The following is a 67,256-nucleotide window of genomic DNA, read 5'->3' as shown; positions in this document are numbered from 1 at the left end:
ATGCCAACAGCTCTAACTTCAAGAAATGCAAGACTGATTGCATTGCAAATGCTTGTTTATATATATTACCCCCCATGTGAGAGAGTGACTGAGAACATGAGAGGAGATGATTAAGTGATCAAGTCGAAATGTAGGAGATTCCTACAAGTTCAAACCTACAACATGGTTATTTCTGATTTTTTTTTAAAGAATCTGGACAAATTGTGTTCCTAATATATCGGGGCTCCTTTTCAATTTTTCAGTCAGCCTCTTGTCTGCTCGTGTCTTGCGCATTGTTGTTAGCGTTAACTTGGCTTCGGCGCTAGACGTGTAGACGGACAGAGGAGTGCACCTTTCATTAGTGTACAGAACCAGGGCCCAGACATGGTGGGGTCTGCTGCACCACAACTATGGATGTCTTGTACTGCTCAATATTTAGTCCAGGTCCCCCTTTCCTTGATCCCAGCAGCATCTAAGCTAAGCTAGTTAAACCAGAGGGCGAAGGAAACAAGCATTTGGAATGCAATAGCTCTTGCATTACTGAAAGTTTGACCTATTGGCGTTGCAAATAATAATGCAACGCCAATAGCTCAAACTTTCAGTAATGCAAGACCTATTGCATTGCAAATGCTTGTTCTTACTTTCTTTTACAGGCACACAATGATTATCTATCAAAGCAACAATGTCTATCCATATATCAGTCATGAAAAATAGTAAACCATTCCAAGGTTCAGTCAACGATTAAAGGAACAAAAATGATAATGAATGTGGTCAATGTGAAAAAGTAAACACCCAGTACTGGTGAAAAAACATAACAGTCCGAATATGTGATCAACCTAAAACGGTGATAAACTATATGCTAAGTAGTACCTTTGGGATCCCATGACATTCTTCAACAGCAGGCCAGTGACCTGTAGAAAAGGGCCTAAATGTTCCTCCTCCAGATAACGACATGGATGGATGCTACTTTTGCGCTCAGATGGTGGGGGGAGAGCTCACGAGTCAAGCTAAGGCCAGAGCTGGGCACCCAAAAGAATCAATTGGTGATGTCCCCTGGAAGCGAACCAAGTACCGAAAGGCGGGACAGATGCACAATATTAACCAACCGGAGAGAAGACATTTTAAAAAGCAGGCCAACTAACCAACCAAAAGCAGTGCAGGCCTCGAAAAATCCACTCGCCCACTCGTAATTTTATCAGGTCAAGCTATTTTTAGCACTTACTCGAACTTGCTAGCGAGTAAACTTAAGCTGGAAGAAACAGGTTCATTCAGAACGTGAATGAGCAATTAAGAGGCCTTTAAATCATGTTTTTATCTTGACACATTTGCTGACTGCTCAAGGACAGAGGTCAAATCTCTGTTTGATTTTTTACTAATTGTTGCCTATCTGTTTCTGGAAAATGGTTTTAACTTTTCATTCACTTAATTATCACAGTTAATAGTTTTTGTCTAGTGAGCTGACAAGAATTGTGAAACAACAGGATGTAAAATGTCAGTTTTTTCACCAACAACATTTAAACCGCTTGTAAATGAATAGTACAAGTATTTCAAAATATAATTGTAATTATGAAACAACTTTTTTTGTGATTCAGAAGCGTGATGCAAACAAAGATTTAAATAGGAGCAAAGTAAATCAGAATACTTTACTTGGTGATGTGCAAATGACAAATATTTGCAGACACTTTATTTCCAAACATTGTACACTATAGAGTTTTAAAACCATGTCGGTGACAAATTCTGTGGCCATTTCATTGTAAAATCTGCTGAATGTAAATGACAGTGTGCTGTTACTTTATGCCTTAGTTATGTATTTATTAAAAGTGATAGTTTTTAAACATGATTTGAGAAACATTCCTGCCCCCGCCCTGATGACAATGCAGTTAATGAACTAAGAGGCGTGTCAGCGGTCATGTGTATCCCTTATGTGGCTAGATTTGTATTCTATATAGAGTTAATGTTTAGTATACTAAATCAAAGAAAATAGTTTTCTGTACAGCAGACGCGCTGAACTCATATATTTAAAGGTGCTCTCTTTTGTGATATAGAAGAAAATGGCGTCTCAGTGAATTAAAATACTTGGCCAGGATCACATAATTTGAAACCAGTTTATGGGTCAATAGCATTATAATTAGGTTGAGTAGATTATTTAGGTCACTAGACCTGCAGGTCTAGTAAAATGTTTTGGATTTTTCGAGACCTGCAGTGGACGTGTCCAAACTCCCCCATAGCACATATACCAAATACAGCATGCCTCGCAGAGCAGCGCATGCGCTGCCCCGGCTCAACCTAAAAAAGGGTCTTCCTGGAAATGGGGAATGAAGCGTTGCCTTTCAGCACTTGAAACAGCTGCTAGTTTTTCAGTGACTGAGGTGGGGCGGTTTCATGAGTGGGTTCACATAAAAAACACAAAAGGAGAAAAGAATCCTTTAAGTGTTGCTTTCTTGAAAATTAATGTGATTTCTCCGCCTTTTTAGAGTCTCCTTTTCACATAGTGTTTTATGAGCATGCAATATAATTGACTTCCTAAGATTACAAATCATTCCTAGATAGTAAAAATTATTATGCAAATTGTGACTGAGAGTGCCCGGCTGAATAAGGAATCTTGCCAGGTGCACACGACAGGAAACCACTCGTGAAGATTGGAAGATGCGTTCCTGGAAGAAGCTGGACTCCGGCAGCAGCAGGGTTAGGTAAGTTCTTTATATATATTATTTCCCCCGCCCTGCGCTTCCCCACCACTTGGTTTTGGTAGCAGCTGCCTCAGGTCCCAGGGTAAAGCCCACCTTGCCTGTAATGTAAACGGTATTCGAACCCGCATCCGGCTTCCGAGATGTGCTTAAAAACTGCCTCCAGGTGCCTTCCTCTCTCAAGTTACTCCAGGTTAGTCCAGATGGGGTTTCACCAGTAAGAGGCCGGTGATGGAGGAAATTACAGAAACAGGGTGCAGTGCAACTGTAAACATAAAGAGATGATAGATGGAGCGCTGAACCTTATCAGACAATCAACCCCTCCTCACAGATCTGGGTTGAATCCATTATCGTTCTTTAGCTCACTTTGCCATCCCAGTTCAGACCCAGCCATATGCACAGCAGTCTTGACCCTGTTCCTCGTGGGAACAGTCCAGCCCGAACTGCCAAGCCATGTCTTTCCTGGACCAGAAGCAAGCATCCTGGGACTGGTTTCGGGGTAACACCCCTCATCACCCAGGCTACCTTGAATCCAGTGACAAAGTGACAAAGTGAACAAAGTGAACAAGAGACCCACGTCTGGGCATACCCTGCCAACTTAAGGCAAACAAAGCAAACACAAGGAAATGATGAACGAAGAGCTGGACCTTTTCAGACACTCACCCCCAGTTACAGATCTGGGTTGAATCCATCATCGTTCTTTAGCTCACTTCGCCACCCCAGTTCAGACCCAGCCATATGCAAATCAGTCTTGACACTGGTCCGTATTGGAACAGTCCAGCCCGAACTGCCAAGCCAGGTCGTCCTGGGACCAGAAACAGGCATGCTGGGGACGTGGTCCCTTGCTTACTTTGCCACTGGATTCAAGCTTGCCTGGCTGATGAGGGCAGACTGCTTGTATCTGATCAAGACTGATTTGCATATGGCTGGGTCCAAACTGGGGTGGCGAAGTGAGCTAAAGAAATATGATGGAATCAACCCAGATCTGTGACTGTGGGTGAGTGTCTGAAAAGTTTCAGCACTCCGTCCATCATCCCCTTGTGTTTGCAGTGCAACTGTATCCACAATGAATTCCTCATTCTGACCCCACAAACTCAAATTGTAGCAGTAAATGAGATCCAGGGTGAAACTGCAAGGTCTGGCAAAGGATTTTACCCAGGTGATTTTGCACACAGCTCAGAGCGAGGCTCTTGGGAGCCTCTTACCAGGGTGGTAAATAATTATTATTTTTTTATATGTAAACATATATGTAAATCTGTCATTTTATACCCCACTTGTGAAACTTCTAATCCCTGTAAATAATATAGTTTACTATCACCTAATTTAATAGAGCTCAATTTACGTAGCTCGGAAGGATAGAAGGCTGAGTAGGCATTGCTGAAAAACAAACTTGTGACCCGCAGCTGACAGCACACGTCATAAGCAGATTTTTTTACCTCTGTGAACCACACTGCAGACTTGCTTTGGATTTTTACATACACTGAACCCCTTAGGTTCTTCACATTAACTACCTGCAATCAGTCAGCAAATATATAACTTGACACCCCAGAAACCCTCCAAACTTCTTACCTTTATTCTCTATTAAAAACAAGCGGCTATCAAACTTTTGGGAATTTTGTATCCTCCCATGAGGACTGGCTCTCTTACGTGTGTTCTTACTGCTCTGGTTACTTATACATAGAAATAACTCTTTTTTTAGTTGGCCTGTCTCTTTGTTCGTCAACTGTTCTGTTTACTTGTGCAGTGAAACTTTGGTCATTTCATTTGCTTAACTCCCCCTCACTTCTCCTACAGCACTGCTTCAGTTCTTTTGTCTCCCGTCCCTCTCCCTCACCCCTCCCACAACTCTGCTCACAGGCCCCCATCGGCCCTCTTAGGCCACTGCTTGTTGCCTCGCTTGGATAATTTATGCAGTCTACCCCCACCCCCTTGCATGAGGCTGCTTGCCCTCCCCCAAGGTCGCTGCTTTGAATTCTTATGTTATTTTAAATTTGCCACTTTAATTTATATAGTGCACCTATCCATGGTGATCAACGTTGAGCCGACAACAGCCTCAAACATAGATACTCTCCACCCCAGTCGGGTGCTCTCACTATTGCGCCATATCCTTTTCCTAGTCATGTTGCTGGGTGCAGTACCATATGTGTAAAACAGAGGTCTCAAGGGACACCTAGTGACAGACTGTGGTACTGCCCCTTCACAACACTGCTTGTACATCTTGGTGGGCTCTTTCTTTGCTTCTGCACTTTTCATTACATTTCCCAGGATGTGTGTTTTATAGTTAAAAAGATATGGCGTAACGTCCAGTATTGCCGACTTGGAGCGACAATGGTTCAACATCCAGTGATTCTGGGCTATCATTTTTGCTTTAATATTGTTGAAACCCCCCAAAGAAAAATGAAACAGTGGCATGAAGCCATAGCAAAATAGGGAAAAATCAAAGAAAATACTCTTCAAATTCTCCCAGGCACAGTGGGAGAGCCACTGCTATAAAATTCACTGCACCATTGACACTCATCCCATAATACTTTGCAGGGCCTTTTATTTTAAAAACCATGTTGCCCATATCTTGCCTGTGGCGGTCCTAGGATCATGGGGCCCCACCAAACTGTTCAGCACCACATGCTTTTGTCTTTCAGCTCATCTTCTAGGTCTTCACTCTGGGTTGGGGGGGGGGCCGAAATCATTACCTCCCAGGTTTTTTTATAGGCCTTTTAATTCTTCCATGGTTGGAGCTTTTGTTCTACAGCTGGGAGGGTGATTTCCTTTAGAGTTCATATGTATTCCTGAAATGTACATCATTGATGCAGCTCTTATTTTCGTTTAGAAAGGAATCTGAATTCTGTATCTAATTCATGTATGTTACTTTGCTATCACACAGTCGCACATGTCACCTTTGCTTTATTTCTGTTTCAATCATGGTACAACAGTTATTTTTGAAAACTCTCTATAGAGTATTCATGAAATGCAATGCGCAAGTCAAGTCACAGCTTCCTACAGGGTATTTGAATGGTTTAATATGTATTTTTTTTTCAGCCAGCATATTACTCTTGTCTCCTCTCCCTCATAACCAATTTCCCATTTTCTGGTTCTCTAGTGCCACAAAGTCATACAAATGGCAATAGCGCTATGCAAATATCATCACTCACCAAGACCGATTGCATTGCAAATGCTTGTTTATATATTTTATCCCCCCATGTGAGAGGGGGACTGAGAACATGAGAGGAAATGGTTAAGTGATCAAGTCGAAATGTAGGACATTCCTACAAGTTCAAACCAACAACATGGTAATTTCTGCATTTTTTTTAAGAATCTGGACAAATTGTGTTCCTAATATATCGGGGTCCTTTTCAATTTTTCATAGCGATTTCACCCAGCCTCTTGTCTGCTCGTGTCTTGCGCATTGTTGTTAGCGCTAACTTGGCTTCGGCGCTAGACATGCAGACGGACAGAGGAGTGCACCTTTCATTAGTGTACAGAACCAGGGCCCAGACATGGTGGGGTCTGCTGCACCACAACTATGGCTGTCTTGTACTGCTCAATATTTAGTCCAGGTCCCCCTTTCCTTGATCACAGTAGCATCTAAGCTAAGCTAGTTAAACCAGTGGGCGAAGGAAACAAGCATTTGGAATGCAATAGGTCTCGCATTACTGAAAGTTTGACCTATTGGCGCTGCAAATAATAATGCAACGCCAATAGCTCAAACTTTCAGTAATGCAAGACCTATTGCATTGCAAATGCTTGTTCTTACTTTCTTTTACAGGCACACAATGATTAGCTATCAAAGCAACAATGTCAATCCATGTAGCAGTCATGAAAAATAGTAAACCATTCCAAGGTTCAGTCAACGATTAAAGGGACAAAAATGATAATGAATGTGGTCAATGTGAAAAAGTAAACACCCAGTACTGGTGAAAAAACATAACAGTCCGAATATGTGATCAACCTAAAACGGTGATAAACTATATGGTAAGTAGTACCTTTGGGATCCCATGACATTCTTCAACAGCAGGCTAGTGGCCTGTAGAAAAGGGCCTAAATGTTCCTCCTCCAGATAACGACATGGATGGATGCTGCATTTGCGCTCGGAGGGTGGGGGGAGAGCTCACGAGTCAAGCTAAGGTCAGAGCTGGGCAACCAAAAGAATCAATTGGTGATGTCCCTGGGAGGAAGCCAAGTACCGAAAGGCGGGACAGATGCACAATATTAACCAACCAGAGAGAAGACATTTTAAAAAGCAGGCCAACTAACCAACCAAAAGCAGTGCAGGCCTCGAAAAATCCACTCGCCCACTCGTAATTTTATCAGGTCGAGCTATTTTTAACACTTACTCGAACTTGTTAGCGAGTAAACTTAGGCTGGAAGAAACAGGTTCATTCAGAACGTGAATGAGCAATTAAGAGGCCTTTAAATCATGTTTTTATCTTGACACATTTGCTGACTGCTCAAGGACAGAGGTCAAATCTCAGTTTGATTTTTTACTAATTGTTGCCTATCTGTTTCTGGAAAATGGTTTTAACTTTTCTTTCACTTAATTATCACAGTTAATGGTTTTTGTCAAGTGAGCTGACAAGAATTGTGAAACAAAAGGATGTAAAATGTCAGTTTTTTTCACCAACAACATTTAAACCGATTGTAAATGAATAGTACAAGTATTTAAAAATATAACTGTAATTATGAAATAACTTTTTTTTGTGATTCAGAAGCGTGATGCAAAAAAAGCAATGTAAATCAGAATACTTTACTTGGTGATGTGCAAATGACAAATATTTGCAGACACTTTATTTCCAAACATTGTACACTATAGAGTTTTAAAACCATGTCAGTGACAAATTCTGTGGCCATTTCATTGTAAAATCTGCTGAATGTAAATGACAGTGTGCTGTTACTTTATGCCTTAGTTATGTATTTATTAAAAGTGATAGTTTTTAAACATGATTTGAGAAACATTCCTGCCCCCGCCCTGATGACAATGCAGTTAATGAACTAAGAGGCGTGTCAGCGGTCATGTGTATCCCTTTGTGGCTAGATTTGTATTCTCTATAGAGTTAATGTTTAGTTTACTAAATCAAAGCAAATAGTTTTCTGTACAGCAGACATGCTGAACTCATGTATTTAAAGGTGCTCTCATATGTGATAAAGAAGAAAATGGCGTCTCAGTGAATTAAAATACTTGGCCAGGATCACATAATTTGAAACCAGTTTATGGGTCAATAGCCTTATAATTAGGCCGAGTAGATTATTTAAGTCACTAGACCTGCAGGTCTAGTAAAATGTTTAGGATTTTTCGAGGCCTGCAATGGACGTGTCCAAACTCCCCCATAGCCCATATACCAAATACAGCATGCCTCGCAGAGCAGCTCATGCGCTGCCCAGGCTCGACCTAAAAAAAGCGTCTTCCTGGAAACGGGGAATGAAGCGTTGCCTTTCAGCACTTGAAACAGCTGCTAGTTTTTCAGTGACTGAGGTGGGGCGATTTCATGAGTGGGTTCACATAAAAAACACAAAAGGAGAAAAGAATCCTTTAAGTGTTGCTTGCTTGAAAATTAATGTTATTTCTCCGCCTTTTTAGAGTCTCCTTTTCACATAGTGTTTTATGAGCATGCAATATAATTGACTTCCTAAGATTACAAATCATTCCTAGATAGTAAAAATTATTATGCAAATTGTGACTGAAAGTTCCCGGCTGAATAAGGAATCTTGCCAGGTGCACAGGACAGAAAACCACTTGTGAAGATTAGAAGATGTGATCCTGGAAAAAGCTGGACTCCGGTGCCGGCAGGGCTAGGTAAGTTCTTTATATATATTATTTCCCCCGCCCTGCGCTGCCCCACCACTTGGTTTTGGTAGCAGCTGCCTCTGGTCCCAGGGTAAATCTCACCTTGCCTGTAATGTAAACGGTATTTGAACCCGCATTCGGCTTCCGAGATGTGCTTAAACACTGCCTCCAGGTGCCTTCCTCTCTCAAGTTACTCCAGGTTAGTCCTGAGGGGGTTTCACCAGTAAGAGGCCAGTGATGAAGGAAACTACAGAAACAGGGTGCAGTGCAACTTTAAACATAAGGAGATGATGAATGGAGCGCTGAACCTTATCAGACACTCAACCCCCCCTCACAGATCTGGGTTGAATCCATTATCGTTCTTTAGCTCACTTAGCCACCCCAGTTCAGACCCAGCCATATGCATAGCAGTCTTGACCCTGTTCCTCATGGGAACAGTCCAGCCCGAACTGCCAAGCCATGTCTTCCCTGGACCGGAAGTAAGCTTCCTGGGACTGGTTTCGGGGTAACACCCCTCATCACCCAGACTACCTTGAATCCAGTGACAAAGTGAACAAGAGACCCACGTCTGGGCATACCCTGCCAACTTAAGGCGAACAAAGCAAACACAGGGAAATGATGAACGAAGAGCTGGACCTTTTCAGACACTCACCCCCAGTTACAGATCTGGGTTGAATCAATCATCGTTCTTTAGCTCACTTCGCCACCCCAGTTCAGACCCAGCCATATGCAAATCAGTCTTGACCCTGGTCCTTATGGGGACAGTCCAGCTCGAACTGCCAAGCCAAGTCGTCCTGGGACCAGAAACATACATGCTGGGGACGTGGTCCCTTGCTTACTTTGCCACTGGATTCAAGCTTGCCTGGCTGATGAGGGGTGTTGCCCCGATACTTGTCCCAGGATGCTTGTATCTGATCAAGACTGATTTGCATATGGCTGGGTCCAAACTGGGGTGGCGAAGTGAGCTAAAGAAATATGATGGAATCAACCCAGATCTGTGACTGTGGGTGAGTGTCTGAAAAGTTTCAGCACTCCGTCCATCATCCCCTTGTGTTTGCAGTGCAACTGTATCCACAATTAATTCCTCATTCTGACCCCACAAACACAAATTGTAGCAGTAAATGCATTCCAGGGTGAAACTGCAAGGTCTGGCAGTGGATTTAACCCAGGTGATTTTGCACACAGCTCAGAGCGAGGCTCTTGGGAGCCCATTAACCTCTTCAGTGCCCCGCCCTTTCCCCCTCCTGTGCCGGGCATTGTATTAGCGGGCGGGGTCCATGACGAGATAGTCTCGTCATGGGCACAGCGCAACCGCGCTCCATGACGAGACTATCTCGTCATGGGCATAGAAGAGGTTAAGAGCAGGGTGGTAAATTATTAGAATTTTTTTAAATGTAAACATATATGTAAATCTATCATTTTATACCCCACTTGTGAAACTTCTAATCCCTGTAAATAATATAGTTTACTATCACCTAATTTAATAGAGCTCAATTTACGTAGCTCGGAAGGATAGAAGGCTGAGTAGGCATTGCTGAAAAACAAACTTGTGACCCGCAGATGACAGCACACATCATAAGCAGATTTTTTTAACTCTGTGAACCACACTGCAGACTTGCTTTGGACTTTTACATGTACTGAACCCCTTAGGTTATTCACATTAACTACCTGCAATCAGTCAGCAAATATATAATTTGACACCCCAAAAACCCTCCAAAATTCTTACCTTTATTTTCTATTAAAAACAAACGGCTATCAAATTTTTTTCATTCTTTGTAGTTGAACCAGCCAAGAAAACACTCAGGTTTTGCTTGATCTCAGTGAAACACTGTGTTGTGGGCACTTCGATGAAAAACAGTACTGCCTACAAAGGTATTCAGGCTTTATGGCTTATGATGGAGCAAGGTCTCATTTTATGCCATCACTTATTACCTGTAGGGCAGACTCTGGCCATGATCATGGACTCCAATATTGTACAAGATGTCCCCAGAAAAGAAGACAAACCAACATCCACGCCTACTCAACTCTGCCAAGATGATATAAAAGCTGGTAATGTGAACACAGATTTATTAAACCAGAACAAGATGCATTTGCAACCACATTGACTGCCAATAGGTGCCTCAGGTGTCTTTTCTCATGGTTCAAAAGGCTTTTAAACCTAGGAACACTGGTATGAAGTAATCTTTCTTTTGGAAAGGCATGGATTCTATATGGAGATACTCTTTACAAGAGTAGAGTACCATCACCTCTTTCCTCTAATGCTCGAAAATGTTTTAAATCTCGACTAAGGGTATAAAAATGAAAGGTATAAAAATTATAAAAAGTATCGTCAATGGTTGCTTTGGCGTTTGTTTCACTGCAACTTTATGGAGAGTCCACTTAGAAGCATTTACGGTGGACGATGGCTGGGCCGGACTCATCGTACTCCTGCTTGCTGATCCACATCTGCTGGAAGGTGGACAGGGAGGCCAGGATGGAGCCACCAATCCAGACGGAGTACTTGCGCTCAGGTGGGGCAATGATCTGTGGAAGAAAAACAGAAGAATTATATGAACATGTACAACAACAGTCTTTGGACTAAAGTGGACCGAGAGCATTTTCCGGATCCTATTCTCCCTCTTGAGTACTAACCTTAGCTACAGGTCATAGCGATGTGAAAGATATACTTGGGTCTTCAGTTAGACATTATCCTGCCAGCACATGGGAATACTGTTTCTACTAATGATAAATGTTTGCCATCTTCATTAATCTTTTCTTCATCATCATTTACACTAAGAGGAGTAGCAATCAGAATGCATTTCTTGCAGTGCAGGCTGAACCTAGGCCTCTGTCTGGGGTTCTGTGATGCATGCCCACACCTTTCTGTCTGCATCTCTCCCTCTTGCTCTCTCTCGCTCTTATTCACTCATTCATCTGCATCTTGAAGCTGGATTTAGGATGGCATTGCAGTTCAGGGCAAGATATTGGCTAAGCACACTTGGGTCAAGATTAAGGTAACTTTTCCTTCTCCTATTCCCACTTCTCTTCTTTTGTCAATGTTTGGAGTAGTTTGCTGTGCAAGAATTTAGAATGAAAATAGGCCTGTATCACCTTGCACCAATCTTTGGCGTGGAGAGTCTGCTGAAATAGCCTGGGCTGTACGGTTAATGAGATCTTCCCAGAAATCTTTCTTTTAGGCTAATACCAACCTCATTAAGTTTGAGGGAGAGGCAATAATTTTTTTGCTCTGTAGATTGTAGACTTGTAAGACGTTTATAGATCTGTTAACTCTGATAATTGGGAGTTATAAGGAATGGTTTTGCCCGTGTGTTGTGGCTTTCTAGATCCCTACCTTCGTGGTCAACCCATGAGGGAACAAGGCATTGGATTTATTTTTTTGCACCGCCCACCTTGGCATGATATTCTCTGCACTTACAGGCTCCTCCTTCCCTGAGAATGATGGTTGGGTGGAGATTCAGGGTGTTTCACATAAAGACATTTGTAGTGCTGGTACCATGGAATCATAAACTTTGTGCTTCTCTTCTACATCAAGTTAGGAACAAAGGCATGTTTTTGATTCCATAGTAAAGACGATACAATGTTCAGAGGGCTCCCAAATGAGGGTTTGATTTCCTTAGGGACCTTACAATGGCCACCTCATTGTCCATTTTCATAGAATAATTGAAGATTTAGGGTCACATGTATGAAGCATTTTTGCTGTCAGACACGGCTGTTCAAAATGCTTTTACATATTAACAAAATACAAATTGCGATTCGTTATTTGGAAGGGGTGTGTTTAGGGTGTCCCTTCCAAATACCAAATCTAAATTGGATGTCTGAATGTTTTGTGACCGAATTTAATGACTATTTGAAGGAAGTGGTAACTCATTCGCAAATAGGAAGTGGTCCCCAGGGGACACCTTCCTCTTTGAGAATGGAAAACAAATATTTTTCAAGAGCGGGCAGTGGTCCAATAGACCACTGCCTATTCTTAAAAAATGAAACTGCAAAGTTACATTTATTCTTTTTAAATTGCATCCCGTTTTCCTTGAAGGAAAACAGGCTGCGTTTTAAAAAAGCCTGCTTTATTAAAAAGCAATCACAGACATGGTGGTCTACTGACCTCAGCAGCCCACCATCCTTGTGATGCCTGCAATTCCTAACGGGTTGCAAATTGCGACCTACCTCATTAATATGCATGGCGTAGGTCTATTTGTGACCCACTAGGATTTGCTAATGATACTCAAAAGAGTTTTATACATTAGAGATCCTGATTCAGAGAGAATCGCAATTAGGAAATTGGTATTCCTAATGTCAGTACATCTGACCCTTAATTATCTTGCTTTGGGTCTTGATCAGTGATTATGGAATTGTCTTAAAATTATTTTGTTTTCTTCTGTGTGTGATGTTCAGTATTCCTATAATCTGTTTTCATTCGTCAAGTACTCCGAGAACCTGGATGGTTGAGATTCACATTTAACAAAAGTATCCAATAATTTAATCTTACATGCATTTAGCTCTCCTTCTACAGCTGATAGGTTTGACGCACTGTGCAGTTTGATAATGCATAGTCGTACTAGTATTAGTATTAGAAGTCGGAGGGTCTGAGCCAATCATGACTTCAAGCCGGAAGTTACCTACACAGTAAACTAGCCTCAAATCCTGTTCATTACAATGGTTCCATGGTTTGCATGTGGTACTGCTGTTGGAAATTACCTTAATCTTCATTGTTTGTGGTGAAAGACTTGTGATCTCCTTCTGCATTCGGTCAGCAATGCCTGGGTACATGGTGGTACCTCCAGATAGCACAATGTTAGCGTACAGGTCCTTACGGATATCAAGATCACATTTCATGATGGACATAAATGTAGTCTCATGGATTCCAGCCACTTCCATTCCTGCCAGGAATGAATGGACAGGTCAGCAAAGGACATAGTGCACCACCACAAAAAAAAACAATTCCTCCCCAAGACAAAATTAACAGTTTTCTCTCTCAGGAACATGAGGTTACCTTTCCTACATAAACAATGTGTTGAGTTTTCACCAGTGTTGCAATATATTTTATAACTAGGCTTTATCCGTCCAATTTCAGACCTACATCATACAGGTAGTATGGCACAATAGGGTGTAAACACTTCAGCTTCATTGATATTCATGCAAACACTAGCACAAGATGCAACATAGTAGGATTTATTTTTAATTTTTTTTAAAGAATAGAGTGTCATCTGTATAAGCTAAATCCCTGACGTCAGTATCACCTACACAGTATTCTGAAGGCACGAGGTACATCTAATTTCTTCAAGTACTGTTTCCTGTAACAATACAAATAACATAGGAGGTAGCGCTAAACGTGATGTATCATATCCACTTGATTTATTTACCCTTTCCTTTGGTGTAATTTTGATCTTAGGAAAATTGCCTCTCTGACAGTGAAATTCTTATGGGTTCAGAAAAGTTTTCATATCCAGGGATTTCCTTTGCCAAATTACAGAGAAGAAAATGTTGTGGAGAGATTATTTTGCCAATTTATAATCTCTTGGTTAAAGTGTAGACGATTATGCCCCTTATCTTGAATATAGGAACTTCTATGAATACTTTGGATTTGGGAAAACAGGAACACTTAGAGGTTTGCCTAATAGATAATGTAGTAAAATAATGGCACGTGTTCTATGTCCTATGTATAAATCAAGGTGGTACTGTTCCTAAAAAATAGAAAAAGAAAGCTAGGTTGGAACCCTGGGGAATCTATATGATAATTACTTGGTGCCCTCACACATCCGAGTGGATGCCATGCTTCATCATAGGGCGTGCTTTTTGTCGGGCTGGCGCTACAATGCCCTACGGGCCCTGCGATAGGGCGCTATTAAAGGTACTGGACCTTTATAAGTGCCCTAGCCCCCCTTGTGCATATATCTATATTCTATCTAGCCAGTAATATGGTGATTGGAGTTTATAGAAAAAGGCATACCTGTTATTTATTGATGGTAAACTTAGAATGGGAAGATGTAGTTGACTCATATTTTGAAAGTAGTTGGATGAGTGATTGGCCTACCTGTATAAAATTATCTATTTCTGTAAATGCAGCACACACCTTGTTCTTCCTTATGAGCCAATTATTGAGGTCTACAAGCCTTTACGCAAAACTTAATCAAAAGCTCAGGGTTCTCTGGCATTGTAATTTACATGGTGTCAAGGCGGCTCATATGTTGCTTGACTTTGAGCTGATACACAGTAACTGGCTTAGAGAGTGGCAATCAGTCTTCAGAATTACGTGAATTTTGTAATTACCAGATAGATCCTAATATTTGGTGGTTGGAGCTATCATCAATAATTAAATTGTTCTATTTGACAATTATTATTTCATACCCAAGTCACTGGAGCTGTTATGGTAAATAATTACAAACACGATAAATACAAAATTAATAATGTTGTTTGATAAAGTAATACATGACAAAGCAGAATAGAGTCAAATGTCTATAAGAAATTCCACCCAGTAGTATTCTGTGTGCACTTCTTCAAGAAGGATGCCTACGATTTTATCGGTATGGTTTCTAAATTATGACCAACATGGCTCTGTAGTGCCAGATTCTTCTACCCTCTGATTTTGATGCCATTTGTTTGTTTCTTGTCTTCAGAGCACAGACTACTTCCCTTTTACTGTTTTTAGGATTGCTTAGGACTGTAGACATCTATTTAGCATTGAATAAGGATTATATGTTTATAAAACTGTCACAGGAATATTAGAGTGGGTGGAACTTGCAGAGTTTCACTCTGCAGAATTTAGCCATCAGGTGGAAAATATCCTGCTGGTGCTACAATTTAGCACCGTTACCGTGAGCAATGCTGAAAATCAGCACAAACGGAACGCACGGCCATTCGAGTTGATTTTGCTCCACTCAAATAGAAAATCTACTTGAGTGGCAGAAAATCTACTCAAATAGCAGCCCTCTGACCGGGAATGCTCACGACCACCCAGGTTAGAAAATCGTGTTAGGAGATGCCAAATCTCGCTCGTGCTCATCAGCTCCAATATTTTGAGCATCGTGTGGAACAAATTCAGCCACACAGCCATTGGCGGAATATGGCTTGATTAACTCGGAGAGGTCAAAATTCCTCAGGCGGAACATAATTTTTCGCCCACCCCTAAAGAATATAAGATATAGATCCCATATTGAGTCATGGAAAGAGGGCTTGAGAGCCTATGGAATATGAAAGCATACAGTTCAACTAAATAATTATGAGTTTTTATAATTCTCTTGGTATGTATTTTGCAGTACATGTAACTCTATGTAGCGACTGATACCCTCGTCATATAAGGAGTTTAAGGAAAAATCGAAAATACAGACGTCATAAGGAATCTACAGGCGAGTGGAGAACTTTTCTCCTCTTTGTAGGCTCACTAGGAGATCTTGAAAGAATAAGTCATGTTTTTTCAGAAATAATGTGTAAAAAAAATAGCACATTTCTTTAACTATCTTAATCAAGAACATGTTAGTTGTGAAAATGGAACAGACGGTCATTGCTCCAGGTGAGTTGCATGAGCTTAGGGCTACAGCAGTGTACAGATTTTCAATAGCTTTAGGGTTCTCTCTGATCTAATACGCACTTGGTTTACAATTAATTCTGGTTTAGGGCAACCCTATTTTAAAAACAAACATCTACAAGGGAACTATAGGAAAAAAATACACGTTAACTCTTTGCATCCCAAATAATCTATTCTCTGAGGGCAGACTTTATTTCCACCTTGGATTCCTACAAAAAACCGATTGGGAGCGGTCATATGACAGTTTTTACTTAAATTAAAAAATATATATGTTATCTCTTTTACCTCCTTTGCAGTAAAACAAGTAGGAAAGGGGGACCTGGGTATTTATTCAGCCAATTAACCCACATTGTCGCCTGATGTAAGTGAATATAGAGGAAACTTTTTAAAATCCTGGCATGGAGCCCCTCTTCTTTTGTGACATCCGCCTGAGGGTATAAGTATGATAGCAAAACTATACCTTTTCCCATTTTTCATAACCCTGAAAAATGTATTGATGGATATCTGATGTCTCTCGTCCCCCTGATTGGCTGCTCAGCATTAACACAGAAAATTCACATTTTAACTTCTTTCCCAGTTGTTAACATTTCCCTTTTTCCTCACTCAGAAAGGAGGACTGTGTTATTTGGGGAGGAGAGCGTAGTTATCAGTCTACTCTAATCTTCTCAGTGGAAAGTTACTACACATACATACACCTAGACATTATGGCCTCCACTCATTGAAGGTTATATGGTTACAGCACTCTGTCTGCGATACCATACTGCCTAATAAATGTAGCAGTGGATGTTCAAACAGATTAGCTGGCCTGAAAAGTGCAGTGAAAATGTAGTTTCTGTGTGTTTGTATAACATTTCCATAACAATTTTGATTGCTAGGCATCTTTCATACCGAGAGATGGTAGAAGAAAAGGAGCCCATATATTTACTACACAGGATCCTCTGAGAATAAGGATAAAGAGATGCTAGGTGTGCTTCAGGGTCCTCTGATCTACCTGTAAATGCAATGCTATGGGGTTTGTAGAGCGCATGGCGACCCGAAGGCTTCCCAGCCTTAGTAAGGAGAGGATGCACAACAAGACAGATATCAGCATTCGTCCGAGAGGGCTTTAGGAATATGCAGCTCAGTGTCTAAAGTCCTGATGGCCAAGGAGAGATAGTTCCAAAGCTTAGTTACATTAAAGCTAACATAGCTTCCTCCTTTTCTGGCTCTTTTGACTGCAGGGACGGTGACCAAATGCAGGTTGGAGGAATGGAGTTCCGTTTTGGGAACATATGGGGTAACAAGCTGTTGAAGGATGGGGTGACCTTTACCATGAAGGGCTCTATGGGCAATGCACAGGGACTTCTATTTAATTCTTTGAGCATCGGAGAGCCAGAGAAGATAGCATAGGATGTGCCTTCTCCTAGTGTTGTCAAGCTCTGATTGAACTCACCCCGTCATCCTACCAGTTTTTACAATTTAAAACCATTTCTCTTTGCCAGCAATATGCCCAACAGTTTCAAATACACTGATGCACACAAACTACTAAAATTGCTTTTAATTTCTTTTACTTTCTACTCTCAGAGAGTTTGATCATGCACAAAATAAACTAATTTAAATTAATTTGCCTACTTCAGATGTTTTTCATGCTGTCAAGATGTCTTATAAAGACCCCAACTCACATTCATTTAGAACCCCAGAAATTATGGTATAATTTGTGTTAATATTCAAATAAAAGTAACACATTAATTGGATTCAACATGTAGTAATTGAAGTGCCTTTGCTCGATTTCTTGTGGACTCAACCTGTAAGCAGAAGCAATTGTAAATGTAGAATATTAGGAGTGTCCCTTTATTAGGTGGGAAGCTGTTTCAATCACAGGCAAAAAAACAAGAGCATGCTCTCAGAACAGATAGGTATAAAGTCTATCTCCCTCACATATCGCAAAATACTCAACAACCAACCAGATCCCACACTAGGCCTCCGCGAAAAATAGCAACGGGAGGTGGGGGACCTAGATGAGACTGACTGGCAGGAGGCCTCAGCGTCCCCTCTGGATGTGGCAATATCCTCCAAATTGAGGCTAGTGCAACTGAAAATACTCCATCGTATTTACTATACTAGAGTAACCCTTCACAAGATAGGGAAAACTGACAACCGACTCTGCCTTAGACAATGCGGGAGGGAAGGCAGCTTCTATCATATACAGTGGGAATGCCCAATAATAGTATCATACTGGGAAAAAATTATGAGTGTACTTACACAAGTTGGTGGAGTGACGATCATCCCGGAGCCCAAGAGGTGTATTCTAAACATATGGGACCCAACAGATCTCAACCAGGCAGGTCAGAACTGGGCGACATTAGGAATGATGTTGGCGAAACGCAACATAGCTAAGCATTGGGGGGCTCAATCCGCTCCGACATATCAAGAGTGGCGAGGGGACATGGATAGGGCAATGGTGGCTGAGAGGGCAGCGTATATACACCGGGGATGCCCCAAGAAGTGGGAAAAAATATGGGGCAAGTGGAACACCTACAGAGGGAATATTTGTGCTCTATCCCCGAGAGGGTCTTCTGTGGACTCGAGTTAAGTGTTAAGAATATAGAATTGTATAATTACCACTACGATAAAACAGTATGGAATGTTTATGTACCTATTACTATTGAACCAGATGTTATTGGGAGCCCGCTCAATGTCGAAATTGGTTCTGAACTGTCAAATTGTCATTTTTATATTATATGCAATAAAAAGAGTTAAAAAAACAAACAAGAGCAGAGCCCTTCATCAGGCACTGTGAATCTAGGCATGTGCAATGTGCAGATTGAACCACAGCTCTGTGCTAGGAGAGGTGAGATTATTTTATGGAAGGTGCAGATATTTCTAATTTAGTTGGTGGAACTTTGGTGGAAAGTAGGATAAAGAGAGCCATGAAGTTATGTAGGTGTGAATGGCCACTTCTAAGAATGTAAAACTGGTTCTTTGCTAGGATCCTTGTAGAACGTAGTCCCAAAGGCATGTTTTCACTTGACTCCCTGCAGCCTATTCCTTCATCTTTCATCATCAGACATACGTTGTGTGGGAATGAGATTGGGAAGGTTTGTAACACTGGTGCCTGTCATGGAACGTCTGCATCACCAAGGGTTACAATAGCTGCAACTATTTCCACATCTTTACCTCTGAGGCAGTGGGAAGCAGCAAGACAGTGTTTGGCAGGCAGTGTGCACCAAAAACAAGGAAGATAGTAGAAAAAGGATGACACTGGGAATTTAGGATAGTGTCATTAGACAGGACTTCAGACAGAGGACCAGAAAGCAACAAGTTAGATGTAACTAATTGGAACAGGTTGTAAAAGGCAGGAATGTAGAGGCTGGTACGGGGATGTTGGAAGAGGGTCCCCGTGTAGCAGGTAGACAGAAAAAATGAATGGCAGAATTCAGGCAGGACGGCAAGCTGAAAAAGGTAGGTGTAGGCAAGAAGGAACAGCTGTAGCAAGCTCATCTTTAGAGGGTGGTGCTTAAGGAGGCAATCAGATGGCCAGAAAGAGATTTGCCAGCAAAGGTGTGAAGACTCAAACATATGAGAGGACAGAAGCACGGTGAGCAGGTTGAGGATTGAGGCAGGACAACAGGTCAGAGCTCAACCATGTATTGTGCACTTGTCACTCTTGTTGATGGTGGAAAATTGCATTTTCATGAACATGTTGTGCGTTGGAGTCTGGTGCTGGAGCTGTGATCTCCATTAGGCATACAGGAGCATCAGCCGTGGGCACTGTGGTTCCACACTATATGCATCATCTGTGCAACCATTCTAATTTCCCACCAATCCTCTGGTAACACCCCTCAATCCTTCTTTCATGACGGAGCCCAACTGTTTGCACTGTCACCACCATGCTCTTCCTAGCAGGTAGACCCATCTACTGTAAAAAACAAATGTCCCAGAATCCTGCAGACAGGCGCAGATATTCACTATTTAAGAATATTAATGAATATCCCTCAATGTAGAATAGAAGTTCCATGATCAATCCTGCAGCCACATTATCACATAATAGCAAGAGCATTGATATTGACTCACCGAGGAAGGATGGCTGGAAAAGCGCCTCTGGGGACCTGAACCTTTCATTGCCAATAGTGATCACCTGACCATCTGGCAACTCATAACTTTTCTCTAGCGAGGACGAGGAGGTAGCAGTCATCATTTCCTGATCAAAGTCCAAAGCAACATAACAGATCTTCTCTTTAATGTCACGCACAATTTCCCTTTCAGCTGTGGTAACAAAGCTGTAGCCCCTCTCAGTCAGGATCTTCATGAGGTAGTCTGTCAGGTCACGACCAGCCAAGTCAAGACGCAGAATAGCATGAGGCAGGGCATAACCTTCATAGATGGGCACAGTGTGGGTGACACCATCGCCGGAATCCATCACAATACCAGTGGTACGACCAGAGGCATACAGGGACAGGACAGCTTGAATGCTAACATACATAGCTGGTGTGTTGAAGGTCTCAAACATGATCTGAAAAAGAAAAGTTGTAAAATGCAATAAGAGAACAAAGGCTGGTGCAAATGTTGGTTGACAGATAATGGTTGTGTTATCCATCAGAAAACGCTGTAGTTTCATTAACTATGTGAACTAATGTTAACACTATTTATAGAATTTCCAGAAACTTCCTATAGATAAATGCAAGATTTTGGCCAGTAGAGAGTAAATAATATGTAGTCATATTGCAATCAATCACGGTTGGTATCCTTTAAGGCACTTAATGTGGCTGGGACGTCGGGGAGAATCATCTTAATTATTATGGGTAAAATAGAGTTATTAGCAAGGTGCCCCAGAATTCCAGAGATGTGGAAAATGTCATGGGAATAGACATGTGATACAAAGCCTATCATTTTCACAGTCTTTTATGATTGCACCAAAATGTTTTCTAGCTCAGACAGTCTGAAAATTAAACTTTCTAGTTCAGACAGTAGGAAACTAGATTTTGTAATAAAACCTTGTAATATTTTAAGTGTAATTAAGAGAGATATAGCGGTAAAGTTATCCTCATTCCATATGTTGGAGTATGCTTTGGTTTTTAGTACAAATCTGATCTCCGAATGTTCTTGCTTAGAAATAATGATGGCATTATATGCTTTGTGTTTTATTTAGGTTCCATAACCCTCATTGGGCCCGACGTAGACTTTGGTGGGCAGAGTAGTTCACTACAAACCTGGTGGGGGTACCATGTCAGCCTAACCATCGTTCCACCGGCTCTAATGTAAGGGACTGTCAGAGAAAGGATATCATGCCTCCTGACCTATTTAGTGCGAACCATTTAATGTATTTGTGTTTTTCTGTCTGTCGCCGCCCGGAAACACTTGGCGGTCTGGAATTTCAAAGAATGGGAAATGACATATACACTCTGTAAGAAATCTCCCAGGGTGTGAGGGTCATTAGTTCTTTTGTTTTTCAATAACAAACTCCTACTTTCGGAGTCTGTTTTTGAAACTGAAATACGTTTGGTGCGCAGCCATTTGAAAGACGGCAGCTGCGAATCAAACTTGCAGTACCTCAGAGGAACCGCCGTAACTGTGGTTCCAGAGATCACCACTGGGCCGGCAGTGATCTCTGGATATGGCGGGCAGTAGTCCATCAGGCTAGAAGACTTTTTTTTAAAACATATTTTATTGATATTACATACTGAAAAGTTAACCAGGAGACATTAGCTGGTATTTTTACATCACAGCATAGTAAATCCAATAAGGAACGTACATGCAAGCATATAGAAAAGTACTGCCCCACATATGCAACAAAATCAGCCGTCGACATATGACAAACTAGGGTAGTCCCATTATTTCACTTCTTTCCTGTCGTTTCTCATTATGATTACATCTCAATTGACAACATAATGTTATATATCTGGCTATAGTAACAATCCCTGGTAACTGTGTCTCTCCAATGAATAAAAACTGAAATCAACCCCTATACCCCCCTCCCCCTACAGACTCAGCCTGAATCCTCCGCATCCAATTGACCCGCACCAATACAATATAATTGTGTAAATCCAATGCATCACATATGAACAATAATTAACACTGTATAATAGAGACGTACATCAACCCATACTTTTCTCAGCATTCTGTCAAGAGGCTCCAGGGAGTGTCTATGTAGTCCATCAGTATGTTTGTACATCGACTGCTATAAATTCTTCCAACAACACATTACATGGAAATGGGTTTTTTACGCAATCCCTTGTGCTCTTCCCTCTTCAGTTCAGCACCCTCTGCCCTGCCACATCTAACCATTTCGCTGTGCGATTCCTGTAATGATGGCGGTTTAGCGGTCTTCCACTTCATGGTAATATTCTGCTTGGCTACTATTAATGCCAGATTAGCTAAATTATTGATAGAGTTTCCCTTCTGCCCTCTTGGGCCCTGCCCCATTAGGCAGTATTCCAGCGAGTCATTAATCCGTACCGGGGCGACATCTTTCATTATCTTACATACTGATGCCCAATAGTGTCTTAATCTTGGGCAACTCCACAGCATATGTATTAATTATGCTTCCGATGAGAGACAGCGTGGACAGCTATCCACTGTGTCTGGAAACATGGAATTCAACCTGTGCGGAGTCATATAGGCCCTATGTATGATCATGAGCTGGATACATTTAAATTTTGGGTTCCTGGATACTTTCTTTGGATTTTCCAGTATAGTGTCCCATTCTTCGTCAGAGAGTGCACGTCCCACGTCCCCGTCCCATTTGTTACGGAGGGACTGGAGCGACACTGCTGCTACCGTGCGAATCCCTCGGTAAAGCCATTTCGTCAAATGGCTTCCATTTCCCATCAAATACTGCATAGTAAATAGTGCGTGTGGTGCCGGTTCTATCCCCTCCGGCTCCCAAGTGGTGCGTATGTAACGAGAAAAGTTAGCATGCAGGAGAAACAGTGTATTTGGTAACCCATGTTCTCGGACAAAGACATCATGTGGCATCAGGGCACCGTCCGAAAAGAACATGCCCACCGTGTTTACTCCCGCATCCCCCCATGCAGTGCTTAATTTGTAAAATATTAAGTCCAGGTGCTCAAATATTTGTAGGAGGCCACACCCACATCCCCGGCTCCACCCACTCCCTCTACTGGCTCCACCCATTTCCTCCACTGGCTCCACCCACCTATTTCCCTGTTAGCCAATACCAAAGTGGTATTGGCTAACAATTAAAGACTGGCAGAGGAAGCAGTTGCACAAGACACTCCCAGTTGGCAGCTCACCACTTCCAAAACCACTCCCGGACACTCAGTTAAGCACACCAATGGATGCGAGCCTGCTCTGCAGGAAGGTGAAACTCCAGTGACCACTGCCCGTGTAGTCTATGTAGCAGCATTCTGGTACGGCTAGGTTGGTGGGCTGTTCTGAATAGCGGCCAAGGGACCCATAATGTATGCTACCTTTAGCCAGTACAAGGCTTTGAAGAACTAGCATAACACAATGCGTTGTAGGACTTTTAGTTTTACTTTATAACATTGCAAGAATGTGTGCTAATGACAGAAAACAGGACTACTTGAATGTGCCACTCAAGGCAAAATAAATCTTTTTTTTTTTTTTTTACTTAAAAGCCAGCAGCAGTGGAGGAATAACTACATCTGCGGGCCCACGCTATAAAAAGTAATTTAACATAATGAGCCATTTCTATGCTTTACCGACAAATATAACACTGAACACTAGTACAAAACTGATGACAAAAAAACAAGTCTACCTGAACGTGCCAGTGTTCAGTGTTATATCAGTCTACTAAGCATTCAAATGGCTTAGTATGCTAAATAACGTTTTATAGTGTGTGGGGCTCACAGCTGCAGTTCTTCCACCACTGCTACTGGCTTTTAACTTGAAAAAAAGATGTATTTCGCTGCAAAAGTTAAAAGCCAACAGCAGTGGAGGAAGAGCTTCAGCCCTGAGCACCACATACTATAAAATGTTATTTAGCATAATCAGCCACTTGAACGCTTTGTAGACAAATATAACACTGAACACTGGCACACAGCTGATTAGAGAAAAACAAGATTACCTGAACGTGCCACTCAAGGCAATTTTTTGCCGCCAGCACTCAGGGCTCATGCCAACACCGATGCACACCAAGAAGACAGGACCTATAGCGACAAGAACCGCGCTTCAGAGTAGAGTCAATAGCACTTGCCCAACATCAAGCAGAAGCCTGGAAAAGGTAAGCTGTTCTCTCGGGTGCTGCTCCTGCAACTCAGGGGTAGAGTTATTGGTTAAAATGGGAGTGTCTCCTCCTTTGCATCGTAGAGTGCGTGCTTGGCAGCCTGAGACTTAGGGGCATATTAACAACAAGTTGCGATGAACATCGCCAAGCGCGCTTAGCGCTATTTCACACATAGACGGCTATCGCTGGGTTTCAACGCCGAGATAGCGCATAATTATCAAGGCTTATCTCCGAGGCGATATGAAACCCAGCAATAGCGGCGAAAAGCACCAGTATCGCCTGAAAAGAAGAGATAACATGCAGGAGATAAGGAGATCCTTGCTGATACGCCCCAGTGACCTTAATTATACAATCTACCTCCCACTAAGTAGATAGTCACCGCTCTTTGAGGCTGGGCTCGTATTTACTAAGGTTTTGCACAGGCAGTCACGGTGCGAAAAGCAATGCAAAATGTGTCACTATACTTATCATTAAAAAACACGCAAGAGCAGCGCGAAATTGTGCAGCAGTCACGAGTACCAGCGCTACCCATAGTAAATATAAGGCTTCCGGTCCCGTGTTTGCGCAAAATATGGCCAGTGGTCCTGATTATGTGGCTATAACAAAAACCACAAAATCACTGTGCCCGCGGAACCAAACGAACGCTAATTTTACAAATTAAGCACTGGGCATAGTGCAAGTGTAGGGCAGATCGAGAGGGAAGGCAAGGCACACGGAGGCAACGTGCAGCTAGGAGAGGAACACAGCAGACAGGGCATATGCCCAAATCATGCAGGGCAGACGCAGCGCTGCCCCTAGAGGCACAGTCCAGACAGAGCAGGCACAACCTTGGCAGGACAAGTACAGTGCAGGCAGAACGATATGACACCACGGACAGAGCTGGCACAGCTCCTACACAGAAGGCAGAGTGCAGGCTAGATAGGCACAGGCCGCACAGCACAGAAAGAGCAAGCATGGCTCGGGCACCGCTTAATCAGAACAGCACAGGCAGGACAGTGACTGCACAGGCAGGAACAGCGCAGAGCTGCTTTAAGGTGAGAGGCAGTACCGTTCTCACTGTTAACTCGGATTCTACTCTTGCCCCCAAGCCAGCTGCGGCCTGCTGCTCCCCTTCCTCTCTGCAGAAACCGCTGGCATCACACGGGGCCACCGGACGGACTGCCTGCCCACGCCTATCTGTCTATAAAGCATTCACATTGCTTATTTTGCAAAATAAAATTTTATCCTGTGGGGTCCACAGCTGCTGTTCTTCCGCCACTGCAGCTGGCTTTGACTTTTAAAAAAAGATTTCGCTGCAAAAGTTAAAAGCCAGCAGCAGTGGAGGAAGAGCTGCAGCCACCGGTCTCACACTATAAAACGTTATTTAGCATAATAATACATTTCAAATGAAATGAAATGAAATGAAGGGTATGTTTATATAGCGCAACTGTCACTCCGACTGGAGCCTCCTGGCGCTGCAGATAACCAAGCATACTGAAACAAAGCAATCTACATTAGAGCAAGGGAGCAGGCATCAGTTAGACCAAATATCCAGGTCTTAAGGGCACGTTTAAATGGATCTTGCTGTTGTATTGCCCTCAGTTCCCTAGGTAATTGGTTCCATGCTTTAGCTCCAAGTATTGAGGCAGATTTTCCTCCCCTAGTTGACAGTTTGAACCTGCCCACTGCCAAAAGATTAGCTGAGCTAGATCGTAAAGTTCTGGTAGTGGTATATGGTTTAAACCTGGCAGAGAGATAGGCGGGGCCGACTCCTCGAACAGCTCTAAAGGTTGTCAGGAGGAGTTTAAAAAGAATTCTTTTAGGAATTGATAGCCAATGTAAAGTCTTCAATGCAGCTGAGGCCGATGATTTACGAGGAAGGCCCAGGGCCAGTCTGGCAGCTGCATGTTGGACAACCTGAAGCCGTCTTAAGGACGATTTATTGGTCCCAACGAGAAGGTTGTTGCAGTAGTCCAACCGTGACAAAATCAGAGCTACTGTAACTGTTTTTCTTGCTGTTGCTGGAATGACATTGAAGAACTTTTTCAAAGTTCGAATGTGGCTAAAACAGATCCCTGTTAATTTTGATACATGCGGCTTAAATGAAAGTGAGGTGTCAAACAGAACTCCCAGATTTCTGGCAACCTCCACAATGGATGGAGGTGCTGCCGTATCCTCTGGCCACCAATCCTTGGGTTGGAATGTGTTGTTTTTGCCAATGGGAAGGATCTCTGTTTTATCGGTGTTACAACAGAGGTGGTTGTTAGTCATCCATTTAATGATCTCTGAGAAACAGGTTTTAAAATTCTCCTCTGCTGATGTTGTTTTGTCCTCCAGAGACAAAATGAGTTGAGTGTCGTCAGCGTAGGATGTGGTCTCAATTCCAAAGGAAGAGATCAAAGAGATCAGAGGGGCCATGTATATGTTAAACAGCAGGGGACTGATGGAGGCCCCCTGAGGGACACCCGTAGAGACAGTGCGTTCAGATGACACGCAAGATCCCAAGGAGATGACTTGTTTCCTGTTAGACAGAAATGATGATATCCATGCCAGGGCCAAGTTTGTAATGCCGCATGATCTTAATCTGGCTAACAGGATGTCATGGGAAATGGTATCGAACGCGGCAGACAAGTCTAACAAAATCAAGACTGCCTTCCTGCCACTGTCCAAGATGAATTTAAGGGTGTCCGTGATCTCGAGTAACGCTGACTCCGTCGAGTGTCTGGGACGAAAACCCGATTGTCGAGGATGGAGGATGGACGCAGATTCAGTAAAGCTTGCCAATTGTTGACACACGATTTTCTCAGTGATCTTACCCAAGATGGGGAGAAGCGAAATGGGCCTGTAGTTGGATAATATTGAGGAATCTACGTTCTGTTTCTTTTTTAGAGGTTTGACAATCGCAAATTTCCAATCTGTGGGCACTTTACCCAAGGCAAGAGAGGAGTTCACTATGCCATTGATTACAGGATTAACCACATCAATAATATGATGTAAAAACGTCGGGGGGCAGACGTCCAGTGGTGAACCAGATTTGCAAGCTAATCTAGCCTCTTTAGTTTGGGCTAAAGTGGCCACTTGAAATGATGCCAGAACTGGAAGATTAGAACTGAGGTCTGGTTCATTTGTATCGTTAAAATCTTCCGCTTTCCAAGTCCTAAAGTTACTATAACTTTACTATACTATAGTTAAGATAATATTGCAGACAAATATAACGCTGGTAAAAGGCATTACTTACTGGCACTGCGGGACGGCCTTTTTCGTTTTAATTAATCTGCGAGGGATGAGGCCTGCTGCAAGACACGCTGATTGCCTCTGACTTCGGATAATGATTAAGGCGGCAGCTGCGCAGTATGCTGGGCGGGTTGCGGGTGAAAACACTTCTCATTGGTCCGATTCGGGGCACAAACTTGATGATTCGACAAGGAGGGACAGGCCCAGGCTACTAATATGTTTTGCAAACGTTTATTGGTAGTGCACTATGCTAGCGCGAGCGGCGCTATCAATGAATGACTGCAAAATGGAAATGGGGTGTGACGGTGTTGGTGACCTACGCCGAGGCAGGGACCCACGCAGCTTCAATTTCTGGCGGTAATGTAATGTGTGTGGCTCAAATTTAGGTGGGCATCGGAGCTGCTGCATCCAATTTGAAATGTTTTAGGCGCCCGAATTAATGTGCGATATCAGCTCTTCATGGGGGAGCGGGGGGGGGAGGAGACTGGAACAGCCAATGGCTCTTACTCTGAGTAGCGTGCAGGCACGCAGCCAATAACATTATTATTCATACTGCATGTGGACTCAACCAACGTGTAGGCCCAGAGCTGAGAAATAAGTGCTGGTGCTAAGCACTGGAAAGCACCGGCACAAATTAAGCACTGCCCCCATGCTAATATTCTCCTACCAGTATCAGTTCCCATCTGCGAGGGGATTCCTAAAAGGGGGATAGTAGGGGCGTATGGAGCTACTGCCTTCGTGTATCTCAAAGCACTCCTCCAGTACAATAACGCAACTCTCAATAAGTGGAGCACCGTATGAGGAATCTTGCTAGTGGGTAATAAGAGTGTATGTATGTGCCCTCTTTCCCATGACTGACGAGTCATATCAGTCTCCTGTAGATTCCGGCCAGCCGCCCAGTATGCCAGCCATAGTAGCTGGCTCGCATAGCAATAAGCTTTCAGATCCGGTGCCCCCATTCCCCCATGTTTTGTGTCTAATTGTAACTTCACTAGTCCAATACGCCTGGGGCCTGTGCCCCATATCAGGTCAATTAATAGGGAGTTTTTTAACTTAAATACCTGCGCTGGGACAATGATGGGCAAATTAGTGAAGTATAACAACCTGGGGAGAATCGCCATTTTGGCAATAACCACTCTACCCGCTACCAATAGGGGCAGGGAAGTCCAGAATTTTATTTGGGGTTTAAGCACAGCTATAGTACGGTTTAAGTTACCATCCAGGATATCCATCATTTCCCTGTATACCTGAATTCCTAGATATTTGAAGGTAATAGGTGCTGTCTGAAACGTCCACTTCCCAAAGCATATGGGACTGTTACGTGTTACGTCAATGAAAAAATATACATAGAACTTGGTCTCGTTTATAGCGAGACCTGAGAGCCGTTGGAAAGTATCAAAGATAGTAGGCATGGGTTCATAGTCCTCGTCCAGATTTTTGAGATATAAAATTAAATCATCCGCATACGCAGAGACGATATGTATATTGGTTCCCATTTTGATCTCTCTGTGACCCGTCATATTTCAAAGTTTATGCAGGAGATAATAAGGGTGACAGTGGGCAACCTTGTCTGGTACCCCGCGCTGCACTGTATTGCTGTGAAATATGTTGTCCCGTAAGTGCACGCGTGGTGGGGTTCATGTATAGCAGCCTCACCCAACTTATATATTCCTCTGGTATGCCAAATCTTGAGAGGGTATAGAACATATATTGCCAGTGTAGGGAATCAAAGGCTTGACGGAGATCGAGCGAAATACATCCACCTGCAGTAGCAGCTGAAGTCATTATTTGGTGCAGTCTCCTGATATTAAGTGCTGTGCTTCTGCCCAGGACAAAGCCGCATTGATCAATGTGTATCAACTGCGGGATAAACTGACATAGTCTATTCGCCAATAACTTACTCAGTATTTTATAGTCCGTATTTAGAAGTGAGAGGGGTCTATACCCCGCCATATCCACACTATCTTGGCCTGGTTTCAGGAGCGAGACCACCGTTGCTTGTAACGTGGTAAGGGGAAGTGTACCAGTATGTAACGAGGCCTGTTACAACTGTTGTAAGTGAAGTACCAATAAGTCTCAGTATGCTGCCTAAAATTCAACGGGCAGACCATCACTCCCTGGTGCTTTATTACGAGGAAGAGCTACAATCGCCCGTTTAATTTCCATGCTAGTCACCGGTTCTCTCAGCTCCTCCTTGTGGTTATGTAATAATTGTGGGAGCTGTAGACCTTCAAAAAGGGCTCAAAGTCTGCATCATCAAAGTCTGCCGGTTTCTCGTATAACTTCTCATAATAATTTTTAAAGGCAGTGTTTATTTCTAGTTGGGTAAAGACAGCGACACCTTCCATACTTCGGATCTCAAGAATAGGGGATACTGACGGGGTGTCTTTAATAATTTTAGCGAGAAGTGGGCCTGCTATATCCACTGTTGCATGTTGTTTCTCAGTATAAAGACGATAGTCTAAATGTGCAGGTCGTCCAATAGTTCCGCGTGTTTTATAGGTGCTTCTTGTAACTGTGCCTGTTGTGATCCGTTCAGTATGGCTTCCTGCTCCAACTTACCCAGGCAATTTTCGACCTATGTAAACTATTCGATGAGAGCACGCCATGCTCCCGCCCTCGTGCTAATTGCTACCCCCGTATTACGGTTTTAAAGGCATCCCATTCGATTTGACGTGTGCTTGCTGTATCCAAATTGTCAATAATATAATTGCCTATTGCCGTGGATAGTGCACTGTGAAAGACCGGGTCTTCTAATAGCGTGGGCTGTAATTTCCAAGTCGGTATCAGCGCCAGAACCCTGCCCCACTTGAGTGTGAGTTCTATGGGATTATGATCCGATAATGTTTTGCACAAATGTGTCGTATCACTAACAAGGCCAAGTATATCAAGGAGCAAAATATTCTGTCAATGCGGGTATGTAACCCATGTGGTGGTGAGTAGAAGGAGTATTCCCTGCTAGTGGGGTGTGCCATTCGCTATGCGTCTCCTATCCCCCACCCATCTGCCCATCCCTTGAGTGCTTCCGCCAACTTTCTACATCCTGTATTGTGATATGGAGGGTGCGACCTGTCCAGATCAATATCTAACACAGTGTTAAAATCGCCCCAAAACACAGAGGTATTCTTCCCATCACACCAATACCGTGCTAAGAATCTCTAGGAATTTGTCTTGATCTGTGTTCGGAGCATATATGCTTCCCATCACAATGTGTTCCCCATCTAGCAAACCATGTACTAAGAGATATCTACTATTTGAATCAATCTTCTGCTCTAATAACTTGAATGGGGTAATACTCCGTATCCATATCGCAGCCCCACGTGCAAATGCCGAGTAGGACGAAAAGAACAGTTGACCCTGCCATATCTTTTGCATCTTTACTGCTTCATCATGCTTCAAGTGGGTTTCTTGGAGAAGCGCTATATTCGTTTTCCTTCTGTTTAGCTGTGCCAGTAACCTATGCCTTTTATGGTTGGAGCCCAGCCCCCTTACATTCCAAGAGCTGTACTTATATTTGCTAGGATGTATCATAAGGTCCTGAGTAGGGTGATCCGCCTTTAACATAGAGGATAATAGGCCAATCTGGTACAATATAACCTGTAGCTGAGTCTGTACATCTATAAAAACTCCCCAATACTAGGTTCCCCCATAGGCCATTAGAGGACCAAACCATGAACAAAAGTTCAACAGGAACTTCGAGTAAGAGATAACATAGTGCAGTCGCCAAAGGGGGGGCTGCAACCACCACATTCCTGACATACATTACCCTGTATGCAATTACATCGTTCCCATCGCTCCAGCACAATCCCCATCATCGTAAAATAAACATGGATAATAGGAACATCAAGTATCATTGTAAACAGCGATTCATACTTATCTTTACAGTATACGACACCAACGTCTGGAGGGCCCAGCATACAATTTTAGTAGTCATTTGCAGTCTGCTGAGTAACTAATGGAAACAATGCCAGACTGGTTTCAGAGTCTGAGTGGACAGTGGCATCGTTCGAAGAGTGGAGAGACACAGCGGGGGACTTGGCATCATGCTCCACCAGTGCTGCCCCCGTCAGGATAGCGTATTTTTGGCTTTCCGAGATCTGCTCGAGAGATGGGCTTACACTAGGACCACTTCTAAGACGCCGATTTTTATCCACTCTGTCTTCATCTTCGTGCTGTGATAAGGATCGCGTAGATTGACTCGGCTGGAGCGAGTTCTGGGAGATAGGAGGTGGGAAAGGGATTTCCATCCAGTCCGCTACTTCCTCGGGGTTGTCAAAAAAAGGGATTTTTGTCAAAAAATAACTTTTAAGCGGGCCAGGAAGAGTAGAGCATATTTCAAATTGTGCACCCGTAGTTTCTTTTTGACGTCTTGGAAGGTGGCTCTCGCTTTCTGAGCCGCCAGTGTAAAATTCGGATACACGGAGATCTTTTTATTTTCAAAGTGGATGGGAGCATTCTCCCTCGCAGCCAAAGTATCGGGTCCCAGTCTCTATAGTTCAGTATACGCGCTATCAGTGGTCGGGGCGGCGCCCCCGGAGGGGGAGGTCTAGGTGGCACCCTGTGCGCCCTCTCCACACTATAGAGATCCGTGAGGCCTTCCCTTGCCACATGTTCTCGCAGCCATTTTTCCACATATTGAGTGGGATTAGATCCCTCACTCCTCTCCGGTATACCCAGTATTCAGACGTTATTTCTACGGGATCTCCCTTCTGCATCATCCTCCCTATCTTGCAATCCTTGTTGCTGTTGTTGTAGTTGTTCCACTTGCGAAGTGTGCATTGTTTGTTTGCGGTATCAAATCATCTATTTTATTTGATCTTACTTTGTCTGCCAACTTTTTATGATCCGCTTGCAACAGGTTGAGGCTAGAAGATAGCGTACCTATTTGAGTTTCAATCGCTACTCGAGAGTCTCTTATTTCTTTCAGTATCACGTCCAGCTTAGCAGCGTTTTGTTCAGACCCCGTGGGCGGCACAACATCCAATTCAGGACTTTGCGCGAAGTCACTACGCGTTGCAGTATGCGTGTCCTCAAAGGTAGGGGGATCGGGCTGCCAAGCGTTGATGCCACCCATTATGCAGAGGAGTGGAGACCCAGCACAACAATCCTTTCCAATATATTGGGTTTAAAGAAAATGAACAAACCCACCCTCACGCTATTCTCTGTAGATTGTGACTGGGTACAGCCGCAGTTAGGCTAAATCTGCCCTCTCAGGAGCGCACGCAGCAGGACAGGCTGTTGAAGTGGCTATCTTCAGGGCCAATGTGCCAGGGAGGCGCAAGAGGTTCCGTGGTCGTGTGTGTAGAGTTCGTGCCATGTCTCTGGGTATGCACACCACTCATTATAGCTTCCTCGCAGTGTCACTACAGTGGCAGGCACTCAGGGAACGACAGGGCAGCCCACCGCTCTCCGATCAGCGTCAGGCTAGAAGACTTAATGTCATCTGCCACCCTTACGGACGGAAAGCTGGCACCAAACACCAATCAGGCCCATTACCTTTGACAGATTTGACGGAATACATCTTGAGTATTACAGTTGCCCCGGTACTATCAATTAACTCCATTTTGGAATATGCTGGAGGTTTACGCTGACATTTTGTATTTAAGAAATGGTAAGATGCTGGTAGGACTGTGATAGAAATTGTTATGCATTTTATAAACTGTAAAACTTTTTCTGAGTTATAGGTGATGTATCTTCATTTTTGCAATTTTTGTTTATAGGCTGTACAATTTACCTATTTCGCTGAATTGTGTGTTGTCCATATCTATGGTTGACAAGGAGGTCTCCTAAGGACTCGCAATTATAAATATATCTGTTGACAAAATGATTCCTAAAATATGCACGTGTTGAAAAGAAAACATTTAAATGTACTTCATGGTTCAAATCTAAAACTTATGAAGTTTTATATCAGTTCTCTTTATGTGAGCGGCATTTCAAAAGACATGCAATGAAGAAATAGGTTGATTGATGTTAGCATTGCGATCCTTTGGTGATCTCTGCCTGGAAAGTCAATGCAGTTTGCGGAGGGAACTTGTTGACAAATGCGTTATCTCTTTTAGGTCATTGATTACCGTGGCTTTGGTTGCACAGAAATCAAAGAAGAAACCTACTCAAAGGAATTTGTGAGGATAGGTGCTATTCGTGTAGTTTCACTGTAGAATTTGGCAAAGTAAGAGGGTGGGGGAGAATGTTAACACATTGTTTCACTGGAATAAGGGACAGAATAAAACCCTATGAATTCCACTACTAAACTGAATTTGTATTGTATGTCTTTTCCTAAGTGTCAAAGAGTTTACTCAATAAAATTAAAAAAGATTCCATGACAACCAGCCATATTCTTAATAATTATGATTTGTTTCTATGCAGCGATTCCGTATTCTTGGTGAAATACAAACTAAGACTGAAGGATGTATCTGCCTTGGTAGAATAATCAAAACCCCAGACAACAAAGCTAACACACTTTTCCCTGGAAGCTTCTTAAAGAAGAGCTCCTGACTTCTCAAACCACACATTTGATTTGGTGAACTTAAGTGGGACCAGTGATTCTCTCTATGAAAGTAGATTTTCAACAGAACGCAGACAACAAAATGAAAATATTATTAAAAATGAGTAAAAGTAACAAAATGTACAAAAGTAATATGTTTTCTTCGAAGGTTATGATTGCTCAAGGTGTGGGTATGGATTAACACACCTGTGTCATCTTTTCTCTGTTTGTTTTAGGGTTCATTGGTGCTTCTGTTAGCAGGACCGGGTGTTCCTCTGGGGCAACTCTCAGCTCGTTGTAGAAGGTATGATGCCAAATCTTCTCCATATCATCCCAGTTGTTCACAACACCATGTTCAATAGGATATTTCAAAGAAAGGATGCCTCTCTTGCTCTGGGCTTCGTCACCAACGTAGCTGTCTTTCTGGCCCATACCAACCATCACGCCCTAACAAGAGGGGAAGAGGCAATGTAATGAAAACAATGATTTTATATGTATTCACAACTAATTTAAATAATTAAAGTTTGATAAAAAGTGACAAATACAGCTTAAACCATTGAAAGGACATCCAGATAAATAACTACAAATACAGGGTTGTCTTCACAGAGGGGTCTGTATTAAGATGGACACTTGGAAAACAGCTCAAGAAGTCCACTGTAATTATCTCAAGATGGAACACAAGTACTGGTAATAGTCAAACATTTGGATTCTTCTACCCCACTTCCTCTCTTTTTCTCTCTCTCTCTCTCTTCATTATTAGCTCTTTTTTTCTACATCTCTCTTGATCTATATTTCTGTACAACTTTCTCCACCTCTTTCTTTCCCTGTACATGTTAAATATTTATGATAGATGTCTTGATGTACTCGAATCCCACAGGCATGTGAATAAGGGCTTGACTACAGTGGGCCAGTTGCCTGTAAACAGATGAAAGTCTAAAACCTTGCCCAGCAAACGACTATCTTCCATCCTCCCCCTGACCCCACTGAAGTTTCCTTTGTAGTTGTTGTAAAAAATTTTAAATGTATAGCAAAAAGCGTACGTCTCCTTCTTGGAATCTAAGATGTTAGCTTAAATGAATTGAAATTATATTTTTCATACTGTCTCAGTTTGGAGGGATTGCATGCTAATGAGCGATGTGCAGAATGTTATTGTGAAGGAGTTTCATTTTTTAATGTATAACAAAAAGTGTATGCATCCTTTGTGGAATCCAAGATGTCCATTCAAATAAAATTAAATAATATTTTCCACACCGACTCAGTTTTAGAGGGCCAACGAGCTTAGTGCAGAAGTATACCGTGAAGATGTTTCATTTCTAAACTGTCCCATTTGGCTACAGCACCGTGTTCTAAAACTATTGCAGCATTAACAGCTTTTTAATAGCTGAACCCTTATAGGTGAATTTCTAGCTGTTTCTAAACTTATACTTATTCACTTTACTACAGGTTTTATTGAATTGCAGTGATTTGCCTGCACTACGTAATTTACTTTAAGCTATTTTATACTGATTTGTATGCATTTCTCTTAAAGTGGCCTCCTTGTCTGTCTGAAAAAAGTGAAATTGAAAGAGAACTGTCTTTAACTGTACTAAGGACTTCTTACATTTGGACATCCCAATATTACAGCAAGCTGAATTTTCAAGCCAAGATGTTTCAGAATCTGCTCTTCAGCATTAAAATCTTTTATGAGGGAAGTCCTTCTTCTGTTAATATCCTCTCTTTTCAATCCGCTTGGAAAAGGTATTTTTTTATCTTTACTGTTTAACAACTATTGTCTGTATTGTGATTACTAGCTATGCTTTTATTTTTCTGTCTGAATACTTTTTTGTCGGACTAGTTTTTACATCTAAACAATGTATCATCTCATTGAGGAATTTTACTTTGGACTATGTATTTTTTTATTATTCAATTTAATCTGGCTCTCAAACAGTAGCGAGTAGACATTAAAAATTGTTGGTTGTCAAGGACAATCCAGAGTGCCAATTTATTATAGAATTTATATATTATCCTCCATAATCTTCAAACATTCATATCTGAGCTGTTTTTACATATGGAATAAATAGCAAAAAGCAACGTAAATTGATGAGTATTATGTTGTTTTATATAAATTGAATCATTTATATATACTCACACATTTATAAACAAGGCTGTCAACACGAGGTGAAGCTTAAGGGGATGTGTGATCAAGTGACATCTGTGCGGTGATTCCTCACACCAGCGATTTTGACTTGGTGAGTTGTTACCATTTGATCTTTGTTAACGTGAGGTCTGGCATTCAAGAGCAGGTCTTGTATATAACAGAGCGGGCGTAATTTAATTTGTCCATCCCGCGTTTCTTATAGATCACCCACGCCGTATGCGACTGATTGCGTCCATTCCAAATCCTCCTTCCGACTTTCCCTTTCATGGTAGAATCATCACACCTGCGATATTTTGCCTTAGTGAGTGATTACCAGTTGTTCTTTAAAAACATGACGTCTGGCATTTAGAAGCAGGTCTTGTGCATAACAGATCGGGTGTAATTTAAATTGTCCATCCCCCTTTCTTATAGATCTACAACACCAGAGTCAAGATCACATGTGATCTATCCACTAGGTTGTACAGATGGCTGACTAACCAGGATTAACTCTGGTTTCTTGTGGGTGAGTGGTGTCACCCCGTCTTTGATTTCGAATTTGCAGACCTTATTAGGCTCAGCTATGGAACACACCTTAATTCACGCTTTCTTCATTTATAGGCTTTCTTCCCCTACTCCCCCATACTTGTTCTGATGAAGACCCGCCTTGACTACTTAATAGAGCATAGATTGGGTTGAAAGGTCGACGATCTCTCACTGTCCAGATTGACGAAGGCTGTGCGTGCAAAAGACTAATTAACCTGAATAAAGCAACAGAGTCATTGTGTTCTTCACAATATTCTGGACTCCCTTTTTTTTTCCTTGTACATATTTTAATCATCTCGTTCATAATACGCACTGAATTCTATCACTGGGCACAAATGTCACTTGATCACACATCACCTTAAGCTTCACCTCGTGTTGACAGCCTTGTTTACAAATGTGTAAGTATATATAAATTATTAAATGTATTACATTTATATAAAACAACATAATACTCATCAATTTGCGTTGCTTTTGTTGCTTTTTGCTATGTGTTCCATTTGTCAAATGAATGAATGAATGTTTGAAGATTATGGAGAATAATATATAAATACTAATTGTTTACATAAGAAATAGTTGGTACACCCAACAGAACCATTGTTTTTGTTTATATATCCATAACCAGGTTCTGAGGGACACAGGGTCACCCCATTATTGTTTATTATTTATTATCCAGTATTTTGGTAAAGCACGAACAGCTAGCTAAAGGCATCCCGGCGCTGGGGCAGTAATGTCAATAACCTAACTCCTATTACGTGCATCAAACATAACTAGATTGAGCGACATTTATACTCAAGACATCACAACCGTGTCATTATCAAGGCTCAAAGGTTCCCACAAACTCCTAAGCACCACAGCTACCTTATGCTCCTCAATTACAGAGGGTTGCAACCAAAGACAGAGACCAAAGTCAAACTTGACTCTTCCACACCTATACTGAAGAGTGACAGGTAGTAAAAACGTAAGCGCAAATCATAAATGGACCTTACAAAAGCTGTTCCATTGCCTCCTTACATACTTGAGGGGGGGACACCACCATCTCTGAGCTAGGCAATCCATGCCGACAACCCACAGCCTCCCATCAGGTCTGCATAGTCAAGTGACCTTCCTTCCCCTGTTAACCACCAGGGTTCATTCGTTTTTGAACTTTTGCACCACTAATTTATGTTCTATACTTGACTTAGTCTTTGCTATGCATCTTAATTTCATAAAGTGCCTGACCGATACCTGCCCACCCCAAGCATTAAATTTAGTCATTCAGTACAAATCTATCAGCACAAGATAAAATAAAAAAGCAGAAGAATAATCTGGGCACAGGACACCATTCTCCAGAATAAGTTCTATCATAGCCTAAAATGAAACCCACCCTATTTATGCAAGCATTTAAAGACAAATGACTATACAAGCGTACCGCTCCCTCCCCCTCCAGCAAAGGGTGGGTGCTGTTGACCAAAACAACTCTGACTACAGGTTCATCATAATACCTATTGCAACTCATCACACACCTTCACAGTGAACGGCCATAATAGGTAAATATACAGATCCAACCCATAGTTGGCACAAATCAAGACTGGTGGGTATGGATCCTTTCTGTGATGGCCATAACATTCAGGCCTGTATAAATGCAGAGGTTAGGACTGGTTTTTTGTAAACAACAATAAGTAAAGCTAAAAATTGTTCCATGAATACTGAGAAGACATGAAAGTCAGCGTGTTTGTGTTTTTTTTAATGAAAATGTTTGATTGGTACCAGAAAAGCACTTCATTAGTATTTCCGTGCGATAGGGACCTAAAGCGTACTTCTATGGTTTTAAATCGTTTATCGCAATATCACTCAACTAATATATGAAAAAAGGAAAATCAACTAAAGGAGCCAAGCTATACCAAGCTGTTCTTGTAAATTAGAGGTCACTTACCTGGTGTCTTGGGCGCCCCACGATTGATGGAAAGACAGCACGTGGAGCATCATCTCCAGCGAAGCCGGCCTTGCACATACCAGATCCATTGTCAATTACCAGTGCAGCAATATCATCCTCCATGGTGAACTGTGGGCAGAAGAGTCATGAATACTGTTAGCAGCAAGAACAGGTGGAATACAGGGGGAGCTGGAGAGTAGAATGGCATTTACTCATTTCACATTTTGTCCCATATAAACTACTTGTGAATTGTTGCTGCATTCTATAGGCAGTACAGGAAGAGGTGCACAAAGCCCCCCAACATGATTCACTACATATGTTCAATAATAAGAGAAAATATAGTCCCTCGTGGTATGTGTATGACCACACCAAAGCCAGGTCAGACCTTTACTACACCAGCTATAATTAGGTTCCTTATTTTCTCTGTTACTAGACCCAGCTTCATAGGACGTCTCTGTATGGAAGGGATGGGGTCTTTGCCAAACACATTTTTGAAAAAACTAGATAAAAAAAATAGAACATTTCCAAATATATATAAAATAGGATTAAAGATACACCCCATGTATTCCTCTTTTGTGTGACTGATTCTCTTTCTAGTTTCCCAGTGTCACACCTCTTATGAGCTTGGTTCCTCTTGTGTTTCTATTCACCATCTAAATTCCGAAATTTACCATATATAGCTGATGTCCCTCACATTCATCCACGTCGTGTTGCTGGATATTCATTCCATTCCATGGTTGTTTCTACCTCGTGCTCATCACACCCTCCCTTCCGCTAATTGCCCACTTGAATAATCCTTATGTTTCTGCGCCTTATCCTCCCTTGCATGAGGATGATCTCCTCTTCCATCTCCCTTTCTGTAAGTGATCCTCCCTACAACCCATCACTTTGTTCCTGTTATTCCATATCTTCCCGTTTTGTGTGGCAAATCCACGTTCCCCGTGTGGCATTAAGGAGGTCTTCTGTAACCTTTGTGGAGGACTGATTCCACTTTCAATACTATTTTTATCTGGTCACACCATTTCATCCCAAAGAATTTCAGTTTGTTTATAATGTAAATGCTTGGTGTGGAATGGGACTGTAGGCTTTGGTGGCGTTTTGGTAAATTACATCAATCGCCCTACCTTTACATATTTTCCTTGTTACCGACTCGAAGGAATCAATTAGATTTGTCTAATATGACTTGCTCGTGTTATATCACATTTCAATGGACCTAGTAACTACCTTCTCCCAAGAAACAGCGACGGATGACTAAATCCTGCTTAGATGAGTTCATTAATGTTTTCCTCCCCAGGTGTTGTATTAACTAACCTGAAGGTGTAGGACCCTTCTGACTTAAAAAGTAGATCACAATTCTCTCCATTATATGTGACTACATAAATCTCAAAAAACACTTAACTGTAACTCACACCTTTAGTACCAAAACTGTTCCCTACTCTCATTCTTTTCAGAGCCGGAGAACTTTTTTTATGAATGTGTTTCACTCTTGTGAATAACTCAATAAGGTTGTTAGTCTCTGTGCTTTGTTAATTTCTTACTATAGGTCTCACTACAAGTTCACCTGGGATACCCATGTGGTATTCCTGCAGCAGAGAGAAGGATATCATGGGGATGTGTAGTTATGAAACACCTGAATACCTAGGTACTTAATGTTTAGCCTGAAACAATAGGAAATTGCCTTGGCAACTGGTGTTTCTGCACCAATCCCCATGGGTTTTCACACACACTGGGACTTTTTTCCCTCCACATTTGCCAAGTGTTTTCTTTGTGATTTGTCCGAATGGGTGCGGGACTGACATCAGCAACACAGTCTTGCCAATAAACTTGTGATCCTGATTCTTCAGGTAACTTCTGTTACTGAACCAATCTGTATTAATGGAACACTCGTAATGAGCTATGTGAAAACAAATGTTTTAATCAGCTTCATAGAATCCACGCTCTCCGTTTGTTAGAAAGCAAGTCTCTATAATTGAGAAATGCAGTAAAATTGCTAAGAACACATGGTCACTGTTTTGTTTATTTTTGTTTTTAAAAATGTTAAATTCTTGAGGACAAGCTCATGATTTCCTTTGGCCAATGTTTCATCTGCTTTCTCAACCTTTATCTACGCACTAGTTCACAACGTCCTACCTGGTCCTGTCACTTTACCAACTAACTCTTTGTGAGCCCCAGTATAAGGGATTCTTTGGTAAATCTGCTGGTCTCCAAGTCCTCCATGCGTTGTTTTGATACTCCTTTGTTGGCCTTTCATAAACTGTTCTTTTATTTCTATTAGTAACTGATTTTAAACAAATGCAAAGTAATCTGTGAGTATGGTCTCCTTTGCTATATAGATTGCGTTCGAAACGTACTCTCCAAAAGCAGTATGCAAAGGATTCAGAAGAAGTTTGCCTTTTAAGAGGTGAACTTAAAAAGCATACACAGCAACATATTGTTTTCCATGTACTAGTCACAAAGGGCCATTAGTTTGTTGCTGCTTAAAGAAAGCCTATATGCACAGACGTCTTTCGTTTGTGACAAAAAAGACGCAAATTGAACGCCACAATGACAGCAAAGTAAAACAAATGAACCTGTAAATATGTAATATATATTTCTCCAACCCTAATTGCCTCAACTTTTGTTAATATGTACTCTTGAGTAAATGTGCAACTTGTATATATGTAACTCCAACCATGAGTATCTGTAGTAGACATTTGTGCTTACTACCATTCTTTTTTAGTTTAGAGTTTATCTGTTTGTATCTTTTATGTAATTTTGTACTCTGAAGTCCTCATGTAATATAACTGGTTCTATTGTAAAGCCCTTTGACACCTCTGAGTAAAGTATGCGCTGTATAAAAACGCATAAATAAACCCACTTCCTCAACAAAACCGCCATTAACTGGCAATCAAAATGCTGTTATGTTCATAAAGTAACTACATCTAAAAGCACCCTAACTTATTTACAAACTACAAATCATGCTATATCTGAAATCTAACAAAAGGACTACTTGATGCCACTCAAGCAAAAACTAATGGGAACACACATGGGATAATGTACCGATACACTAATTGACATGGTCGGGATAGTCAATTCAAGCAATTTCAGACTACGAAGAAGACATGAAAGCCAATGGCTGAATGGTGCTGATCCTCAGCCATGTCTATTTACCTCTTATTGTACTTTTTTCAGGGATTGCTAACATGAGGTCTCCTAAACAGCTAAAGCTGTCAGTAACTACACCTAAAAAGCAGAGTTTAATAGCAAAAGTTATAAAACAGAAAATAATATGTAGAAGAGTGGCCCCAACCTGTGGTCTGGGGACCCCTGGGGGTCCGCAAAGCCTTCTCAGGGGGTCTGCGCCTACTTAGAAAATTAAATTATATTAACAGATTAATAAAGTGTATATAAATAAAGAAGCTACATGTACAATTAAACCATTTAGGGGCTTACTTACAAGCCTCTTGCGCCACCGGTACGCCACTTTTTCACATGTTAAAAGTGACGCCCCTTAAAACGTACTGTAAATGTGAAGGAATTAGAAATTGGAGGGTAAAAATGTAATTAGTATCCTCAGATTGATTTGTGGGAGCAGTGCAGGTGCACCAAACAGAATATAGTATGGATGAGTGGCCTCAATTGAATTTAGAAAAGTTCCAAGCTTTCCATTAAAATTATGATTTTATTTATATGTGTTTGAGAATTAAATAGAATGTGTCATCATTTGTGTATTTGTTTGATGAATGCATGTTTTCTGCATTTTTTGTGTTTTGTTTTGCGGTTCAAATCATCGTCAATGTTTAGGCCGGGGTAGCCGGCTTCCAGTAATGACTCAGTGGCCGGAAAGGGGGGGGGGGGGGGGGGGGGGTTTCAGGATTCCAATAATGATTCAGTGGGGGTCCCCAGAGTTCACTAATGATTCAGTGGGGGTCCCCTGGTTTCTGTAATGATTAAGTGGGGGTTCACAGAAGTTAAAAGGTTGAGACCACTTATTCCTACTGCTTTCTGCATTATCGGAACGGCCATCGCAATTCCTTAATAAACTGTTACATTCCGCTTTGCACCTTGTTTCATTCATATGGGTAGTTTTTGAGCTTCTGAATGGTGTGTTTACTTGCATTTTCCCATGGACCTTTGGGACGGGTGGAGCTGGGCTGGCTTGAAGGGTGTGGCCCTTCCTGTGTTCCTCGGACGTCACTGTTTGTCATGCGCGGCTATGCTGGCCACGTCTGTCTGCACCTTTACCTTTGAACCTGTTTACAAGGAGTCTCACTGGGGAATCAGACGCTGCTTCCATAAAAGGCAATGTCAGAGCGGCTGCAGAGATAGTAGAGCCTGGTCGATTTAATCGATACTCGTTTTGCGGACACTCGAAGGGCACTGAGTTTATACTGCCACTGTGTCACAGGCTAAATTAGAGCGCAGTCCGGTCGTAAAGTTGGCACAAGGGGGGCTTGGGGGGGGGCAGGCGACCGAAGGGAGTCCCCACCCCCGGGCAGTTTGGGAGGGGGCGTGTGGGGGGGCGTGGCTGGCCCCGCGCGGCCGTTTTTGAATTTTGGGCTCCTTTTCCTACTAAATGCAGCCCAGGTATAAATACTTTGGGCGCCTGCTCCCGGCCACCATTTTAGGTTTGGTGACCTGGTGGCTGGGAGCTAGGCTAGTGGTGTGTTTTTTGTTAGGGTCGTTTAGCTTTGGATAGTAGTATTTTCGTGCTGTTAGCAATGGCGGAAGGTGATTACCGTGTGTTGGAAGCCCTCCGGCTCCTGAGCGAGGCGGGCTGGATGGACCTCGTTGTGGGTGAGGTGGCGGGGCCGTCGCGTCCCATGCGACGGGCCTCGTCGGGTGTAGCGGCGGCGGTGGCGGCGTGTACTTCGCCGAAGCGCATGAAGCCCATGGCGGTGAGTGACCGGGGCCGCCAGCGCTCTAAGAAGGCGGCCCCAGCTGTCGCCGTCCAGCGGAGGGCTCCCGTACAGGTGGGGGAGGTGGGAGGAGTGAGTGGGGAGGGCCAGGAGGGCTGGTGCGCGGAAGAGCTGGCGTTGAGGGTGCCGGCGGCAGCGGCACGCTCGTATTCTTCCCCCGCGGTGAGAGGCAGACGTGGGGGAGGGCGCGTATATGAGAGGCGTTCCTCTTCTTTGCCTGAGGCTCCGGCGCTGTATCGGATGGAGGCGGGGGGCGGTGATGGGCGCGGAGCGGGTCGGGAGGTCGCGCGAGTGGCGCGTGCTGTTTGTTCTCCTCGCGCGTATGCTGCCAGGGAGGCGGGTGACAGAGCAGGCGGCGCTGGGGGCTTGAGGGCCCAGCAGGTGGCCTCGCTTTCTTTTCAAGATTCTTTTGTGGGGCAGGACAGCGTGGGACAGGGCATTGGCGTTTTCGATGGGTCAATGGATGTTGGGGAGCAAGGGGTGGTGGGGGCCACAGGAGGGGAGAGCCCGTTATTGTTTTCCCCCGCTTTATCTACAAGGGGAGGGCCGGGGTCTGTAGCGACGAGTTCTCTGGGGGAAGGGGAGTGGGCCCAGGTGGGGGGGTGGGGCTCTCAGCAGGAGTTACGTTTTTCTAGGGATTTTGGGGTTTCTCGGGCCTCTGTGTCTTCGCGTGGGGGGGGGGTTGCGTTCTCTGGGGGTTCAGGAAGGTCAGGGTAGGGCAGGAGCGAGCGTGGGTGGTAGTGAGGAGGAAGTGATGGTGTTTGGGGATCTGGAGCCAGCTGGGGGAGAGTTGGCCTGGGACGGTTTGGATATTTTTCCCTCTTGGTCTGAGGGGGTTCGGGGGAGTGGAGGGGAAGCGGCGTCGGGCTCGTTCCAGGTGCGGGGGCGCGGGGGGGATTTGGAGTCGGGGGTGGGGGCAAGTGGGGACGTTTGTGGAACGGTTGCAGGGGGGATAGGCAGTTCGCGGGTTGGTGGGGTGTCGCAGGTGAGGTGACGGGAGAGGCGTCTGCGGTGGTGCAGGCGATGCTAGATTGGAGTGGTGATGAGGAAGGTGTGTCTCCGGCGTTTTCGGGCAGTAGGGTGCAGGCGGGTTTTTCTGGGGGTCGGCAGACTAGGGAAGTTTTTTCAAGTGGGCATAGGGCGGGCGGCGCGGTTAGCTTTCAGGGACCCAGCACACCAGTCCAACCTTTTTCTTTTCAGGTCAAGAAGCGTAGCAGCGCAGCGGACTCGGTAGGGCGAGGTGCGGCCCATTATCGCCGAGGAGAAGGGAGGGTGAGGCCTTGCGCGGCACATTCCGTACCGGCGGGGGATCCCGTCGCGGCCAGCTCACGAAGGTCCGGCGCGGCCTCGCTGGCCCCAACGTCACGGCGGTCAAGATGGACGGAGTTTTCAAATAAGATGGATGGTTATGTTGCTCAACGTAGGGGGGAGGACCAGCGTGTACAGTCGGCTCCCCCGCAAGCTGGTTTTAAGGCCGTGGAGGCCGGTTGGGCTAATTCTGGGTCCGGTAAGGCCCGTGTGGTGGAATTTGCTGAGGACAATTTGATGGTGGAAGAGCCACTCTTGCTTGATTATGAGGAAGACAGCCCCGAAGAAGGGGAGATACGGGGTTATGAGGAGGGGGGACACTCTAATGTTTCTTGCAGTATGTTACAGGTGTCTGGTGCGGCACACATTGCACAGCCCGTGGTGGTGAAATCCAAAGGAGAACACGGCCCGTCAGCGAGGGCGCATCCTCCAAGGGATTCTTCTGAGAGGTCGGCGAGGTGGTCGGAGTCGGTCCGCACACCCTCTTTAGAGCCAGGTGAGAGCGCTAAAACACGGGCCAAACCTATTATGGTGTCTGTGGGGTCTGGGGAGGATGGGGGAGGGGGTGTGTCGGAGGGGAGATTATATAAAGGAAAATATGTGAAAGATACAGGAGTTGGTACGGGGACAGAGGGAGCGGTTCTGGGGACCAAGGTAGAGACTGGGTCAAATACGGAGGTAGGTGAGGGTGAGGACAAGCCACAGAGCAAAGAGTTAAAGATTAAGAAGCTCCCTTATATGGGGGTGACTAAGCCTTTAGGCGCCCATTTAATGTTAGCGACCAAGGAGCGTATTTGGAAGGGCGAATATGTGGAAATTTTGAAGCTCTTACACAGGGAGGTGAGGTCTAAGGAGGGCTCTAAGGAAGAGGAGTACGAATTGGCGAAGCGCCCTAAGGTGCCGCTGACGATTGAAAATTGGACGGCGGCATTTTTAATTTATGCCAGTGTCTACTGTGAAAAGTTTCCCGAGCGCTGTGTGGCCATATTCAAGTATATGGATGTCATACGGAAGGCCCAGATTACAGGCAATGGTTACGCTTGGGCACAGTATGATGAAGAATTTAGGGCCCGTATGGCTTGGGATCCGGAGGCAAAGTGGGGTGAGCTAGATAATGATTTGTGGCAGCATACCATGGGGGCCGCACCAGGAGGTAAGACTATTTTTACGGCTAGTGGTTTGCCTCTAGTTTACCGGCCCTTTCAGGGCAAGCCCACCCGGGGTGGGGTGGGAGGCTCAGCCGCGTCACAGACTGGGGTCGGGGCATGTTGGGATTTCAACAAAGGCCTATGTACTCGGGAGTATTGCAAATACCGTCACGAGTGTTCCAAGTGCGGCAAGCGCCACCCTCTCGTCAATTGCTGGGGCGTTAGGCCATCAGGCGGACAGCAAGGGCAGCAGGCAGGCGCAGGGATGTCTAGCAATGCGCAGCAGTCACAAGGTGGTCGGGGAGGTTGGGGCGCACAGGGTTCTGGGCCGAAGGGCTCCTACGCCAATTAAATTGGCTCAGCTTGAGGAAGCATTGAAGGGCTACGGGGACTTGGTGGCAAAGCATACAATTCTTGATGGTTTCAGGTGGGGTTTTCATTTGGGGTACCACGGGCCCCGGCAGAGAAGGTGGGCGGATAATTTGAAATCCGCCTCAGAGCACGCTCTGGTGGTGCGTGAAAAATTGTGTAGGGAAGTGCAGGAGGGGAGGATGGCAGGCCCGTTTGGAGAGTGGCCAGTTCATAATTTGATCATTTCCCCTATTGGTGTGGTGCCCAAGAAGGAGGAAGGGCAGTTTCGGCTGATTCAACATTTGTCATGGCCTGAAGGGTCGTCAGTCAATGATTTTATCGATGAAGACGCTGCTTCGGTGTCATACTCCTCAGTTGACGTCGCCATGTCACTTGTCGTGACCGCGGGCGCAGCTGCAGGTATGGCAAAGTGTGATATCAAGTCGGCTTTCAGGCTGCTCCCGGTTCATCCGGACGATTGGCCGTTGTTGGGTATACAGTTCGAGGGTAAATGGTATGTGGACAAGGCGCTACCAATGGGCTGCTCGGTGTCATGTGCTCTGTTTGAACTGTTCAGCACTTTTTTGCAATGGTTTTTCACGCATCGCACTGGTCACAGCTTGATCACCCATTATTTGGATGATTTCTTCTTTGTGGGCTCTCCGGGCTCTTCGGAGTGCCGGCAGGCTCTGGAATCTTTTCAGGAGATTATGGAGGAATTGGGGGTGCCGTTGGCTCCGGAAAAAACAATTGGACCGGATACTGTTATCTCCTTTTTGGGTATTGAGCTTGACTCAGTTGCAATGCAGGCCCGTTTGCCTGAGGATAAGAAATCCAAAATGTTGGCGTTGCTGGACACGATGTTGGCCCGGCCGAAGGTGACAGTGAAGGACATCCAGGTGCTGTTAGGCCATTTGAATTTTGCTTGCAGGGTGGTAAGGGCGGGTCGGACTTTCTGTAGGCGTCTGGGCCGGGGATTTGGCGGGTCAGCATTTACCTCACCATCATGTGCGTTTGTCAGCAGGCGTGAAGGAAGACCTGCGTATGAGTACCACTGGCCAGAGATGAGGATGTGCAGTGGGACGTGCAATTGTTTTCAGATACAGCGGGCAGTGATGGTTTTGGCATTTACTGGCAAGGGCGTTGGTGTGCAGAGAAATGGCCGCAGGAGTGGAGGAATGGTGGGCGGAGCATTGCCTTTTTGGAGCTTTTTCCACTGTTGGTGGCTTTGACCATTTGGGGCAACGAGCTGGAACATAAGAGGGTCCTGTTCCGTGTGGACAACATGGCGGTGGTGCAAATCGTCAACAGGCAGTCGGCTAGGGACGAGCAGATCTTGAAATTGATGAGGGTGTTTGTGCTGGGCTGTTTGCGCTACGATATTGCATTCAGGGCTTTGCACGTGCCAGGTGTGGACAATGACATTGCGGATGCTTTGTCTCGTTCGCAGTGGGAGAGATTCCATGGGCTGGCCAAGGAGGCGGACAGGACACCGACCCCGATGCCGGAGCACCTCTGGTCTGTCGGCAACGTAGGGTATTTCAACTGGTGGTAGGTTCTCTGTCTGCTTCCACTCGTGCAGCGTATGCTTTGGCGTGGAAGGAATTTTTGTCTTCAGGAGCGCGTAGGAGGGAGGAAGGGTGGCGCAGTTCAGAGGATGTAGTTCAATTTATCCTTGACCTCATCGAGAAGGGTTTGTCTAGAGTCACCATTGCTGGGAAGTTGGCGGGGATTTCCTTTATGGGTAAGCTTTTCTGGGGCTATTCCCCGTCTGCTGGGGAAATAGGACGCAGGATGCTCGAGGGTTGGGCCAGAGAGCGGGGGGGAACTGTGATGTCCCGTTTACCTATTTCCTGGCAGACGTTAGCACGTTTGTTGACAGTTTTGCCTGCAGTTTGCAGGGATGATTTTGAGGCTTCGTTGTTTGCCACCCTTATGGTGTTCATGTTTTTTGGGGCTTTTCGGGTTTCCGAGCTCCTCGGGAACAAGGTAAAGAGGGGCATTCGTTGGCAGGACGTTTTCTTCTCGGACACAGGTGTGAACATTTGGTTGACCAGTTTGAAAACAGACCAGAGGGGGACGGGTACGGGGGTGTGGTTAGAAGCAGGAGCCCCCAGTTGTATGTGTCCGCTGCGTTTGGCGAGGCAATGGAAGATATTATCAGGGGGAGATGGGGGCGATTTGGTTTTCAGGCATATGAATGGGGCGCGCGTCACGGACTATCAGCTGCGTATGGTCCTGCGCAAGGGGTTGCAGCGTATTGGTTTGGATGGGGCCCAGTTTGGGACGCACTCTTTTAGAATTGGGGCGGCAACTGAAGCGCATAATCGGGGTTGGTCTCAGGGCGACATAATGCGCTAGGGCGCTGGTCATCCGACTGTTTTAACAAATATGTATGAGAAAATGCAGCGGAGGCGCCTGCGTCCACCTCTTTGGCTTGAGTCTCATTCTTGTTTTTCTTTTCAGGTTCAGTGGCTGGGCCACAAGCAAAGGAATTGACGGTGTGGATTGTGGGGCATTCCTTCGTTAAGTGGGCACATGTTCAAGCGTGCAAAAGTTATTTTGGGGGAAGTTTGGGTTTTAATGACAGCCTTTTTCGGGTGGTCTGGAAAGGGAAGGGGGGTATGCTTTGGAGGGAACTGATTCCATGTTTGAATAAGGCCTTGGTGAGGGGGCATTGCCCGGATGTTCTGTTAATCCATTTGGGGGAGAACGATCTTTGCAGCGTGAAAGGGGTGGTTTTATTGCGTGCCATGAAAAGGGATTTGGCTTTGTTAAAGGAGCAATGGTCGGGTTGTCATGTTCTCTGGACGGAATTGGTCCCGAGGAGGGTGTGGAGAGGGGCTTTGAACCCCAGAGCCATCGACAGGTCTCGAAAGAAGGTGAATATGGAGATCTCCAGGTTTTGTCGAGATTTGGGTTTTGGGAGAGTGACGCACAAAGATATCCGTTTTGAGGCGGTAGAATTTTTTCGTGGAGATGGGGTCCACTTGTCAAGGTTGGGCATGGACTTGTATTTGTTGGAACTTCAGGAGGTTTTGTCCCGGTGTTTGAATGTGCAGAATTAGGCTCGTAGTGTTTAAAGCTTTTTGTTGGGGGGCAGAAAGAGGGGTGGGTAGTTTCACCGCCCCCCTCTTTCTGGGTGGCGGGGGTTATGGTGAATTTTGGACAGTTTTACCGGAGGTTGGTGGAGTTATGTTGTTGAGTTGGGTTATCGACAGGGAAAGGATAGGTTGGTAACTTTAGTTCGGTTACACAGTTTGTGGGCCGATAGCTGTAAAGGGGCAGGCAGGGGAGTTTGGTTAACGGAAGGTTTGTATTTAGAGATTGTTGGGGGGATTATATAGGAATGTAATGTTTGATATTGTTGTAATGTTGTATTGTACGGGCGGGGGCGGGCTCGAAGGAATTTAGGGGAGGGGGCGGGGGGCGGGGTTAGGCATGTTATATTTAGTGAGGTTTAGTTTTGGAAGGCGTTTCGGCCAAGGTTTTTAAAATTGTAATGTGCACCTGTCTCCAATAAAGCGGCCTTTTACACACAAACCTTGGTCAGCGGCCTGCTTTACCCCCCCACCCCTCCCTCCCAAGGGGGGCTTGGGGGGGCAGGCGACCGAAGGGAGTCCCCACCCCCGGGCAGTTTGGGAGGGGGCGTGTGGGGGGGCGTGGCTGGCCCCGCGCGGCCGTTTTTGAATTTTGGGCTCCTTTTCCTACTAAATGCAGCCCAGGTATAAATACTTTGGGCGCCTGCTCCCGGCCACCATTTTAGGTTTGGTGACCTGGTGGCTGGGAGCTAGGCTAGTGGTGTGTTTTTTGTTCCCACCCTCCCTTCCCCACAAAAAACACTGTTGTTGGTTATTATTTTTCTGTTTTCCACTTTTGTATTTTTGGGCGGTTTTCTTGGGACAGGTGTGCAGGGGTTTGTATACGCTTGTATTTTGTCGCTTGGAGCAGGTGCTGTGCGGGGGTTATGGTGAATTTTGGACAGTTTTACCGGAGGTTGGTGGAGTTATGTTGTTGAGTTGGGTTATCGACAGGGAAAGGATAGGTTGGTAACTTTAGTTCGGTTACACAGTTTGGGGGCCGATAGCTGTAAAGGGGCAGGCAGGGGAGTTTGGTTAACGGAAGGTTTGTATTTAGAGATTGTTGGGGGGATTATATAGGAATGTAATGTTTGATATTGTTGTAATGTTGTATTGTACGGGCGGGGGCGGGCTCGAAGGAATTTAGGGGAGGGGGCGGGGGGCGGGGTTCGGCATGTTATATTTAGTGAGGTTTAGTTTTGGAAGGCGTTTCGGCCAAGGTTTTTAAAATTGTAATGTGCACCTGTCTCCAATAAAGCGGCCTTTTACACACAAACCTTGGTCAGCGAACTGCTTTACCCCCCCACCCCTCCCTCACAAAAACTGCCTGGCGAGGATTAGGTTTGCACGGGATTTCTGCTGAGTTTCTGGTCGGGTTTGCACATACAATAAGGAAGTGATTTATTTCCATGTAACGCACTAGGCATAAAACACGCACGACTCGTACGAGGCAGTGGTTAAAATACTGGACTGTGTTACAGGCGCGCAACGCCCATTGGGCTCAAAGGGCTTCAGCGCCCCCTCCCCCTATGTGTCAGCCCGGCTGAGACATCTTCCCGGGCACCCACACAGCCACACCCGAGTACTTCACAGGTCTTAAAAAGACCATTAACTTGCTAACGAGGCTTTGTTGTGTTTTCACCCCTTCTTGGAGCCCCTGCATCTCCACTCTGCATATTGCTGGAAGAATCATCCCCCCCCCCCCCCTGAAATTTTTAGTAGCCCCCCTCCCCCCTTCGAAATTTGGCTCTAGTTGCGCCTCTGCTGTGTTATGACCACATTTTCCGGTATTTTGCACTCATGGAGGGTCGAAGTCAAAACTGGAGTAAATTTAACGAGAGCTATACTCCCCTGGGATCCTTTAGACTCACACGGCAAAACGTCTGCAAAAACATTTCCAACAAGTATCGTGTGTTGTGTACCCGATTATTTACTTGTGCTTATAAAGGGAGGTATAATGTGTGCATTTTCCACGTAGTATTTTTCAGATTGTCTCGACCCTGGACACTGATAACACTCGTTAGTTATTACCCAGGGCAATGGTACACATTTTATCCTCCTCGAAAGACGAGCCTCCAAGGCCTCAGGGTTTCAACCTGGGGCGTTCAGGTTGCACACGCATCTCGAAAAGGATGCATTAACCCACCAGACTATTACACTAGTCCAGATTTTTGACGTGATGTTCAGTGCTTTGCGTGAGCAGGCTTTACTAGTGAGGCCCTACTGGTCACCCATTTGCACAGCTGTAGACATGTATCCTGAGATGGACTAATTCCTAGGAAATGTATTCTGCTTTAATGAGCTGTGCTTAGAGTCCAAAAGGCTCATTCATCTGTTTTGAGTGCTGTATTGATAAAGTGTGAGCATCAAGCCTAGTTTTTTCACTTTTTCTTGAAGCTACCACTTAAAAAAATTAACCAACTATCATTTCCTTTCCGTAAAACATTCCTTTCTCTTATTCATTCTCATTCATTTATCTTTCCACACAGCCTACACCCCTCACCCCCACAAAAAAACTAAACATCTTCCCTTGAATTTTCTTTCTAATGTTTTGAAGCCCCTGTAAAAAATGGTATCATTTGATAGTTGGCATTTGGCAGTGTGCCGCCTCTGCCGAGCCTCACTTTAGAACTTCTGTCTTGCCCCTTCCGCTTTATGGAATAATGTAGTACAGGAAATTGTCAGAAGTGGATCACCGGAGAAGCCCCGCCCTTCCGGTGGTTGCTGTAAGGTGCTGGTACTTTTGTCTCGGCTGCTCCTGCTAAGTTACTCATGGGTCTAACAATCCTTAAAAACAAAGACAAGGAAATGCATGGGGTCTAAGGCGAGGCCTGAGAGACCGGTCGACCAATGTCTGTTCAAGAAAGTCAGATCAGTACTATATTTTCAGGATAACTGCTTGTTAGGTAAATTATTGCCATATAGATGTATCGAAAGAAATGTGGCCCTTGTGAGAATCTGGCACAGATCCCACCCGTATAGACAAATGATGGACACACCTGAGGACGCAGTTATGTTTTTAGCTCTGTCTGAACAGCACAGCTGTCTCTGAGACCTGTTGTTACCAATGCTTTCCTGTTATACATAGATGGGGCTTTGGCCAGAGGAGTATTTCACTCTCACCTCTTGCTATTGGCTGTTTGATGTATCATTCATTCTGCCTCCTATAGAATGTTTGCATGGAAATGTATGAGGGACTGTTTTACAACTCAAAAGTACACTGGGTTATCACACATGAAATTACTTATCTCATAGATCTCGTAGATGCGCATACTGAAAGCAGTGATTTTGTATTTATTTTTTCCACAGGTGGAGGCTTTTCAAAATGTTTTGGTCAGGGCTGAAAATGCAAGACAGACCTATTGACTTTACCAGTGATTGTTTCACATGAGATTTTGCCCTGTTGTCATCTGGTTCCTCCACTTTTCTAGTGTAAATTGGATTCTCTTAATGGCAACCTCTACATCCAACTGACCTCTGTTAATTTACCTGTAGGCATAGGGAAAACTCAGATTTAGCTGCACGGCCGCCTTAGGGTGGCACAGAAACCACGCACATGTTAGTTTCCATTCAGACGGCAATCGATTGTGAGCTTTCTGCACCCCAAAAACAGGTTTGTGTGATCCACTGCAAATTTGACGGTACGCTTCACCGGTGAAACTTCTGCGGATCCACCAAGACTGGGGGCCCGATCCCACAAGAAATGGTACAACTACCGGATTAGACAAGTTAGATCATTAAGGGATCTGCTGCATAGACGTGCGCCTGCCCTACAGGGCCATTCTCTGGCAGTGGATTTGCAGAGTGCTGTTGACTTGACTAAGGCAAGCATTTGGCATTGCAGTGATTTGGATCTACTGGTAAGTACTAACTGTGCCACAAGTGTTATGATTAAGAACAATACTCTGCAATTCAGCACTCGCGCAGAAATCCTCTCTCCGTGAGCAAGGCTATCGCTTGCCCCAGTGGCAATGTTTTCATTTAGTGAACAAACATTGGTGACTTCCTTGAAGGAATCAGAGAGAGGAATCAAACAACAGAATCACTTCTGTTCCCCTCCTCTATCAGTGACTTTTAAATTGCAATTCTAAATTTAAGCCGGTGGTTGCAGGTGATGGGCACTGGCCCGCATTTCTTGAGACCAGAATTTATTTTTCATCATCTGACTTTGAGTAAGAGACAGAAAGGGGAGAAAGGAGATACAATTACAAAGACATAAAAAAAGAACCTGCCCAAATGAAATAAATATACAGAAAATGCAGGGTAACAAAAGAAAGGGGCATGGTGTGGAATCAGGACTGAGCAGTATGTTTTGGGCTCCTGCACTTCTTTCTGTACTATATTATCATTATTTTACAATTTTTTGTAATTATTATTATCGTGATTAATATTATTATGTTAATTAGTATTAATATACGTATTATTATTATATTATGTTATCATTGTTATAATTATTTGTGTACTTATTATTCTTTTGTACAAAATAGGCACTTTGGAAATTTGAAATATAGCGGACGAAACCTAATCTGATTACCAAGCATCACCTTGTGTTCCCAGAATCATGACTGATAGTACATGAGTGAATATGAGAACCTGAATCGCTTTATTGCTCTGATAAGCACAGGTGGAGTTGCACTATGGACCCCGTGCAGAGTGAATGAGTTATTGTCTGATACTGTGACCGAGGTCATTACCAGGCACAACTCCAGGGGGTTTCAGAGCAGGCAGGGACGTGAGCAGTCTTTGCATCCAGGTTTTTTCTTAATATGGAATATTTACCTGGAGGCTGCTTGAAAATTTGTGGATTGATTATGCCCAGTGATATATTGACCTCTCACCACTGCATAGTGTTCCTTGGTCTGAGGACACCCGGCAAAGTTCTTGCAGGAAACTTAATGCCAAAGGAACACATTTTGGGTTTGATGTCCTACTCCAGGCTGGTCCTGATGGCCAAGCGAGCCTCCGACAGCAGAAGGAAGAGTAGAGATTTAAAGGACCCTGTTTATTACAACAAAAGTCTTCCTTTGGATAAGGTATGAAACCTTGCTAAAAAGCAAAATTGCAGCTCGCGGCTCACAAAAAGGCTTAGGAAGAGGAGATCTCCCCTTCTCTGTCATGAAGAAGAGTGAGCAGCCAGACTCTCCAATGAATGAGGCAGGTAGATATTGAGTCTCTTTAAACAGGGGCAGTTTACCGTACACTCTCAGGGTCTCCTCCTGAGGACCATGCCTAGGGCCTTATAATTTCACGCATGCTTGTATCAATGACTCTGGGGCTATGTATCGGGTTGTATTAAACATGTATTGGCCAATGCACATCAAACACCTATGGGCCTGATTTAGACCTTGGTGGACGGGTTACTCTGTCACAACTGTTATGGATATCCTGTCCGCCGAAATATAAATCCCATATTGTGTTTTTATAAATCTCTCTCAGCTGTAGACAGCATAAACAGCCACGTGTATCTTTCCTCCTAGCACTGGTTAAACAAGGACCACGGTGCTTCAACAGATAGACAGTAATGTGTCCTTTCTAAGATTTGCACAGAGAATTTGAAGTATTTGCACTGAGAATGCAGCACACTGGATTCCAAAACAGCACAAATACATTCATAGCCTGTAAAATATGCTTTCTTCATTTTGGACAGGTTTGGGTCAAAAGTTTCGAATTTGATCCTATGGCCACTATAGTAAAAAAAAAAAAAAGGTAGTACGGGCGAAGTGATTTTGTTCGCTCATGTAGAGCACACGGAATAAATTTTGCAGAGTACCGAACTACCCCAGGAGTAGATAGAAGACGGGCCTAGTTGAGTCGGATTCATTACTGCAGTTTTAGTTCTGGTGCATCCAGTTCTGAGCACACTCATTCAGGGCGTCTCAGCATCCTCATCTCTCAGTATCCCTCTAAGTAGACTCTTGAGGCTTGAAGACCAGTTCAGAGGCAACAAAACGCACAAGCTCTGGAACCCGCGCCTTCTGTCTCCATTTGCACCTTAAGCGCCATACAGCTGTTGTACCCACGTCTGGCGGGATGGGCGGCTCTGCCTCAGCTGCTTTTAAGGGAGGATCCTTTTGTTTTTTAAGTCTCCTGGCCTATGGAGCCAAATCAAGGAAGCAGGTGACATTGTGCTGCCTGACGCAGTCCTGCTGCGCTCCTTCCTGATGCGCCCCTGTCCCACGGGGCCAAGCTCTGCTGCCACTGAGGGCTGGACAAAGGTGTAACACAAGCCCCTGCAGGGGGAGGGCACGTGTTCAGGGGCTCCCTCAACTCTTCAGAAGGGGCCCCCTCTAGGCCAGGGTAATTGATTATCTGTGAGATATGGGAGACTCAAGGGCCCCTCCTTACATTCTGCAGGGGGTGCCATCACGTTGCCTTTATGCCACTGGGGATTGAGGGCGGTATCTGCCTGGCAGAGGCTGCCATCACGACAGCAAGTCAACCTTCTGGCCTCAGCTAATTGTCTGGGTTAAGGTACCGTGACAGCAGCCGCAGGAGGCTATGCCCCACCTAATATACATTGCCCTATATGATAGTGTTAAAAGGGGCAGATTTCGCTGCTCTTTCATACATCAAGGAACAGTGAGAACTTCAGAAAGTTGCTATTCAGGCCACACTAGTCCTTCTGTTGCTTCCAAGGCGAGCTTCTGTCTGATAATGAATTCAGTTCATAGACAAATAGCTCTTCTTCGTGTAAACATATGCCCTTAATTTAAAGCAATATCCTACACCACTTCTCCACCAGCTCCCGTCCTTCCCCAAAGGATGCTGAAGGCATCTGGTATAGACCATGTCCCAAGAAAGTCTAAACCCTGCACAATGAAAGCATGTTTAATGAATGGCAGAAATCATTCACCGAAAAGTTATTAATCTATCTATGCAATGATAAACCTATATGCATCGCATGCACCTAACAGAGGCCCCGCAGCGCTTTATAAAGCGCAAGAAGAGCATTTCGACAGCAATAGAGCGAATGATGGGGGTTACTATGCTAATGCTGGCATGTTAGAGTTTTCTGCTGCGCTGCAGTAACATTTGTAAGGCCTCGCGGCGCTCTTAGGGGCATATTATCAAGCATGGCATTAAAATTATCGCCGCTTTAGTGGCAGAAAACTGCCGCTAAAGCGGCGATACTGGGCTTGATAATATGCCCTGGAGAATTCCAATAGAAGCCCATGTTGACACCAGATCATGGGCTTCTATTGGAATTCTATAACGCATATTATCAAGCCCATTATCGCCGCTTTAGCGGTAGTTTTCTGCCGCTAAAGGGGCGATAATTTTAACACCGTTTCTTGATAATATGCCCCTTAGACTCTGGGACCGCCACGCCCTGGTCTGGAGGATTCCATCACAGACAGAGTCCTACAGATGGGTTTTTGAAAAGGATGCGTTTAAGGTTGTCACAAACGACATAGAAAGCAAGCCTCGGCTCTTCAGGTAGGGAGTTCCATCTATTATTAAAGAAAAAAAGTATCTTTCCAGTGGGTGCACTCGGGTCCTTTCGGAGCCATAAGTATGCACCAGTACTTCTCACCTCTACAGCACCTGCTTACCTTGGGTTGGGTCGCTGTGATGTGACGTCAGTGGAGTCAGCTGCAGGCGCTGGAGTGACACTGCCCACCTCGGGTGATGGAGCTCAGAGTGACAGGCCGTCAGCTGGGGCTCTAGATTTATAAGGCGCGAGCCGTGGACCCGATTGGCTGGAATGAGTCTCAGTGACGTCATCGTCGAGAGAAACATGACAGTTTTACGAGCTCCCCATTTATGGCACGACCTTTAGGCTCTCAGCTTATCTCCTTTATTGCTGTGGTACCTCTTGGCGAATAAAAAATATATTTACAGCGTCTACGCTATCTGGGGAAACTTTAACCCCGTGGGATGACCGCGCCTCGGGCTGGCGCGCGGCCAGTCCTCACTTCTACTGCTTTACCTGTGAATGTGCTGTCCTGCCATCACCTAACTGAGGTAACAAGGTCAGTCTTGACTTGTGCGTTGCCTTATAAGGACAGCTGCGTGGATGTTTTTGTTTTACCATCTCATAAACGGTCTCTCAATGTGCCTCTTTCTGGCAAGGCTACACATTCTGAACTGGCTCAGAATTATGAACGGAACCAGGGACTTTTTAAGGCATGGGCAAAGTAGGCAACTGCCCCCCACTTCCCGATTGCCCCCCAGGAGCAAGTGACCTTTGTCTATCTTACCTCTGTTTATTCAAGTATTTCAACCTCTCTCCTCCTCTCTTCCCGTCTCTACCTCTGACTAAATCTGTCCTTGCCAAGCACCATCTTAAGGATAACTGGGAACCGCAGAAAGTCACTTCAATGCCTTTTTGTGTGACCCCATTTTTATGTTATGTTAATATATTTTATATAGCGCTCGAATACCCAAGGGTGTCTTGGCGCTGCCTTGAAGTCAGATAAGAAAGCAGGAGGTTCGGAAACTAGTGATTACAAATCCAGCTTTTAAGGGTCTTTCTAAATTGAAGGAGATTTTGGGCTGCTTTGAGATCCATAGGGAAGGAGTGCCATATCTGTGCAGTGCTGATCACAAAACTGTACGCCCCCCCCCCCCAGTGCTTTCTTGAAGGTAAGTACTTTCAGTACTTTTGCATTAGAAGAGCGAAGTGGTCTAGGGGCTCTATACCAATTGAACAGAATTATGCAGGGCCCTGTAGGCAATACATGGGGCCTTCAAGGTGATTGTTTTCTGTATGGGTTGCTAATGGATTTCAGGAAAGGCTTGAGAAGCTGACTGATGTGTAGGAATGGTAAAGATAAGGCGTGATCCCGCGTTCAGGAGAGTTTGAAGTTTTTTCAACAATTTCAGTTGTAGGTTAACATATAGCCCGTTACAGTAATCTAGCTTGGATACATAAGTGCTGTGACCACCAGTTTTTGAAGCTGAGTCGGTATGAATGGCATGATTTTCCTAATGGTCTTTTGAAGGTAAAACACAGCAGAGTTGATTTGATTTACTTGGTTTTCAAAAGTAAGTCTTTTATCAAAGATTACTCCAAGATTCCTAACTTTTTCTACTGGTATTGGAGGAGGGCCAAGATTTATTGGCCACCAGTCCGTGGACCAGAAAGTGCTGTTTTTGCTGAACAGCAAGACCTCAGTTTTGCCTGAATTAAGCTTCAGGCAATTCTCGCTCATCCATGAGCTGATGTTTCCCATAGAGGTGCAAGTTTTTGGCATAATGCAGGCTTGAATAAGCAGAAAATAGTTAATAGAAATTAAAGCCGTCCCGAACAATGGCCCCCAAAATATTTCTTGCCCGGGGCCCCAAAAATCTTTAAGATGACACTGAACCAAATGTCTTCCAATGTTTGGATGGTCACGCATAGTGAAAACTCGGGGATGAGGAGGAAAGAAGGGAGGTAGGAGAGGCATTCCGGGGCCCGGTGAGCTGTTTTTCTTTGTCTGGTGAAGCGCGTGCAGTTTATGGCAAGTCCCCCTCTGTTCCAATCGCCCGGACTCGATGGGCCTCAGCAGTCAGTCTCTCGGCTGGAGATGGGAGGAGGCAGCGAGGCTCCGTAGGCGCCGGGTCCTTGCCTGTCTTTGGTTCCGGGTCTCGGGGGCAGTGTCAGCACAAGCAGCGGTGACGCCGGAGCGACAGCAGGGTCCCTATCGAAAGCTCTTCGAGCAGGCAGCTGAGATATCAACGGCGACAGCTGCATGTCATCCTGCAGAAGAAAATAGAGGTGTAATTCAAGCACCAGTGGGGGTTGAGTCTCCGGTAAGGCGCAACGACAAAGTTTTAAGCTTGGTGGGCTCGGTCCCGGCGTTCTGGGGAGGTGGCATTGACATTCTGAGTAAGTGTATGGAGGTGAATGAAGGTGGTTATACAAATGGTATTGTTTCTCCTCCTAGAGTGGGTCGCTATACTCTAAGAACAAGGGCTGCTTACTCTCAGCAGAATCTAGAGGTTACACACGTCTCTGCAACCCAAAAAAAGACACCCATTATTAACTTAACTAAAGCAAAGTTAAGGAGGTCTGGGGCTAGATTCGGGGAGAGTGATGAAGAGGAGGAGGAATTAAAACAAAGAGGAGTTTTCAAAACTAAAATTAGAGTAAAAAAGAAACCCGCACTTACCTCAAAAATCACCCCCTCATTAAAAACCTACTATAGAGTCATGGCTACCACAGTGGAACCCAATCAAACCACGGAAGAGACCCTTGAAGATACGGAGGGGTTTTTCTCCAAGGTAAAAACCAAGTCTAAACAGTCTAAACTGAAATTAGCTGTAAGTGACGGGGGAGCTTCCTCCCCCGTGACCCCGTTTTCTCAATGCAAACAAAGGGGGGCTAAGCAATCCACTAAGCGGCCCACCGGGTCTCCAACTGACTCCCCAGTGCTTAAGGCCCCTCAACAGGATGTAACCCTCTCCAATAGGTTCAACGTTTTGGGACCACAGGATGAGGAAGAACCCGCACCGTTTAAAGATCCCCCCGGAGATTCCTTAATAAAAGCGCCCCCTCGGTGTCTCATAGCGGGAAGCTCGGAAGCAGCAGAGGGCTCCGAAGTGCGATCTCTGTCGGATATATTAATCACCATGAAGAAGGAGATGCTTAGTGGATTTAAGGTCTCAGAACTAAACCAAGCAGAGCTTGCGGGAAGGTTCTCTGTTTCCGAAGCCAATCAGGCGGCGATCAAGGCTTCTTGTGAAGCTCTGGCCCAGAGGCTCGACGAGGTGGTTGCAAGGACGGACCTTCTCGAAGCAGAAATACCTGGCATTAAAGAAAACATAAGTGAGGCTGCAAAGGAAGTAGGGAAGTTAGCCTTACAACAAAAGGTTCTGAAAGACGACATCGAAAGGTTGGAAAACCACTCAAGGAAGAATAACCTAAGGCTCCTCAATATTCCCGAGAACTTGGAAGGTTCAGACTTAAAGGGGTTTGTCATCTCAATCTTAAAGGGGACTGTTCTGAAAGATCAGTCTGACATTGATTTGATGTCAGAAATCCAAAGAATTCCCCGGGACCCCTACAGGAAAAATCCGAAAAGACTGAAACCCCGGAAGATTTTGGTTAACTTCCTCTCATACTCAGTAAAAGATCTAGTTTTATCACTTGGTCTCAAGGAGGGTTCCTTAACTTTTTCCCCCAATGGTTCGGATTCATTTACCTTTCAAATAAGGTCTGACATTTCTCACATAACGGCTACAAGGCAGTGGGAAATGGGCAGTAGAATGGAGGAATTGAGGTCTCTGGGTGTTAAGGTACAATTAAAATTTCCGGCTCAGTTGCGCACCATGCATAACAATCAGATGCACCTATTCCACACAGTTGAAGAAGTAGACCACTTCATGGTTGGATTAAGGAGGGCAGAGCAGGCAAAATGAGGTTTTTCATCTAAACAAGCGAGGGCCTCTCCACAGGATAGTATATCCTTCGTAACACCCCCTTTTTCTTATTTTGCCTCCAATCTTTTTCTCCAGTACATTATTTTCTCTTTTTCTTTCTTAAACCCGAGGTGAGCGTGACCTAATGGGTTCACCCATCTTTAAGGGAGGGTTCCTCAAGGGATCAGGGGCACGCACGGGGTTGTGGGAGGGGTGGGATCCAGGGGGAGGGGGACACTATGGGTGGGCAAGGAATAAAAATAAAAATAAAAATAATAAAACCAAAATAACCTCATCTCACTTTTGGGAATCAACTTTCAGTATGACATCAATGCGGGAGGGCGATGAATATGGATGGCAAATGTAACTATTGATCAGGCCGGTTTGGGTCTTCTTTCCTGGAATGTAAATGGGCTACGATGTATCAGGAGGCAAAGGCTGATTATGAAATACCTGGAGCTTTCAGAAGCTCGGGTTTGCCTCCTACAGGAGACCCACCTAACCACAGGGGAGTCGAATAAACTATTTTCAGGGGCACCCTGGATAAAAACCTTTGGCGTCTCGAATCAATGTATGAATAGCCGTGGGGTGGCCGTCCTAGTTAAACGGGGACTAACCTGCTCAGTTAAATCCATCCAGACGGATCAATCAGGGAGATGGGTGATAGTGCAGTTGGACTTTGGGGGGACTGTTTTGACGTGCGCCTCATTCTATGGGCCGAATATTGATGACCCTTCTTATATTGTTAAGCTACAATCTAAGCTTATGCTGGTGGCTCCCCCAATAATTGTTGGAGGTGATTTCAATGCCCTATTAGATCCTATTCTGGACCGGTCGAATCAGGTGCGTTCCATCTCAACCCCCCTTGTCAGACGGGCAATGAAGAATCTGATCCATGATCTCGGCTTGGTCGATGTGTGGAGGGTCACGAAAGGCGATAGGGCTGGATATACCTTCTACAGCAAGAGATTTCATCATTCCTCTAGGATCGACTATTTATTAGCCAGCAAGTCTCTATTTGGAAAGGATTCTGATATATCTATCCTTCCCAGCCACCTCTCGGACCATTCCCCCGTTTTCTGTTCCATCAAAAAATTACTAATAAAATCTCAATTGAGATGGACTCTCAGCAGGGGGAGGTTAGATGACTCAGACCTAATTCAGGCTATAAAAACGTCCTCTCTGGAATTCTTTGACACCAATATAGGTTCAGCAGCCATCGAGGTAGTATGGGACGCCTTTAAGGCTACACTGAGAGGTCGATTTCATAATCTTATATGTTTCAAAAATCGCTCTGAAGGGAGTGCGTTAAAGGCGGGCGAAGAAAAGATCAGATTGCTAGAAGTCGAGCATTTGAGGCTATTAAAATCCTCAGACGGACAAGGGGTGCTGCAGATAAATCTTGAACTTGAACAAGCAAGACAAAGATACAGGGGTATTTTAGAAGAGAAGTGTAAGAAGCGATGGGAAAGGAGTAAAATGGAGAACTATGATTATGGAGAGAGGGCTGGGGCTCTTTTGGCGTGGAAAGCGAGATCCGAACGCTCGAAGAATGATATAGCCGAGCTGGTGATAAATAACCGAGGGGATAGATCCACAGATGCCGGTGACATCCAAAACACCATACTTACTCTATTTGCAGATCTCTACCGGGAGAATTTATCCCCCTCCAAACAACAAATCCGCGGGTGGCTAAGCTCAAAATCCCTCCCCACGCTAACACAGGCTAATAAAGACCTCCTTGATTCCCCAATCACGTTGCAGGAAATAAGAACCCAAATAAAGATCTCCAAAAATGGTAAAGCCTCCGGTATTGATGCCCTCCCAAATGAAGTGTATAAATCCCTCTCCGAGGAAGTCATTCCGGTTCTGGGTTCCTTGTTCCATTCAATTTACAGCCCAACAGGCCTTGTCCCTAATTCATGGAGGGAGGCTATCATTGTTCTGATCCTTAAGCCTGGGAAGGATCCAGCTAGAGCGGATTCTTATCGCCCAATCTCCCTGCTAAATGCAGATTATAAAATCTTCATGGGCATTTTGGCAGGGAGATTGGGAAAATTAGCCCCAGGATTGGTCAATGCAGATCAGAAAGGGTTCATTACTGGGAGACACATTCAGGAACAAACCCAGCTACTTATTGGGAACATTGATCTGGCGATCTCTAGACTCGAACCCTTGGCGGTGGTCGCGTTAGATGCCGCCAAGGCCTTCGACAGGGTATGTTGGGCCTATCTTTGGGAGGTGCTGGAGGAGATGGGATTTGGTCCAATTTTTATACACACTCTGAAAAGGTGCTATCAGGATGCCTCAGCTAGAATTCTCATCAACGGCGAACTTACCCCTAGTTTTAATATTCAAAGAGGGACTAGGCAGGGCTGTCCTATCTCCCCTTTATTGTTCGATCTTTACATTGAACCTCTCGCTCAGGCTATAAGACTAGATGAGACTATAACCCCGTTCAAGACTCAGCAATATCATTCTAAAATCGCATTATATGCGGACGATATAATTATCTACACAGATAACCCCGAGATATTACTGCCAAAGGTTGGGGCTCTACTGGAAGAGTTTGGGGCAATCTCCGGATATTTAGCTAACTCCGCGAAGACGGAGGTTATGTGCTGGAACATAGATCAGTGGAGTGGGGCCACCAGCAAAAAATTTAAATATCTTGGTATTGTCATCGTAAAAGATCTTGAAAAAATCCCATCTATCAATATAGAAAAAACAATAAGGGAAATTGATCAGTTATTTGCAAGGTGGAGGAACCTCCCTTTGACCATCTTTGGTAAGGTGAATCTAGTCAAAATGACAATCCTCCCGAAATTAACCTACCTGTTTAATGCAATACCTCTAGGTTTTCCTAAACAATTTATCTCGAAGGCGCAAAGTAAAATCGGGAGCTTTATCTGGGGTGAGAAAGGGGTTAGGCTCTCCTGGAAAAAACTGAGACGTCGCCTAGCCAAAGGGGGATTGGCTCTCCCAGATATACAGTGCTACCTGGTCGCCTTTCAGTTTAAGGCCATTAGGATGCTCCTAGTAGAACCGACTGCATGTTCTTGGGGAAGGCTGTTGGGAGAGTTGATTAACTCAGAATGCCGTGGAAATAGAGTTGGGTTTCTCTACAAGTTTGGTTCACCAAAATTTTTTAAACGAGTAAGGCTGAAGGTGATCAAAAATGCTTTGGAGGTCTGGTATTTCATTCGCTCTAGATGTGGGATAGGCTACTACTCCGATCAGGCACCGATTTGGGACTCCCCGGGGACCCCCCCTTGCCTCCAGGATAGTTTGGCCCTTCCGATTAAAAGAGCTGGGGTTGAGATCTGGTCTGAGTTGGGGGATGAAAATGGCATACATCCTTGGGAGGTATTGAAAGCAAGAATTGGTATGGGGTTTTCAAGATTTAAGTTTATCCAACTAAAATCCTGGTTTGAAACAGAAAAAGAGAATTTAAGGGGAAATGGAGAGGTTGAAGCTGCATTAAAAAACATTCAGCATAGGAAAAAGGAGATCTCCATATGGTATAGGCTACTGATCAACGCGGATGATGTCGGTATCCCCCAACAGGTGTCAGCTTGGAACAATTCTCCATTTGAAGCCGATATCGGGAACCTCTTGGAACCCTCCGTGACCCTGCTTTATAAATACACCAAATCAGCTAGTCTGAAGAAAAAAAAAAAAACAAAAAAAAAATAATAATTTTTTTGTCACTAACCGAATCTACTATACTCCGGAGAAGATCTCGAAATTCGCCCCCAATCCCGAACCAAGGTGTCCCAGGTGCTTGCTCCCTAAAGCCAATGACATACATATCTTTTTTGATTGTCCCAAATTAGGATCATACTGGGAAGGGGTGTGCAGATATCTATGTATGTCCTTTGGAACTGACATTCTGTTGAACGGCTCTCTGATTTTCTTTGCTAATGATCAGGTGTCCACTGCCAGTATGGCTCAATCCGATAGAGGGCTGTTACTATGTCTGATTTTGTTGGCCCGAAGGGAGATCTGTCTAAGATGGAAGGACCCCTCCCTCCGAAAATCGAGGACTGGTTAAAATCCGCACTTGCTATGGCCCGATTAGAATCTTTGAGCACCAGCTCTGGCCCCCCTACATTGTGGGCACCCTTTATACGTATGGGTCAGGAATTGAGACTCTGCTGATCCCCTGTTGCCGATGTTAAGGGTCGATAAAAACCATGGTCCTATGATTAACACCTAAATCCCGGACGATATAAGGGGATTGGTTGGATAACCTAAACAAGTGCAGGTGGTCGGAGGGCGCCCCATCATTAAACTGACCAGTTATGCCCTGCAAACAGTTTATAGGTGAGATGAGGACAAAAAAAAAAAAAAGAAAACTCGGGGAGGTTCATCAAGCAGGCCTTCGTCCGGGGTCCCAGGGTAAATACCGCTTCGCCTGTACGGTACTTGCGCCTGTATCTGGCTTCCGGGGTGAGCTTAGGTACTGCTTCCCATACGTCTTCCTCTCTAAGTTACTCCAGGTTAAACCCGTGGCGGTTGCGCCAGTAAAAGAGGCCGCTGATAGAGAAAATTACAGAAACAGGGTGCAGTGCAACTGTATTCACAATTAATTTCTCGTCTTGACCCCACAAACCTGAGTTGCAGCAGTAAATGCATTCCAGGGCGTAACTGCACGGTCTGGCAATGGGTTTACCCTAGGTGATTCTGCCCACATCTCAGAACGAGGCTCTTGGGAGCCCATTAAGAGCAGGGCAGTAATTTCTTTATATATATATATATATAATTATATATATATATATATATATATATATATATATATATATATATATATATATATATATATATATATATATATATATATATATATATATATATATATGTATTCACAGAAAAAAACTTAGGTTTCAGGGGTGTTATAGTTAGTTGGACATTTCACTCGTACAAAACCATAGAAATCCCCCCGTTATAGTTAGTTCAGTTAACTATAACTCGCGCCCCTGCAATGCACTGCTGATGACGTCACATATTACATCACTCATGACATGGTCAGTGACATCACTGATGACATCTCAAATGACGTCACTGATGACATCATCCAGTGTCTGTGTGTTTCTGTAAAGTTTAAATATGTTTATTATATATGGGGAAAGGCATATTGAAGAATGAGTGGGTGTATAAGTGTGTGAATGGATGATTTTGTTGGTGCGTGACTGACTCTATAAGTGAGTGATTAAACATATCTTACTGAATGCATGGGTTAGTTACTAAACTGTGTGAATGTCTGTATCCGTCTGTATGTTGGTGTGTAAGCAGATGCATGGGTTTGCAAATAGCTACATGAGTGTCTATATGGGTTATAGATTGGTTGCCTGAGTATCTGTATGGGTGCCTGAGTGTGTGGGTGGGGTGTGTGTGACTCTGTGCATAGACGTGTGACTGGGTGGTTCACTGGGTGCATGGTTTCAAGAGTGCATCTGTGATGGACTGTATGGGTGGGTGAGTGTGTGTATGGTTGTGTTAGTGAGTGAATGTATATTTCAGTGGTACATGTGTGAGTAGCTACATATGTGAAAGGCAGTATATATGAGAGTGGCTGTATGAATGAGTGTGTGCTTGTATCATTGATTGTATAAGAGCGTAAGAATTTGCTAGTATTTGTATGAGTAATTGAGCTGGTGTGTGTATAACTGTATAGGTGAGTAAATGGCAGTGCGATTAATTATTTGCATGACTGAGTAGGTGTGTGAGTACCTCTGTGGATGAGTGGCGATGTGTGAGTGTCTATATAGGTGTATGAGTGCATATGATAGTCCTATACTGAGTGACCATAAGTATGAGTGACTGTACGGGTGAGTGAGTGGATGGGTGTATAGACCTAAGAATCAGTAAGTGGGTATGTAGTTATTGGTGTTGGAGTGTCTATGGTTTTGAGAATGGCAGTCTGTAATTTAGAGTGGGTGTATCAAAGGTTATATTAGGGTGTGAGAAGATGCATCAAATTATCACATGGATGATGTCATCAGTGATGTCATTTGAGAAGTCATCAGTGATGTCATCAGTGATGTCACTGACCATGTCTTGAGTGATGTAATATGTGACATCATCAGCAGTGCATTGCGGGGGCGCGAGTTATAGTTAGCTGAACTAACTATAACGGGTGAATTTGTATGGTTTTGTACGAGTGAAATGTCCAGCTAACTATAACACCCCTGAAACCTATGGTTTTTTCTGTGAATTTCTAAGGTTTTTTAAATGCTAATTCCTAACTATAACGTGCCTGGAACCTTATGTTTTTTTAAGTGAATTTCAAAGGTTTTTTAAATCCTAATTTCTAACTATGCCTACAGAAATAGGACATGTGAAGAAAGAAGAAAAAACACAAAGAAAAAAGAAAAAGAAATGCAGAAAGAAGCTACAGAAGTCCTCAAAGACAAAGAAAAGTGCAGGAAGAAGGAAGACGTGCAGAAAGAACAAACAGAGGAGGAGAAAGAGTCCTTGATGCAAAATCATCCTGTACCCTCAACTTTTTCAGATGGGTACTGGTGGTAACTGACTCTGACTAACCAGTCCTAGAGCCAGCGCTATGCTAAAAGACACTTAGAATACAGTTAAAACACCTACATACACTAGGGAACACTATGCGTTGGGGTACCCCTGTTATTAGCATGACCTCCTCTGCAAGCTCCTAGTATATAATAGGGCAGGGGGATTAAAACTACCTCT

The 67,256-nt window shown here is 44.2% G+C and overlaps 1 protein-coding gene across 1 annotated transcript; it reads right to left on the bottom strand.

Annotated features, from left to right (window-relative positions):
* Positions 1-10,495: 10,495 nt before the first annotated feature.
* Positions 10,496-56,912, bottom strand: LOC146796532 (actin, cytoplasmic 1-like). Its single transcript, XM_085629153.1, has 6 exons — positions 56,759-56,912; positions 38,421-38,549; positions 34,057-34,296; positions 20,021-20,459; positions 13,141-13,322; positions 10,496-10,968 (listed from the first exon to the last, which is right to left on the bottom strand). Exons 2-6 carry the CDS (start codon positions 38,541-38,543, stop codon positions 10,825-10,827), a joined length of 1,128 nt encoding a protein of 375 aa, XP_085485279.1. The 5' UTR covers positions 38,544-38,549; positions 56,759-56,912; the 3' UTR covers positions 10,496-10,824.
* Between the last annotated feature and the right edge of the window lie 10,344 nt (positions 56,913-67,256).

This window comes from Triturus cristatus, chromosome 10, assembly GCF_964204655.1.
Source record: "Triturus cristatus chromosome 10, aTriCri1.1, whole genome shotgun sequence".
Taxonomy (NCBI): Eukaryota; Metazoa; Chordata; class Amphibia; order Caudata; family Salamandridae; genus Triturus; species Triturus cristatus.
Note: the sequence above shows the minus strand (reverse complement) of the source record. Positions and strands in the feature narration are given on the sequence as shown.

Coding starts and splice junctions, on each gene's coding strand:
- LOC146796532 (XM_085629153.1), bottom strand. CDS start 38,543: ATGGAGGATGATATTGCTGCACTGGTAATTGACAATGGATCTGGTATG. Junction 20,460..34,056: donor ACAGAGAAAAGATGACACAG/GTGTGTTAATCC, acceptor TTTCTTTTTCAG/ATCATGTTTGAGACCTTCAA. Junction 10,969..13,140: donor CACAAACAATGAAGATTAAG/GTAATTTCCAAC, acceptor TTTCTTCCACAG/ATCATTGCCCCACCTGAGCG.